Source organism: Schistocerca cancellata, chromosome 6, assembly GCF_023864275.1.
Source record: "Schistocerca cancellata isolate TAMUIC-IGC-003103 chromosome 6, iqSchCanc2.1, whole genome shotgun sequence".
Classification (NCBI taxonomy): domain Eukaryota; kingdom Metazoa; phylum Arthropoda; class Insecta; order Orthoptera; family Acrididae; genus Schistocerca; species Schistocerca cancellata.
This window is the reverse complement of record NC_064631.1, coordinates 455,873,897-455,945,985: the sequence shown is the minus strand read 5'-3', so window position 1 is coordinate 455,945,985 and position 72,089 is coordinate 455,873,897.

Sequence of the window (72,089 nt, the reverse complement as noted above, 5' to 3'; positions counted from 1 at the left end):
TCGTCCGATCAGGAAACATGCTTCAGTCATCGACAGCCCAATGTTAGTGTTGACGGGCCCAAGGGAGTCGTAAAGCTTTGTGTCGTGCGGTCATCAAGGATACACAAGTGGGCCTTCGGTTTCGAAAGCACATATCGATGATGTTTCGTTGAATAGTTTGCACACTGACATTTGTTGATGGCCCAGAGCTGAAATTTGCAGCAATTTGTCGGAAGAGTTGCGCTTCTGTAATGTTGAACGATTGTCTTCAGTCGTCGTTGGTCTCGTTTTTGCAAGGTTTTCTTTTCGGCCGCAGCAATGTAGGAGATTCGATGTTTTGTCGGATTCCTGATATTCACAATACATTCGTGAAATAGTCGTACGGAAAAATCCCCACTTCCTCGCTACCTCGGAGATAATGTGTCCCATCGCTCGAGTGCCGACTGTAACACGACGTTAAGACTCACTTAAATCTTGATAACCCGCCATCGTAGCAGCAGTGACCGATCTAACACTGTTTTTTTTTTTTGTATAGGTGTTCCGATCGCAACGCCGTATTCTGCCCGTTTACATATCTCTGTATTTGAATACGCATACCTATACCCGTTTCTTTGGTACTTCAGTGTAGTATCAAACTTATGCCTTAAATTGAGGGAAAAATTTCTGAGAATGTACGATTGCAACACAGTACTGTATGGCAGTGAGACATGGACTGTTGGAAAACCGGAACAGAAGGGAGCAGTAGCATTTGCGATGTGGTGCTACAGAAGAATGTTGAATGCTATGTGGACTGATAAGGGAAGCAATAAGAAGGAATCACGCGGAAAGGCCTATCTAGAAAACATTGGCAACAAAGAGAAACAGGATGATAGGACCTGTTCAGACATCAGGGAATAACTTCCATGGTACTAGAGGGTAAAAACTGTAGAGGAAGACAATGCCTTGGATACATCCAGCAAATAATTGTGGACGTAGCTTGCAAGTGCTATTCTGAGATGAAAATTTCGGCACAAGAGGCGAATTCGCGGCGGAACACATCAAACCAGTCAGAAGAACGCGGACTCAAAAAAACACCACACACACAATCAAATATGTGATTGTCAAAGCCAAACATCGTGTCAACCTGGTTGCTTAAAATTTCTCTTGGCATACCAAATCATTAGCTATACTGTGAATAACTCATGGAGTTTCAACAAATTTGGTGGAGCAGATACTCGCGATCCTTTTACAGCCACTGCAGCGTCAGAATCACGGTAAAACGAAGATGAGTGTTTTCTACCAACTGTCCAAAAAGAGAGTCAGCATAACCTTTCCTGATGACGGTTCTGCTCGAAACTTCTTTGGTTTTGGTGATGAGGAATGGCGCCATTCCTTGCTCGCTCTCTTCGCTTCCGGTTGGTGGAGGTGAACCCAGGTATCGTCCCCAGTAACGATTCTTGCAAGGAAGCTATCGTCATCAACCGTCATCAGGAAAGGTTATGCTGACTCTCTTTTTGGACGAAAAATCCGTCATTTTGGAGCATTACATGCCTAGAGAGACCACTGTCACCAGTGCATCATACACAGATCTCCTAAAAAATCATCTTCAGCCTGCAGTCAAATCAAAGCGACATGGATTGCTGTCAGCAGGTGTCCTTTTGCAACATGACAATGCAAGACCCCACACTGCCCGTACAACAGTTGCAACATTCACAGACCTGCATTCTGAGTATCTTCCTCATCCACCACACTCACCAGACCTTGCCGCAAGTGATTTCCATATGTTTGGACCACTCAAAGACGCAATGGAAGGAAAGAAGTTCCGTTGTGATAAGGGGATACGCCACGCGGTGCATCAGTGGTAGCGCGGACAACCTCTAGAATTTTTTTCTCAAGGAATTTATGCACTTTGTAAGCGCTGGAGGACTTGCATTGAGTGTGAGGGAGATTAAGTTGAAAAGTGATAACAGCTCAGCGCCACTTCTGCGCAATAAATAATATTATTTTAAAAAATTTAAGGTTTTCATTTGACTCACCCTTCGTACTAACACAAGAAGATGAATAAAGAGTGGACACAAAGGAAATGATTATTGTTTCACGGAGCTACGTCGTCATGGACAATGGAGATTATTACTTTCATTGTTTATACTTTTTTCCTGTGTGGCACAAAATTTTGTGTGAGGGATAGAATTTTAGTGTGGGGAGCGAAATTTTCATTCGAGTGTGTAGAACTTCATTTGTGTGGCGATATTGTCCGTAGTTGCTTTACAATTCCTGAAGGTATTTTCGTTCCGTCTTTACAACTACACGAAAATGCGTGTTTTTTTTTTCTCAAAAGACTCGTTTAGTTTTATTGAGGTAAAGCATCATCAGTGGATTGAAGATATTTACAGTTTGATTTGTTTTTAAGATCGAAAAATAGTTCGTGAACAATTTATGGGATTTTCACTTATGGTGATTTCTGTATGCAGACCACTGGTGAAGCTTTACCTCAATAAAGAGAAACGCATCTGGTGAAAAAAACACCCATTTTCTTGTAGTTGTAACGACGGAACGAAAATATCCTCAAGTTTAGAGCTACGTTTATCTGTCAATGTGGCGAGCAACCGCATCCGAGATAGTGTAAGTAGACAATGTTGAGGGTTTAAACAGTAGCATTTCTGATTAGCTGAAGTGAAACCGATGTAAACAGTGAGATAGCATAGGATCAGGTTTATGACGATGAGGCTGTAGGATGTGTTAATGTGAGCGCTTCTTCACCGTTTCTTGCTTATCACGAAACTGAAGCTGCGGGCTAGAACAGTGGAATTGTGAGAATTATTGTCAAGATTAATAGCTGAAAACAAAAGTACGGCTTAAGCCTTAGGTAGCAGAATTTCCGAAACGACTAATACTTTAACCAGTACCTTAGGTGTCGAAATTACCGAATCAGCTAACAGTCTACGTGGCAGAATTAGTGAAACAGCTGTAAAGCAAACTGTTCTCAGAGATCTACTTTGCGTAATTTAATCCTGAATTTAGATTAGATAATCTCAGAAGAAACCCATTTTATTTCGCAAACCTAACGAACTAATCACGTCAGAGTTCAATTGTTGTTGTTGTTGTGGTCTTCAGTCCTGAGACCGGTTTGATGCAGCTCTCCATGCTACTCTATCCTGTGCAAGCTTCTTCATCTCCCAGTACCTACTGCAGCCTACATCCTTCTGAATCTGCTTAGTGTATTCATCTCTTGGTCTCCCTCTACGATTTTTACCCTCCACGCTGCCCTCCAATGTTAAATTTGTGATCCCTTGATGCCTCAGGACATGTCCTACCAACCGATCCCTTCTTCTACTCTAGTTGTGCCACAAACTTCTCTTCTCCCCAATCCTATTCAACACCTCCTCATTAGTTACGTGATGTACCCACCTAATCTTCCACATTCTTCTGTAGCACCACATTTCTAAATCTTCTATTCTCTTCTTGTCCAAACTATTTATTGTCCATGTTTCACTTCCATACATGACTACACTCCATACAAATACTTTCAGAAACGACTTTCTGACATTTAAATCTATACTCTGATGTTAACAAATTTCTTCTTTCAGAAACGCTTTCCTTGCCATTGCCAGTCTACATTTTATATCCTCTCTACTTCCACCATCATCAGTTATTTTGCTCCCCAAATAGCAAAACTCCTTTACTGGTTTAAGTCTCTCATTTCCTAATCTAATACCCTCAGCATCACCCGACGTAATTCGACTACATTCCATTATCCTCGTTTTACTTTTGTTGATGTTCATCTTATATCCTCCTTTCAAGACACTGTCCATTCCGTTCAACTGCTCTTCCAAGTCCTTTGCTGTCTCTGACAGAATTACAATGTCATCGGCGAACCTCAAAGTTTTTATTTCTTCTCCCTGGATTTTAATACCTACTCCAAATTTTTCTTTTGTTTCCTTTACTGCTTGCTTAATATACAGATTGAATAATATCGGAGAGAGGCTACAACCCTGTCTCACTCCCTTCCCAACCACTGCTTCCCTTTCATGCCCCTCGACTCTTATAACTGCCATCTGGTTTCTGTACAAATTGTAAATAGCCTTTCGCTCCCTGTATTTTACCCCTGCCACCTTTAGAATTTGAAAGAGAGTATTCCAATCAACATTGTCAAAAGCTTTCTCTAAGTCTACAAATGCTAGAAACGTAGGTTTGCCTTTCCTTAATCTTTCTTCTAAGATGAGTCGTAAGGTCAGTATTGCCTCAAGTGTTCCAACATTTCTACGGAATCCAAACTGATCTTCCCCGAGGTGGGCATCTACCAGTTTTTCCATTCGTCTGTAAATAATTCGCGTTAGTATTTTGCAGCTGTGGCTTATTAAGCTGATAGTTCGGTAATTTTCACATCTGTCAACACCTGCTTTCTTTGGGATTGGAATTATTATATTCTTCTTGAAGTCTGAGGGTATTTCGCCTGTCTCATACATCTTGCTCACCAGATGGTAGAGTTTTGTCAGGACTGGCTCTCCCAAGGCCGTTAGTAGTTCCAATGGAATGTTGTCCACTCTCGGGGCCTTGTTTCGACTCAGGTCGAAACTCTTCACGCAGTATCGTATCTCCCAATTCATCTTCATCTACATCCTCTTCCATTTCCATAATATTGTCCTCAAATATATCGCCCTTGTATAGACCCTCTATATACTCCTTCCACCTTTCCGCTTTCCCCCTCTTTGCTTAGAACCGGGTTTCCATCTGAGCTCTTGATATTCATACAAGTGGCTCTCTTTTCTCCAAAGGTCTCTTTAATTTTCCTGTAGGCTGTATCTATCTTACCCCTAGTGATATAAGCCTCTACATCCTTACATTTGTCCTCTAGCCATGCCTGCTTAGCCATTTTGCACTTCCTGTCGATCTCATTTTTGAGACGTTTGTATTCCTTTTTGCCTGCTTCATTTACTGCAGTTTTATATTTTCTCCTTTCATCAATGAAATTCAATATTTCTTCTGTTACCCAAGGATTTCTACTAGCCCTCGTCTTTTTACCTACTTGATCCTCTGCTACCTTCACTACTTCATCCCTCAGAGCTACCCATTCTTCTTCTACTGTATTTCTTTCCCCCATTCCTGTCAATTGTTCCCTTATGCTGTCCCTGAAACTCTGTACAACTCTGGTTTAGTCAGTTTATCCAGGTCCCATCTCCTTAATTTCCACCTTTTTGCAATTTCTTCAGTTTTAATCTACAGTTCATAACCAATAGATTGTGGTCAGAGTCCACATCTGCCTCTGGAAATGTCCTACAATTTAAAACCTGGTTCCTAAATCTCTGTCTTACCATTATATAATCTATCTGATACCTTTTAGTGTCTCCAGGATTCTACCATGTATACAACCTTCTTTTATGATTCTTGAACCAAGTGTTAGCTATGATTAAGTTATGCTCTGTGCAAAATTCTACCAGACGGCTTCCTCTTTCATTTCTTAGCCCCAAGCCATATTCACCTACTATGTTTCCTTCTCTCCCTTTTCCTACTGTCGAATTCCAGTCACCCATGACTATTAAATTTTCGTCTCCCTTCACTACCTGGATAATTTCTTTTATCTCATCATACATTTCTTCAAGTTCTTCGTCATCTGCAGAGCTAGTTGGCATATAAACTTGTACTACTGCAGCAGGTATGGGCTTCGTGTCATCTTGGCCACTATAATGCGTTTGTAGTAGCTTACCCGCACTCCTATTTTTTATTCATTATTAAACCTACTCCTGCATTACCCCTATTTGATTTTGTATTTATAACCCTGTAGTCACCTGACCAGAAGTCGTGTTCCTCCTGCCACCGAACTTCACTAATTCCCACTATATCTAACATTAACCTATCCATTTCCCTTTTTAAATTTTCTAACCTACCCGCCCGATTAAGGGATGTGACATTCCACGCTCCGATCCGTAGAATGCCAGTTTTCTTTCTCCTGATAACGACGTCCTCTTGAGTAGTCCCCGCCCGGAGATCCGAATGGGGGACTATTTTACCTCCGAAATATTTTACCCAAGAGGACGCCATCATCATTTAACCATACAGTAAAGCTGCATGCCCTCGGGAAAAATTACGGCTGTAGTTTCCTTTTGCTTTCAGCCGTTCGCAGTACCAGCACAGCAAGGCCGTTTTGGTTAGTGTTACAAGGCCAGATCAGTCAATCATCCAGAGACTGTTGCCCCTGCAACTACTGAAAAGGCTGCTGCCCCTCTTCAGGAACCACACGTTTGCCTTGTCTCTCAACAGATACCCCTCCGTTGTGGTTGCAGCTACGGTATGGCTATCTGTATGGTTGAGGCACGCTAGCCTCCCCACCAACGCCAAGGTTCATGGTTCATGGGGGGAGGAGAGTTCAATTAACAACACCAAAAGAACATGTAACATGAAAATTCCCACAAGGAAATTCGTCTATAATTAAGGAAATGGCTACAGGTTTTCTTCAGTTACGAGCGAAAGAGCTAAATAAACTCGCATTTAGTAATGAGAATGCCGTGGTATTATCTTTTATTGAATGTAAACACAGTTGATAGCTATCAAGCCGCGTACACACTGCCGCCGGAAACGTGTTTCTGTTGGAAACATTGTTTTCTGCGATGTTACGCAAATGTTTCCGACTTTGTTTCTAGTCTCTGTTCCCGTCCTCACTGGCGGCAAACATTTCTCGTTGTGTGTTCATGCCGTCTGCAGTGCTCCTTGTATTATTGCGTTCATATCGTCTGCTGCTGCGTTATGTCCGGTGTCGAGTAAACAATAACGATATGTGGTGCTGCATCATTAATACTAGAAGGTTTACATAAACAAAATGAAAGTCCTTCTCGTCGCATTTCAGTCAACCAAAGGCTTCGATTTCTGGCAACAGGAGATTCATTTCAGAGCCTTGCGTATTTATTTCACATTTCGAAGCAAGCAATATCTCAAATAGTACCTGAAGTTTGTGGAGCTCTGGTGGAAGTACTGAAGGATTATGTAAAGGTAAGTAAATGAAAAACATCGTTAAATAAGTATCTTTTCGAAATATTGTTATTTGTCAATTACATTACAGATCTCACAAATACAACTTCTTCAGTTGTGTTATCACTGTCTACATAACTCGTAAATGTGACAGGGGGGTTACTTGATGATGATGGCCCTGTCACATTCGTACCCACTATTGACTGCTGACTTTCCAAATATGATACATGCTGTTTCGTGAAGACTTCATTAAGCAAAGGCATTGTTTTTGATGTTTGTAACTCTTGCAATTTCCGTAACACTGATGCCACATACTGCCCATATGCACTACATTCATCGTTCTTGTTATCTTCTTGTTTTTGCAGCACTTTACTTAATAATTGAGACACAGGCCTGTAGGGTTGCTGCATATCTGTTTTCTCGCCTACCCTTCTGATTTTTCGTGGTGGAGTACTGGAAGGCCCAGCCACAACCTCTTCGTCTTCATTTATGCACTCTGGCGAGTGTACGAAAACCTGAAATCAAATTTCTTTCTTTCAGATACCAGCGACTGAAAACGACTGGCGTGAAACAGCATGTTTGTTCTCACAAATTCTTCAGTTCCCATACAGTGTCGGAGCAATTTAAGGGAAACATATCGTGCTACAGTGTCCTGTTGGTAGTGGAAGTGAATATTATCATTATAAAGGTTCATTCAGCATTGTGCTGCTTGCTGTCGTCGATACCAGCTATAATTTTTTGTACGCAGATATCGGCTGCCAAGGCAGAGTATCTGCTGGTGGTGGGTTCAAAAACGGGAGCATGAGTGTATTAATTAACAAAAAGAAACTAAACTTGCCACAAACTGAATGCTTACCAGGTGGCTCAAAGGCCCTACCATATGTTTTTGTAGCAGATGTTGCTTTTCCCTTACAGGAAAATGTTATGGAACCCTACCCAGGAAATATGTTAAAGGTTCAAAAGAGAGTTTTTAACTACAGACTTTCAAGGGCCAGAATGGTTATTGAGAACACTTTCGGCATTACGGTTCAGTTTTTCGTGTTGTTAGAAACCTATGTTGCTACAACCGGAGAAGGCAAAAACTGTCACACTTACAGCTGTATGTCTCCACAGTTTTTTAAGGCGAAATACTGAGGCAAGGAACCAGCACACCCCACATTAAAGCTTCGATTCCTACGATTTACAAACAGGTGTGATGATTCCAGGCACATGGAGACGAGATGACACTGCGTCAATTTTCATTGCAGCACAGAATATACCAAGGTAAGCTGCTTCCACGAATAAACAAAATTCGAGACAAGTTTGCTAACTGTTTTTTAAGCCCACAAGGAAGTGTATCGTGGCAAAATAACTATGGGTGAATGTGACTGTGTACTATAAAACACAACAATCATAATTTTCTTACCTTATTTTCCACTGTATCTGTTGTCTCCTTCGGCCGATAGCCGAACCAGCTGGAGTCATACGCAGTGTCTGTACCACTACCAGATGGTCTGCTGGTAATTATTTTTCTTTTCTCACGCCTGTAAGCAACCACGAGTGATCGTATTTTTTTCTTTACACTTTCCTTGTCCGTGCCAAAAGGTGCTGCAATTTTTGTAAGTGCCTCACGTTTTTCTACACTGTTTTTATATTCCTTGCTCCGGACGTTCCATAAGCAATCCTTCCCCTTGTACACGGCAATTAAATCAACAATTTGCTGCCTTGACCACTCCATTGTTTTAGAAAAGTGAAGCGAAAACGGCAATATAGTAAACACAACACCACTTAACAGTAGGCGACACATACGCACGCACGCTAGCGCCGTGCAGCTGTGACAGATGGTAGCTAGCCTGGAACATTGTTTCCTTTGATCTGTACCGACACTGCTACGGATGGATGTTTCTGTGCTTCGAAACATGTTTCCAAATGGTGTCCACATCAAGTAGCCGGAAATATGTTTTGAAAACATGTTTCCGGCTTAGTGTGTACGCGGCTTCAGAATCAGCCTTTCCGCCGGTCGCGTGCCTTGCACCAGTAGCGAGCCAGCGGCTTCGCAGTGATGGGTCGGCGTTCGGAATTTAATGGCGGACGCTGCAACTTGAGCGGGCCGACATTATCACAACAAAACACGTAAATACGCCTGATAAAACACTGTCCTCAGTCATGAAAATACACTCTACAGAAGAATGCTTAAAACGCTTGCAGTAACAGCTACAACAAAACAAATGAGTAATGAGTAAGTAACACCGTTAAGGGTGGGCTCAACAATGTCAACACTGACTTACGAACGCACTTCACAGAAACTACATTTATTTTTGAGAAAAGTAAATATTGAGAAAAGATAGTTACAAAAGAAAAAGAAATTACAACTGAAACAGTTTGAAATGCTTTGAATCTTTATAGGGAGAGAGCTTTTGGCGTTGCAGCTTATCGGTTGAAGACGTCAACGGCAGTTAGTTTGTGGTGGCGGCGTAATTAATGTATCTTCATCAGTCATAGAATTGCCATGGGAACACCTTCTTGCTTAGAAAATGATCCTCTGTCAATAATATTATCCTCCGTCACAGACCTGTTAGACGTAGTAGTCCACATCAGAGTTCGTATACGCTCGTCAGTGACGTCACTTACACTAGCGGTTCCGTTATCAACGTCCCGTACACAGTTTCAAGTCAGTGTAAGATTCACTTTGACTCGCCCATTGCGAATTCACATTCCTTCCACTTTTACTATTCACGATGGCGGACTCATAGTTCTGGCGGAAGTTGTAAACGAGATAATAAATCGAAAGCATATTAGTTTGTGCTGTTCGGTTAACTGCAAACAGTCCAGTTCTCACAACATTCCATTCGCACAAGCATTGTCACTGCTGTTTACAGTACTCCACGAAACTCACAGTAGTTACATTCTTTATGTTCCATAACCTCAGAGTTTAAGTTTAAGCCGTGACCGAAAAATATGAAGCCGCCATGAATTTTCGTGTGTTTCTGTCTAGCAGGATTACAGAATTTAAACGTGAGTATGCTACGACATTGCACACCTCTGACTGACTTCACTGTCTGAATGTATTTAAGGATATCGCCCTCGAATCACAATTCATACAACGGTGGTACATGTTACATTTGGTTTTACACAGCGCGTTACACGTAAGCATTACAAGGAAAATGAAACATGTATAGAAACTTCTGCATATTCCGTTAAAAGAGACTCTTGTGGCAATATCAATAAAGCAAAACATAGCAACTTTTCACACTAAGGAACAAAACAAATATTCTAGACCATCAAAGACATACGTATAGCGTAAAAGAAAGGACAAGAAAAGAGAGAAAAAGAAATTTATTCGTCACATTTACCAGTATCTTCACACAGCCAATATTTTAACTAGTACCTTAGGTGACCAAATTGCTGAAACAAACAATACTTTGAAGGACCTTAAAACACAATTACAAAATAAATACTACAAGACTAACCAAAAAGGAAGAGGAGATAACAAAGCTTAAAAATGAGACAGAAAAACAACGGAAAAAGGTTGACTGATGCTCGATTTGGGTTTGCAGAGACCAAAGTTTTTTCTGTCGATGCAGAAGTCAACGCGGAAATTGCTTACGCCGAATACCATTTCAGAGTTGTTCAGAAAAATGTAGTAGACAGATAACTGTGATGGATTGAAAAATATAATAAATAGCCTTAAATCAGGCTTAGAATTTAAATTCAAAAAATTAGAAGACCATTGTAACAACAGAGTATCAGAGACACTCCAAGGTCATTAATAGACATGTAGTAGCGAAACTAATAATATGAAGATATTTACTGAGCTGCAGGAAAATTTTATAACCAAAAGCTTTAACAATAATTGTACTGGCTTGTGGGGTAACATTTCAATTAAGCAATTGTAGTTCAGCAATTTCCAAGTGACAGTAAAATTCACTCAGCTGATTTTTTGCATCAGTGTAAGGAGAACTTTGTAAGTGATGTGACTGATGATTTAAAAACCAAATGTGTAATGAAGTTTTCGGATGGGGAGGCGCTATCAAGGACAAACCAAAATATTGATCCTGAAATGTCTTATAATGCATTTTGGTCCGAAACAATGCAAGCAAGAATAATAAGTGAATTTTGAATGGGCTGATTTACAGATAGAGGCAAGAAAGTATGAAAGCATTTCGCTAAAAAACAACCTTGGAGACTAATTCGTTTAAATTACCCACCTGGTTCGACTATTAGTAATCGATAATTGAACATAACTCACAAAAGAATTCTCGTTTTGGAATTGCAGAATACTTTTCACAAGAAGTGAGACTACCTTTTCGTTACTATTAAGTTACGAACTCATGCACATGTTGGGAACATTTTCCATCTACGTAAGAAGCAACTCTATAGAAATCATCGAACGCATTTTATGAATTTCAGCACTAAAACGAAGAGCCAAGTAAAACTTAATGTGTCAGCGTGAGAGGAGCGAATGAATATTTAATTTTGTATTATTAATTTGTGTGTATCAGCCAAAAGCCACCTTGAAGTTAGTTCGTCTCATGCATTACTGAGCCTTGTGCCGACCTGATAGGCATGGCCTTTTAAGTTGCGGGAACGACGTTTTGGCGAATTGTGGTGTACATCGTAATTTTAATTTGGACATACCAGCGCATCGCTCATTTAATGTTTTCTGTATCTGGAAATTTACTGGACGATTTTCTGTGTAGCTGGCACAAGATTTTCGTAATAACCTTTATGAAGATCTGTGGTAACTTAGTTTTACCGAAACCGGTTGTCTACAGTAAAGTTTTTTATAGCGATCTCGGCTAAGAAGTTCTTCTTATTCTAAGTAATCACTACAGATCGGCCCTTCGAGCTCAGCATGGAAAGTAATATAGACCATACAAAATTGTTAAGGCTTTCGTGGCCACTTGTTGACAAACTGCCTATTGGCTCCTGTCTCGGGTTCTTCGGCCGACGTTCATCTAATGATTTTTCTGACGTTTCGCCAGCACGAGTGGTTGGCATTGTCAAAGCTTCACCCTCCATTGCCGGTGGTGAACTGGAGACGAGCTCGCGGTCGCAGATTATACACTCCTGGAAATTGAAATAAGAACACCGTGAATTCATTGTCCCAGGAAGGGGAAACTTTATTGACACATTCCTAGGGTCAGATACATCACATGATCACACTGACAGAACCACAGGCACATAGACACAGGCAACAGAGCATGCACAATGTCGGCACTAGTACAGTGTATATCCACCTTTCGCAGCAATGCAGGCTGCTATTCTCCCATGGAGACGATCGTAGAGATGCTGGATGTAGTCCTGTGGAACGGCTTGCCATGCCATTTCCACCTGGCGCCTCAGTTGGACCAGCGTTCGTGCTGGACTTGCAGACCGCGTGAGACGACGCTTCATCCAGTCCCAAACATGCTCAATGGGGGACAGATCCGGAGATCTTGCTGGCCAGGGTAGTTGACTTACACCTTCTAGAGCACGTTGGGTGGCACGGGATACATGCGGACGTGCATTGTCCTGTTGGAACAGCAAGTTCCCTTGCCGGTCTAGGAATGGTAGAACGATGGGTTCGATGACGGTTTGGATGTACCGTGCACTATACAGTGTCCCCTCGAGATCACCAGTGGTGTACGGCCAGTGTAGGAGATCACTCCCCACACCATGATGCCGGGTGTTGGCCCTGTGTGCCTCGGTCGTATGCAGTCCTGATTGTGGCGCTCACCTGCACGGCGCCAAACACTCATACGACCATCATTGGCACCAAGGCAGAAGCGACTCTCATCGCTGAAGACGACACGTCTCCATTCGTCCCTCCATTCACGCCTGTCACGACACCACTGGAGGCGGGCTGCACGATGTTGGGGCGTGAGCGGAAGACGGCCTAACGGTGTGCGGGACCGTAGCCCAGCTTCATGGAGACGGTTGCGAATTGTCCTCGCCGATACCCCAGGAGCAACAGTGTCCCTAATTTGCTGGGAAGTGGCGGTGCGGCCCCCTACGGCACTGCGTAGGATCCTACATGCTCCTGTGAGTGATGCTGTCGATCTTGTCCCAGTCGTCTTGATGCATTCTGCTACTTAGTTGATAGAAAATGTCCAGAAGTTCCTGATCCGTTCTTGTCAAGTCTCTCCGTGTTGTATGTATTCGCTCACGAAGAAAAGTTCGTTCCATTCTGTCGTAGATACGATGTGCTTGGGCGGTGGTGAATAGGCGCTTGCATCTCAAGAACTTTGGTGTAGCAAATTCATCTCGGCACCGTGACAGAAAGGCGAGAGAGGACATCAGTCGCGCTTTCTTCTTCCGTTGTTGGTCAAGGCGTCGGTACAATGGGTATTCCACAAATTACATTAGAAGTGTAACAGAGCCAAACACTCGGCGAAGTAAGGAACCAGAAAAAGAAATGTTGGGTACGGCCTTTCTGCCATACATTCCCAGAGTGACGGACAGAATCGGCCGTATATTGCGCAAACACGGCGTAAAGACGATTTTCAAACCGACAAGGGAGATCAAAGAGTGTCTTAGATCGGCGAAGGAGAAAAGAGACCCACTTGCAATGTCGGTAATATACCGTATACCTTGCACATGCGGAAAAGTTTATGTCGGAATGACTGGACGATCCATTAACACCAGGATCAAAGAGCATAAGCGACATTGCAGGTTGGGGCAGGTGGAGAAATCGGCCGTGGCAGAGCACGCACTGAATGAGACAGACCACGTAATAAAATTCGCCGACATGGAAGTTCTGGCTGTAGAGAAGCACTATCACACGCGCTTGTTCAGAGAAGCTGTAGAAATCCAAAATCACGCGAACAGTTTCAACAAGAAAGAGGAAAGCCTTAAGGTAAACGGATCCTGGCTTCCCGTACTGTAGCGAACGACCGTCGCAGGTAGCAAGAGGAGAACCGCACCGGAAATGACCGCGGAGAAGCCCTCGGACGTTGGCGCGCCAGGTACATATAGTCTGCGGCCGCGAGCTCGACTCCAGTTCACCACCGGCAATGGAGGGTGAAGCTTTGACAATGCCAGCCACTCGTGCTGGCGAAACATCAGAAAAATCATTAGATGAACGTCGGCCGAAGAACCCGAGACAGGAGCCAATAGGCAGTTTGTTAATATAGACCAGTTTAAAAATCTTAAACATGGCTGCGAAACAGTAACTGTAGATCTGAAGAGGTTGAAAAAAATCATCCAACCAGTTGCCAAGCAAAGGTTTATTATTATTTTTTTTCTAATAATTTCCGGGTATGAAGCCAGATCCCGTCGACATTCTACCACGACATTGCAGCCCAGAGACATCCGGCCATCATCAGGTAAGTACACAACTACGGAAGAGCCCAGTTTTTTTTTCTGTATTGTGATTTCATTCCCCTGCCTCATATGGGCAGGGGAGGGCTGTCAGCGGCACAATCCGCCACTCTTCAGCCGAGAGACATGACAACTAAAACAAGAATAAAATGACACATACATAAGGAGATAAAAAGGGGAACATAAAACAGAGTAAGGGGAGAAAATGGAGGTAAAAAGACATGGACATGTAGACGTTCATGGGGGACAGTTAAAAAAGTCACCAGAAGGTTAAAAAACACAGTCGGCGATGCTTGAAACACAGAGAAGACACTGAATGCGCATGCACAGGTTAAAAGTTGGCCACAGTATTAAAAACACTCCGAAACAACACACTTAAGACCCACTAGCAGCACACACGATGAAGAGTAAAACTACCAGGTGGGACCTGCCGAGCGAAAGGTCAGAGAGGATGGAAAAGGAGGAGAGAGCATGGGGCAACTGAGGAAGCGGCGGGATGAAGAGAGGAGGGGCAACCGTGGGTTCATGAAGAGGCAGGAGACACGTGGGGTGGGAGAGGAAAAGGTGAAACGCCCCTTTGAAAAATTTATACACGACTGTGCTTAAACTGACATACAATATTTTTAGCGCAACGCAATCTGACTTTCAAAAATCCCTACAAAAGAATGGCCCTGACTAATATTAACCTATACCTTTCACAAATCACTTACCTCACAAAAATCTTCATTACTCGAACTACTGCAATACAGCGAGCGCCACTACTGCCAGCTAAATAAAAGATTCAAACTACTGAAGGCACTAACTACTAGTAGGCATAGTTAGCAAATGGAAGATTTTAATAGAGAACAAACATTGTATTTACCTTAATAGTCATAATATATATAGCAGTTCATAGCATCCATTCTTACAAATATCAAAACTCCGCCATTTCTCTCCCCACATCCACCACTGCTGGCGGCTCACCTCCAACTGCGCAACGCTATGCGCTGTTCACATCCAGCTGCCGCTGCCCAACACTACAATGGCAGACAACAATGCTAACTAGCCACAGACTGCACACAGCACAGCCAGTGATTTTCATACAGAGAGCGCTACGTGGCGGCGGCGTTACCAATATAAGAACCTAAACAGCCTACTTACAAAGGGAAGACAGGGCAGGAGGGAGCGCAGAGAAACTGAAAGGAGGCACAAGAGATGGAGGGGGAGTAGGAGGGGAAAACCGCTCAGAAGGAGGGAGGGGGAGGAGAGAGAGCCCTGAGGAGGAGGCAGGAAGAGGGGTTAGAGTTGGTAGGAAGGGTAGATGTCAGGGCGAAGCTCATCATCCGGGAAGGGTAGGTGGTGGAAGTTGTGTTGGGAAAGGAGGTGGAGGGTGTGGAGATGGAGAGAGGGAGGGACACAATGGTAAAGGCGCGGCAACTGGTAGGGAGTGGACTGGAAGGGAGACACCAGGGGGTGAGGGGGATCAAGGCGGCGGACAATATATAGTGTGCAGATGTGTTCAAGGAAAAGGAGAAGTTGGGGGAAGGGGATGAGGTCGTAGAGGATGCGTGTGAGGGATGGAAGGCGGATGCGGAAGGCGAGGCGGAGTTCATGGTGTTCGAGGATTTGGAGGGCTTTATAGAACTGGGGAGGGGCGGAAATCCAAGCGATGCTGGCATAACAAAGGATGGGGCAGATCATGGATTTGTAGGTGCGAAGGATGGTGGAAGGATGCAGACCCCACATCCGGCCGGACAGGAGTTTCAGGAGGCGGAGGTGTTTGTGAGCTTTGTTTTGGATGGTAAGGAGATGGGGAGTCCAGGTGAGGTGGCGGTCGAGTGTGAGGCCAAGGTATTTGAGGGTAGGAGTGAGGTGGATAGGACGGCCATAAATGGTGAGGTAGAAATCATGGAGGCGGATGGAGCGGGTGGTGCGGCCTATGATGATCGCCTGGGTCTTGCAGGGATTAACACGGAGGAACCACTGGTTGCACCAAGCGGTGAATTGGTCAAGGTGGGTTTGGAGGATACGTTGGGACTGTTGAAGGGTAGGATAAAGGGCTAGGAAGGCGGTGTCATCAGCGAACTGGAGAAGATGAACAGGAGGGGGAGGTTTGGGCATATCAGCAGTGCACAGGAGATAGAGGAGAGGGGAAAGGACAGAACCTTGGGGCACGCCGGCAGAGGGGTAGAAAGTACGGGAGTTGGAATTGTGGATAGTCACATAGGAGGGACGATGGGAGAGGACGGAAGCAACGAGACGGACGAAGTTGATGGGGAGAGCATAGGTCTGGAAGAGCCCAGGTGCAGTCGCGGTATTTATGCCGAATCTCGCGCATGCGAAGTGTACTGGCATCCTACAGCGGATGCGTCAGGTGTTGACATGTGCGGCATGGCCGAGTTGTACGTGCTGCCCTCGGTGCTGAAAATGAAAGATCATCTAGTCATTGAGTATCGAATGACGCTGTCGATTCCGCTGTGACTGTAAATTTTAATAACCGGATTCCAATTTTTATCCAGCCGTTGTCACGATTTGAAAGATTGTCGGCAAGACGTATTTCCACTGATTCTTTGACTACGGAATCCCAAAATCCGGAAACCGGAGCTAAAATTTTTGTTCCATTGTATTCCATTGAATGTCCCCATGAAATACAGTGCCCTGCTACTGCCGATTTTGACGGTTGCCGCAGACGGGTGTATCTTTCATGTTCTGTACATCGTTCATTGACAGTTCTTGTCGTCTGTCCAACATATGCAGAGCCGCATTCACAGGGAATTTTGTAGACGCCTGGTTTCTTCAGTTGTAAATCGTCTTTAACGAATCCAACCAGGGCCCGGTTCTTTGCTGGTGGACGGAAGACAACCTTGATTTTATTTTTCTTCAGTAATCGGCCTATTTTCGACGACACATTCCCGGCGTATGGAAGGAACGCAGTTGATTTAAAGTCGTCGTCAGCGTCCTCAGTGCGTTGCTTCTTGTTATAACAGTTGCTCGTGGCCTTCCTTATTTGGCGTGAAGTGTAGCCATTCTCTTTAAAAACCTTCTCCTAGTGTTCTAATTCTGCGTGGAGGTGTTCATCATCTGATACTACATGCGCTCGATGTGTTAAGGTACTGAGAACACCGGCTGTTTGTGCTGGGTGATTGCAGAAGTCACAAATGTTTATTAGCCCTTGACCTAGGTTTTGATATTAATTTTATACATGGTACCATCATGTGATGTAACAATGCCCACTCCTTCTGAAGAAGATATTTTTATAAATATCGAAACCTAGGTCTAGGACTAATAAACCTTTTTTTGGCAACTGGTTGCATGATTTTTTTCAACCTCTAAGACCAGTTTAATCTGATTTTTCACAGCATAGATTTCGTTTCAATGGGACTGTACGCAACACTGTGCGACAAGAGTGTCTCCTGAGAGCAAGCGGTGATGTCAGACTGCAGAACCAGAGCTGGTTTCCTGTGATATGCAGATGGGGCGCGCCCGCACTGCAGCTCAGAGCATTCGCATGAGCCGACACCGCGACAGCGCCGTAACGAACCCCACCGGCCATCTGTCGCCGCGGCCAAGTGCGCGCAGCTGCGTCCCCGCAGTGCGCCAGCACGCACTTGCGTGTACTTGCATACGTGTGGGTCAGTAAGCGAGCCGGGGGCACGCATGGGGGCGCCAGCTGCCAGCTCGCGGGCCCATGCGGGCTGCCGCCGTCTTGGGTGTCAGCCCTGCCTCTTCCTCTTTCATCAACTCACGCGGATCGAGGGATCATTCTCTGCTCTCGCAGCAAGGTGGAGGGTTAGATACGGATGGACAAAGGTGAGCTCACATTAGAGTTCAGTGTAAAGGGATAAACCTTGTTTTTCAGATGTTGGCTTCGTTATTGTACTTTTCATCTTTACAATTTCTTTCCTGCTACTAATATTTTAACGTTGCGGCACTTGTACAATTTGTGTAAGAAGAAAGAGTATGGCCACGTAGGACGCATGAAGCAAGGATGATGGCCATAAGCGATCCTGGCTTGGTCGCCGCCTGAAAGGAGGAAGCGTGGACGATCGAGATTAAAATGAATTTATTTTGTTTATTTACACGTCAAGTTCCGTAGGACCAAATTGAGGAGCAAATCTTCAAGGTCCTGAAACGTGCCAGTACATGAACTTACAACATAAAAGTAATAACAGATAAAAATAAATGTTCGTGAACCTGAAAAAAGTCAGTCCATAAGTTTAAGTAAACGCTATCAGCCATACATTAAGAATCAGCTTAATTTTTTAAGGAACTCCTCAACAGAATAGAAGGAGTGACCCATGAGGAAACTCTTCAGTTTCGATTTGAAAGCGCGTGAATTATTGCTAAGATTTTTGAATTCGAGTAGCAGCTTATTCAAAATGGATGCAGCGGTATACTGCACACCTTTTTGCACAAGAGTTAAGGAAGTCCGATCCAGATGCAGGTTTGATTTCTGCCGAGTATTAACCGAGTGAAAGCTGCTTATTCTTGGGAATAAACTAATATTGGTAACAAGAAACGACAATAAGGAATATACATATTGAGAGGCCAATTTCAAAATACCCAGACTCGTGAACAGAGGTCGACAAGTGGTTCGTGAACTCACACCACTTATTGCCCGAATCGCCCGTTTATGAGCCAAAAATATCCTTGTAGAATGGGAAGAGTTACCCCAAAATATAATACCATACGACATAAGTGAAAGAAAATAAGCAAAGTAGACGAATTTACGTGTCGAAGTATCACTCACTTTTGATACCGTTCGAATAGTAAAAAATGGTAGTATTAAGTCTTTGAACAAGATCCTGAACGTGAGCTTTCCTCGACAGCTTACTATCTGTCTGAACACCTAGAAATTTGAACTGTTCAGTTTCACTAATCATATGCCCGTTCGGTGAGATTAAAACGCCAGGTTTTGTTGAATTGTGTGTTAGAAACTGTAAAAAATGAGTCTTACTGTGATTTAACGTTAGTTTATTTTCTACAGGCCATGAACTGAGGTCCTGTACTGTACTATTTGAAACCGAGTCAATGTTGTACACAATATCCTTTACTACCAAGCTAGTATCATCAGCAAACAGAAATATTTTAGAGCTACCCATAATACTAGAGGGCATATAATTTATATAAGAGGAACAGGAGCGGCCCCAGCACTGATCCCTGGGGCACCCCCCACTTGACAGTACGCCACTCAGACCCCACATCACATCCGTTATCAACATTGTGAATAATGACCTTTTACTGAAATTAGAATGATGAGGAAGAGAGGTCTGTAAGACTGCCACGATCGTGAAAGCTGGCGAATGGGAATACAGGGCAACAGTTGAAGACTGGAAAAACCCTTGGAAAGAAAAGGAAAAGGAAGAGAGAGAGAGAGAGAGAGAGAGAGAGAGAGACTTTATGCTGGTAAAGTTCTAATGCTAACATGCCGTTGATTTTTCCCTGGTTATTGAAGTGTTGTTGTTGGACTTACAGCCTGTTACTAAATTAACAAATATTGTAAGTTTGGGTGCAACAATGGATCTGGACAAGTACTTTGTTTCACCAAATAACAAAAGGAGGTCCTTAAACTGTATGTTCGAAATATACATGCTTGTTACACTCTGAATGGTCGTGTAGCACAGTTTACTTCGTTCCCCCAGTTTGCTATCAGAACTTTCTAAGATTAAAGATACACACAAGAAAGCTTCTCCGACCAGATGAATTAGATGGGGTGACTCGATACTGCGACTCGTGCGATGCTATTATCATAAAATTTGCTGCTGAAATTCGTAATGGCTAGTAAATGATTGATGAATCACTGTAATTTAATAGTATTTGAAAATTAAGTCTGTGTAGTACAGTTTACATGGAGGGGACAACAATCATGGGGCACCTCCTAATATCGTACCGGACCTCCTTTTGCCAGGCTAGTGCAAAACCTAGACATGGCACGAACTCAACAAGTCGCTGGAAGTCCCCTGCAGGAATAGTGAACCTTGTTACCTCATGTACTGACGAACTGACCTCTCGATAATGTCCCGTAGGCGTTGGATGGGATTCATGTCGGACAATCTGGGTGGCAAATCATTCGCTCGAATTCTCTAGATTGTTCCTCAAACCAATCGCGATCAATTGTGGCCCTGTGCCATGGTGCATTGTCATCCATAAAAGATCCATCAATGTTTGGGAACATGAAGTCCTGAATAACAGTAAATCGCCTGCAAGTAGCCGAAGGTAACCATTACCAGTTGGTACTGGCAGCTCTACGCAAACAACGCTGCTCTGAGTAGTTAAGTGAAGACCGCCGGCCACTGCACTGTCCATGATGAGAGGTAATGCCTGAAATTTGTATTCTAGGCACACTCTTGACACTGTGGCTCGCAAAATATTGAATTCCCTAACGATTTTCGAAATGGAATGTCCCATGCTTCTAGCTCCAGCTACCACTCCGTTTTAAAAGTCTGTTAGCTCTCATCTTACGGCCATATTCACGTCGGAAACCCTTTAACATAAATCACCTGAGTATACATGACAGTTCCGCCAATCCGCCGCCGTTTTATAGCTTGTGCACGGAATACTACCAGGACCTGTATAGGTGCTTATTGCTATCCCATTTCTGTCAGCTCGATGTGTATAGTATATGTTATGGCAGGATGTTCAGTCACGCTATTTATGAAAGTGAACCAGACATTGGTTTCATTTGTATCGATTGCATATTCAATGTTTACTGAAATATTGTCGATTGTAAATGGCACAGTATAAGATAGACCACATCCTTATAATTTCACTATTTGCATATGCTCTTCTATCCACAATGACATGTGTATAAATCACTATTTTAATTTCCTTTCGTATGTAGCACATCATATGAACATGCTCTGTAGCAGTTACTTTTAAAACTTACTCTTCGAACACCGATAGTCCATTCTCATTTTGAACAGCTTTTTGCACATATGATTAATTTTTAACATTTTCTATTGATACTTTATTTATCTCTGGCGCCACGCAGTCTCAAAAGCACCAATATCCTTCTCTAGACTCCACTGGCTTCCATTTTTATGTCGATATTAACTTCTCTTCCCATAGTACTTAAATTAAATACGAGGGCTATTCGGAAAGTGAGGAACGAACGATCGCGAAATGGAAACCACTGTGATAATCCGACGAGGCTTTTCACAGACGTTTTGGGCAGTGTCTCTAGTATGCCCGTCGATCGCATCAAGACGCTCTTTTCAGTTGTGTGAGCGAGTAATGGTGCCTAGAGCAACGATGTCTCCCGCCAAGTAGGAGGGTCCACTGAGAGGCTTCGCCTTAATGAATGCAGCCCACCCAGCACAACTGCTACGCACTTCCTTCTTCATGACAAGTCTCAGCCGCACTGTGCAGGGGCAGTGAAAACTCTCCTGCAGCCTTTTTGATGGGAAGTGTTCGATCACCCACAACACAGCCCTAATTGGCTCATTCTGAGTACCTTCTTTGTTCACATGAAACGCTGGATACGAAGACAACACTTGGGCGAAGGCTGCGAGCTATAGACCAGCATAGACAATTATCGGAAAGCACAGGCAGCTACCTTCTATGACGAATGTGTTGTAAATTTGGTACAAATGTCTAGGTCGGAGCGGCGACTATGTAGAGAAGTACCTGGAAGGTGCAGCTAAATGTGCAAAGAAAACAGTCTTGATTTTCACTGTGGTTTCCATTATGCGACCAATCGTTCCTTACTTTCCGAACAACCATCGTAACATATAAAGGGGGAGGGACAAAAACATAGGAACACCGAACGCACAACACATTACTATGCCTAATACTGTCTAGGAAAACAACTATCGTTAAAAGCAACTTCCAGTCGTCTGGGCATGGACAAATACAGGTCCTCTATGGTTTTCAAACGAATCTTACACCATCCTTCCTGCAAAATAGTGGCAAGTTCCGGTAATGATACAGGTGGACAGCGATTACGGACCCTGTAAGTAGACTGTTTATGTTTTCTTATTGGCAACGTTACATAGCGCTCTGTATGAAAATCACTGGCTGTGCTGTGTGCAGTCTGTGGCTAGTTTGCATTGTTGTCTGCCATTGTAGTGTTGGGCAGCTGGATGTCAACAGCACGTAGCGTTGCGCAGTTGGAGGTGAGCCGCCAGCAGTGGTGGATGTGGGGAGAGAAATGGCGGAGTTTTGATATTTGTAAGAATGGATGTTATGAACTGCTGTATACATTATGACTGTTAAGGTAAATACAGTGTTTGTTCTCTATTAAAATCTCAGTCCTGTATAATTTTTCAAAGGGGACGTTTCATATGTCGACCCTTAGCCTAGGATACCTCACTGGAATCTTCTGATTTTTTCTTGTAGTTTGTGTATTTAGTGTAGCTTTTGTTTATTGCTAGCGCGTAATTATAGAGAGAATTTCCTTGGTAGTTGTGGTTTTTCATTGTTGCACAGTAAAACAGTTGTGACATGCATGTAGATTTGCACCAAGTATTTCGCAGCTGTGCTTGCAATTAACTAGATATTATTTTCAGTTCTATGTTAATGTGTTCTCTTATTTTTGCTCTTCATATTGTGTTTTTTTGTGTTGTCGTGTGAAATATTGTGACAATAATGGCGTGTGAAAAACGTAATACTAGGCTCCAAAGTAAACTGAGAAATGACAGTGAAGACGAAAGCAGTGTGTTAGCGCCACCGAGTAATGAATTAACTAATGTTCAAAGTAGTAATTTGGTAATTGTACATAGGGAAATGGAGCGGGCTGCAAACAGTATCCTCAGGGGGGTACACGCCTGCTTTGTGTACCATGTGTTTGGCAAGCACAAGGAGCCCTAGCTAATATGGTATTTGCTTATACAACTTTACACATCGGTACCATATTTCTCTAACACATAAATTACACAGCTATCTGATCATTTAACTGAGAGAGACAAACTTTTTTATTACGTCAATGACACATGTTTACGCAATTACAGAGTTGGATTACTTCACACTTACGAAATTGTATTTAGTCTGTACTTAGTGAACTGTTCATATTTTTTCAGATCCATTGTGATACTATGAGAGCTTTGAATGATGTATTTGGTATGAGATCATGATTTTTAAAATACGTTTGAGGTAGATGACACTACTGAAATGAGCAGAGAATTTTCTTTACGTTTTGAAATTATTGCAGAAAGCAACGATGTTTTTGAGATTTGACTGAGGTGTTATGATGTTATTATTATGACGATGATGTGTATTATGCTGCTGAGGTATGTTTATGATTAATAGGCTGATGCTATATGAGTTATTTGATTATGCTACATATCTCTTATGATGAAATATTGAAGAAGTGTCGACAAATATGTATATAAGTAATAAGGTAAGTAGTGGTTAGGGACTCTGGTTTGTGAAAAAGGATGTTGGAAACCAAGAATCGTACTTTAAGAGTTATGAAATGTATGTAAATGTGTGAATGTATTACAATGCCGACGAAAATTTTTTGGACACTGTTATATTCATAAGATTTTGTTTCTACACATTTGCAACGCAAATTCTCGACCTGTGAAATTTTGTATATGAGACTGTCACTGTAGCGGAAACTGCTGTCATAAATATTTCCGTAAGAAAGTTAAGTGACCACCTGCACATAATGCGTCATGGGCACCCAGCTGTGTCAGACAGCTGGAGAACAAGCCATTAGGGTGTGCCTTTCGGAAGCACAGGTAGAAAAAAAAAGGGAGGCCATTATCCTCGCTATTGACATTTCCTTGTTGAAAGCATACTGTGGAGCTTGTAATTTATGATATTTACTGAAATGCCTAATGAAACGATGAGAAAAATTTCACAGCTATTGTCTTGCTAGTTGAGAAAAATGCCATATGGCTTGCTTTATGTATTTATTTACACATTTTGTTTAATATCAAGTTTCTAGCTGCACTGCAGCATTGGTTAAAATAGAATTTTATAGATGTACTAATGTAAATATTTTCTGTCTACAGATCCAGTAAATACTAATTTTGTAATACATTTCCCAAAAATGGTGGAGCACAAAGACATTTCACAGGAACTGCATACATAATTTTCTTTTCAACTACTTGGTAATTTCTTTTGTAGAATAAATTGTGATGCATCACTCTAGTGTTAAGATGTGACATAAGTATTAAACATGGCCATTTTTACTGTAATATTTTTTCTGCTTGAGCTTTGTCATGTATAGTTATATTTTTTATATTTTTTATATTTGCTGCTGCTGTTTGCCAGGCATAGTGCTACTGAATTTTAATTTGTCTTACTCTTCTAAGCTAGTTTTACTAATGATTTATTTTTCTTGTTTGCTGCACAGTGCCTTATCTTAGTTGTAATATTGTTGCTTCACCAATTTCCATTTTTTTGTCATTGCTGTTTGTATTAATTGTTTTGTGCTGCTGCATTGCCTCGTCCCGTAGTTTCTGCATCTGAGCTCAGTAGATTTACGTTAGCTTAAGAGGGGGTAGCCTATAAGAGAATGAGTTGCGATGAATTTGAAGAAATGCACTGAGAGGTTATAGGAGAAAAATACAGAAAGCATGCTTGGATAGGATTCTTTTTGGCTGGAACAAATATCGAAATAAGACGAAAGATCTATGGAATGAAGTTTTGGGTTGGACTGCAGTACCAACTGTTACACTGAAAACGAACCCTGTCCTTTCCTTTTGTGTTATTCTACTATGTGTTTGTGTACCCTTGTGTATTTGTTTTCTTCCTGTCTCTGTGTAGTTTCATAGAAGTTTTTCTTCTTCTAATACTAAGCTATATTCACTATGATGAGGAATACCGTTATCCTCAAATATAATTGGCATTAATAATATGTTATTTACCTTGTAAATATGCTTAGACATTATTTATTCTGTTTTGTTTTAATGCTCATGTGTAAAGTTGATGTTTCAAAAGTTCTTCTAATCTTTATGTATGTACTTATGTCATAATTCCTGTAACACTGATGTATCTGTATATTTCTATTCTTTTGTAAAGCCTGTACTACAAATGTTATCTGTATTGTTATGTTCTTCAATGATGTATTTTGTACCTTTGTTATTGTATTCTTATGTTATAAAATTGTAATTGACAGCAGTTCATCAAATTAAGTAACTTGTAAGTTACATTTCACTGCACACATTTCTGTTGGTCATAGTAATGCACAATGTGTGAGAAGTTGGGACTGTTAGTGTTTGCACATGTGTTACTAATTCAGAAAGGGACTGGATAACAGCATTGCTGGTTCTAAGGACAATTCCAAAAACTTCGTGAGTCTACAAGTGGTGGTTTATGGACTTGCTATCTTCTCTGCAAGACTCTTCAGTGGTGATTGTGCACCTGCACAGTCGCAGCAGATGGCTGCTGGCCATCTCTACAAGGACTACAGTGGGTCTACACCTTTGATGACCCACCAATACCATTATCTTTACAAGGACTGCAGTGGGTCTGCACCTCTGGTGGCCCACCAATACCACAATCTCTACCAGGACTACAGTGGGTCTGCTCTGTGATGACCTACCTACCAATATTCATCAACTTCGACTGACTCTGCTGTGGGTTTGCTCTGCAGTGGGTCTGCACCTCTGGTGGCCCACCAGTACCACAATCTCTACCAGGACTACAGTTGGTATGCACCTCTGGTGGCCCACCAATACCGTAATCTCTACTGGGACTACAGTGGGTGTACTCTGTGATGACCTACCTACCAATATTCTTCAAAACGTCGAATGACTCTGCTGTGGGTTTGCTCTGTTGTGGCCCATTACCTGTCAACATGTCAAGAGTCAGCACTGTCTTTCCGTTGGAAGGACAACACTACTTCTTCAAGACTGCATGGAAATCCACTACTTCCCTGTGCATTGTCTTTTACTGCTCAGACTTTGAGAAAAGAAACGGCAGTTTTACTCTGATGAATGATCAGGACTGTCTTTATTGACTGTGCGAAAATTTTAGCTTTTGACCAACATTGTATTAATAAGTGTGTGCATTTGATATCTTAGTTATTGTAATTATGAAAAAATTTATCAAATAAATCATTATTGGCCACTGCCCAAAACAATTTGTAAATTTGTTTGTGGGGAGCATGGGGGCTATGTAAGTAGGCTGTTTATGTTTTCTTATTGGCAACGTTACGTAGCGCTCTGTATGAAAATCACTGGCTGTGCTGTGTGCAGTCTGTGGCTAGTTTGCATTGTTGTCTGCCATTGTAGTGTTGGGCAGCTGGATGTGAACAGCGCGTAGCGTTGCGCAGTTGGAGGTGAGCCGCCAGCAGTGGTGGATGTGGGGAGAGAAATGGCGGAGTTTTGATATTTGTAAGAATGGATGTTATGAACTGCTGTATACATTATGACTGTTAAGGTAAATACAGTGTTTGTTCTCTATTAAAATCTTTCATTTGCTAACTATGCCTACTAGTAGTTAGTACCTTCCGTAGCTTGAATCTTTTATTTAGCTGGCAGTAGTGGCGCTCGCTGTATTGCAGTAGTTCCAGTAACGAAGATTTTTGTGAGGTAAGTGATTTGTGAAAGGTATAGGTTAATGTTAGTCAGGGCCATTCTTTTGTAGGGATTATTGGAAGTCAGATTGCGTTGCGCTAAGAATATTGTGTGTCAGGTTAAGCACAGTCTTGTATAAATTGTTCTAAGGGGACGTTTCAACCCTACGCAGCAAAGTAGACCAGAAAGGCTCAATAATACTGCAACCTGATGAATGTGATTTCCACGGAAGGTGCGAAATGCATCCTCGTGCTCACAAAATCAGTTCGGGATGATGCGAGCTGTGTGAACAGGGGTCCTGACGTCTGGCCACACAGCATTACCATTGCGGAACAAACATTGTACCATGGAATGGACTTGATCAGCCAAAATGGTCACGTAATCCTAGGCAGTAATGCGACCTTGTAGAGCAACTATTGGGCCCATGGAATGTCACGATATCGCGGCTCAAATAATCACGTAACCCAGGCAATGTTTCGCTCTTGGTACGTAAAATCGGCCAGAATTAGAAAACAGTGCGAAACAAGACTCATCCGACCAAACAACATTCTTCCGTTGCTCCATAGGTTTCAGCACCACGTTTCCCTCTTACGGACATTTGCATCACTGATGAGTAGCATTGGAGTTTCAACTAGCCCCGTAAGTCCTTGCTTATGGAGCTCCCTTTGTGGTGTTTTGGTACTGACAGGTGTTGAGAGTGCGGCGTCCAGTTCTTCAGTGACTTTTGCAGCTGTCGTCTTTTAATTTCTCGTCACAATGGTCTTCGGTTACCAATGAGCGTCTGTTACTCTCACTGAAAACACACTTTCGTAGGCGTTGTGACTTAAGAGGATGACATACTTACGTATTTCCGCTTCCTCTAAACGCGATATACAGTAAATCTTCAATAAGGTGATTCTTGAAACATGAAAACTTCGACTCGCTTGGTTACGGCAGAACCCACCACACGACCGCCAACAATTTGCCCACCTTCGAATTCGCTTATCTCCGACAAAATACAGTCACAACTACAAAAAACACTGTTTTGACCCCAACTGACTTTCACAACGTATTGAGGATTCTGCAGAGGTGCCGTTCGTGGTCGAACGCAACAGCGCAACCTGCAGGCTTCGTTGGCTTCTGCATTAACGTTCAAGTATTCATTTCTCGCTCTGTTCGCATATTTTGTCCAACCCCTGCACCTCTGTTTCAAGGTTCAGAAAGTTGGTTGTAGACACCAGAGTGAAGACGTATTATGAAACGTCAACCACGTTTGTGTATTTGAAAAGCGTACAAAATCAACAAGACATCGTGCATGGAGTTTATAGTGTCTACAAAAAAGTATAACTGTCTGTTACACGATATTCTTTCTTGTGGTTCAGTACTCTTCAGATCCATTAAACTTCAGCCATAGCTTATAAGGAAATGACAACGATAGGCAGCATATACATCTCCCTGTTCTAAAATTACTTTTATTCTGTTGTATTCTCTCGATCTGGTATACTTCCATTCTTAGTATTAAGTGAGACAGTACTGGAAAATAGTGTCGCGTAAGCACGAAAACTCGTAAGTCTGTAACAGCTAGATGGTATTTTGTGAAGACAATAAGTACTTTTATGAACGTCAAAAAGGCGAAAAATATTGCTCCGATACATCCGGAAACAACTCGAAAGGTGCGAGGCCGAAGGGATTTTGACATACTCCTAAATCTGCCAATGGAGCACGAGAACCTATGACTTGTCCTTTGTACGAAGCAATAAGCTGATTTATTATGTGACTAGTTACAAACATGATGAGGTAGGTAAACCCGACCATTATGTAGGCGTATATTATGAACTATAGGAACAGGAACTATACTGATATCCTGGAGCTGGCTTGGTGCGTAAACAGGTACGGTCAGTCCGGAAGTAAGATTGTGTAAGACACTATGTCTAAAATAGTGAAATGGTGTTGGACCCTGTTACGGAATTAGCAGAATTGATTTTCGTATAGAAATAAGTTCAAAAAAATGGTTCAAATGGCTCTGAGCACTATGGGACTTAACATCTATGGTCATCAGTCCCCTAGAACTTAGAACCATTTAAACCTAACTAACCTAAGGACATCACAGAAATAAGTAAATGGACAGTGTAGCATGGCTGACAGGTTGTGTTGGGACAACTAAGCAAGTAAGTTGTATCAAAAACACCTTTCGTTTATCTGAGTTTCTTACTCGCTCACGCGAATTGTAAGTTGTTCGTTGAATTATGGTTAGACTCTGACATTCGCCCAAGTGCTAGAGGGAAACCTCCCTAAAACTTCAACAACGGTCTGTAGATTTGCGTTTCTTTGTGTCTTCGATTCTTACCCGTCGTCGTGTTCTTGTGTTGTGGGTCTTCTGGTTTCGTTTTGTGTGAGTGTTCCTTTTACGTGTACAATTATGTCTTCTTCTATGTCTGTTGTATATACAGTTGCTGTTGTTGGTGTGTCGGTAGAGTTTACGCCGGTTTTAATTACTTTGGGTGGATAAAGACATTTTTCTCTTCGGGAATCAGTGTTCAGAATACTTCAGTTTCGTGGTGGCAGGTTTGCTTTGGAAACGGTTCTCTCCTATTTTCACTGCAAATTGTGGCCATCTTTGGCTAATTGGCTTGATGTTTGTGTTTCGGTATACTATGCTGTTTGTCGTTGTAGGGTTCATCCTGTGTTTGATTGGTTTGCCATCCAGACCGGGGCTGCATATCCCATAATTGGACGCACAAAGGTTTTGTATGTGTATATTATGGTGTCGCTTTTGGCACCATTATGTCTTACTTACTGTAGTCTGAGCAGGGTTAGTCCCTTTTTGCTCCGCTTGTGATGTTTTTGGTGTGTTGACTGTGGTGAGTCCTAATTATTTCGCTATGTCCTTGGCCTTTATCGTTTGTCCCTAAAATGTAACTGCTGCGCCTGCTGGTTTTTGTTTTTTGTTTTGTGCTGCATTGTTGCGTTTCGGCCGGGTTTGGTTTTATTTTCCAGTTGGTCAGCCAGCGTTTAGTGTTTCAACGTACTCCTGAGTTTAGAAGTTGATGTCTATGGTTGTTTGTGCGTGGCACCAGTCTGTAGTGTCATCTCCGCAAAGTTCGGACCTTTCTTACCACCTATTAGGGTTAGGTATGTCCGATGTATGTAGTGCGTAAAGCAGTAGGTATGTAATTGGCCCCTGTGGTACCCCTTCTACTGGGGTGAAGGTGTCTGGTGCAGCATCGTTAACGAAGCCTCTTGAAGCACCGTTTTCTAATGTGTTAGATATTAGAGTTATCTTTGGAGGAATGCCCGTCTTAAGTAACTTGTAGTATAGGGCCTAGTGCTATACTTCATCGAAAGCCCTTCCTTTATCCAACAAGAAAGAAGAGACGCAGTCGAGTATGTTGAGGCCTGCACAGTCGCACTATGGGGTCTATTGCGGGGTGGGTTTTGCGAAAACCGGCTTGGCATTCTGGTATATTTTGGTTTTCTGGTTAATTTATTGTTGATGATGAATTCAAAACATTTTCCAATTACTGGGAGAAGTGTGATGGGGCGGTAGGAAACTGGGTCATGTAAGGATTTACCTGATTTTGGCAGCATTATAACTTTGGCCTGCTTCCATTGGGTAGGTATGTTGGTGAGGTGTGCGATGAATAGAGTTTTGACGTTTAGTGTTACTTGTTGTCTGAGTGCTAGTCTCAGTTGGATACTCCTGATGTCGTCTGTTCCTGGAGTGCTGTTTTTTCCCTTAAGGATTGCTTGTTCGATTTCTTCTTCTGTTGTTTGTACTGTTAGAGCGGCTTCGTTTTCTGTTGGGGTGACGGTCACACTTTTTTCTGTTATCCGTTCTTGTTCAGTGCAAAGGATTGGGTCGTTTGGGAAGCTGTGAATTTTTTCAAGTGCATCTCTGAAGATGTCTGCCTTTTTTGTCAGCTGTTATTATTTTGTCTTGGTGGAAAAGCGGTGGATCGATTTTTTGATGTATGCTTGTGACTTTTTTTTTGAATTTTTATCAATATTTGTTTGCTTGTCTGCGGTCTAGGTTTTCGCTGATTTCGTCCCACTTTTAGTTCCGAAAGCCTCTAAGATGATGTTTTACTACATTATTTAGGTGGTTCCATTGGGTTCCGTGTGCACATTGTTTTTCTGTTTAAAGAGTTTGTATTGCCTTCTTTTTTCTTTGATAGTGTTTAAAAATCTTTATGGGATTCTGTTTGCATGTATTTTTATGGTTTTGATTGGGGCGTTTCCCGTGGTTGCGGTATGGGTCTCCTGAATGACGCCATCGTTAAATATTTCGAGTTTTGTAGATTTGTTATTTCTTGACTTTGTGGTATTTTCTTAATTAGGGACTCCTGGTATTTCTTTTGGCTTACGTTTTTGATGTCTATGAAGGTTTTCCTCGTGCTGTCGTGTTTTGGAAATGTCCTGACGGGGATGTTGGCTATGAATGGCATATGGTCGCCACCTATCCTGGCTCCTGCCCATGTGGGCTAAGGTGAGTTTATGTTGATTCTGCGCATATGAAGTGGTCAGAGGCTGATGTTCCTAATTGGCTGATGAATGTTGGTTTGTTATACTCTAATCTTATTACTCCTGGGTCGACATCAAGGAGTGCTTCCAGCGAGTTGCCATTTCTATTTCTTCTTGAGTCTCCGAACGATTCGCCTCTTGCATTTCGATCTCCCATTAAAATGAACTCTCCCAGAGATTTCACGTGGTTTAGCAATTCGATGAAGCTCCTATTCCGGTGGTGAAAACCTGTACATCTTGGTTACTGCGTGTATGCACCTTTAGGTATATGGCTTATAGGATTGAAATATGTTCAGGCAGGCTGACTCTTAAGGCTTTCAGTTCTTTGTTGTGAAATAAAATTTCCCATTTTGGTGGTCCTCGATTTGGTTGAATGGCCTCAATTTTGTGGCATATGTAGTCGTACAAGGTCAATGGGTGGCTGGTTGTTCTTGTTTCGAGTACTCCCAGAATGGACAGGTTTTTTTTTTTCTTGACTAGATATTCTAGCATCGGTAGTTTGGTTTTAAAGCTGCAAACGTTGACAAAGTCGAGTATTAGGCCTTGCTTATGTCTTTCATCCATGATTACTGGGTGTGGAGTTTCTTTTGTGATAGTTACTGCCTGTCCTGAGTCTGGAGTGGAAGTGATTTGATTTCCTGCTTTGTGATTGTGAGTACTGTTCTTGTTTTGTCGGTGTGGCACTGGGACTGTGAAGAGTGACTGGCACGGATTTCATGCTGGATATTGGCAAGAACAAGTTATCTGCTTCCTACCGATTAAACGCAGCAGTGTACACTATTTTCTTGAGAGCCACTGTGCTCATGCTGTTGGAAAATTTGCTACGTTGTTGGATAATTTCCAACGTGATGTTTCACACATGCAGTTCCAAGTTGACTGTACCCATATTCACATTGCACGTTTTACTCGTGAGAGCTTACTCCAAATGTTTATTCAGAAGCGAATGTAAAGAGGAGCTCTTGGTCGGTGGCGAAATTGTTCACATGATCTAACACCACTTGAATTACTCTCGTGGGGGGCCAAGTGAAAACTCTAGTGTACTTGATATCTATACAGGGTGTCTGAGAAGGAATGATCAATATTCAGGGAAAGGACGGAAAGGTCATTCGAAGCTGAAAAGTCTAAGCTCTAAACCTGAAATGTTAGTGACGCTCGTTGTTGTGAACGTGACGTGCTGGGGCCCGGCAGTTGAGAGAGCGATCTGCCTATCATACTTAGTTAATTACAGTAATTGAACATTCTCTGTGATCTCAGTACTGTGTTCAGAGCATAAAATATTTTTATTTGCGTCGAGACCCTGTAGGATTACGCAAAGCATGCTGCCTCATTTGAGCGTTCTTCCTGATCTTCCACGATTCTCTCAGTTTTTCTCCACTTTGTCCCTGGATTCTTTGGGACTTCATCCTCTGGAGTCACATTCCACTTGTCTACATTTCTGTCTTCAGTTTCCATTGGATCGATTTTTGCTGCTTCTAGGTCCAGTTTGACTTGTGTGATTCCTGGTGCTGTTGATTTAACCCCTTGTATGTACGTTAGAATTCTGTTGGTGAGTCGATTTCGTGATAGCCTGATGATGAGCCCATAGAACTTCAACCTTCTTTTTCTGACATCTTTTCTGTAGTTTTCCTAGAGTGTAATCCGTTTATCCCTCGTCAGCTTTGGGCAGAGAATTTTGCTCACGATTTTCTTCCTTCAGTATGCTTTCCATGTCACTTTCGACATGGAGTATTAGAGTCCCACTTGCATACAGTATTTCAGGCTTGATTACTGTGTTGTAGTGTCTGACTTTTGTGTGGACATGCATTTTTTATTATATACGTGCTGTGTCTTGCCGAACGCTCTCTTCATTTATTGTAGTCGAGTCCTCTGTGCGATCTTTTCTCCTCTTGTAGGTTCAAGGATTTCACCTAAATACGTGAAGTGTACAACTCTGTGTATTTTGCCGTATTTTGATTCTAATTTTGTTATGTTTAATTTTGAACAGAAAAACTGGAACCGTAAATCCGAACCGTTATGCAACTGATTAATATGAAAGGGTGTCAGTTTTACGGTTCCAGATTTATAGCACCATATGATAAGCTTGTTAATACGAAAAGAGCGTATGGGGGCTGAAGATGGCAATATTGAGTTGCCGAAACTGGTGGAATTTGATATATAAAATAAAATAACCCAAAATATAAAGATTTTTTTGAATCGAGAGATAAACGAAAGTTGGTAGGTATGTTTCCAAATCTGAAAGATGAGGACTGTTCAAATTTCGCCCCAGTGCATTAGAGGATGCGAATTAGGTTTGCTTTAAATACAAGATGTAACGGTTGTGAACGTTAGTTACCTTTGAGATCGGACATGGTGAGTCGATGATAGTCAAGAAAGACGCCTTTATCTACACTTGACTAAGTTTGAATGAGATCATCTAATAGGGCTACTAGAAGCTGGATGTTCCTTCTGCTATAATGCAGAAAGACTTGGTAGGAATGTAACCACTGTACATTATTGCTGGCAGCGGTGGTCACGGTAATACACAGTCTTGGGCTCCGGACGGTGACGTGGCACTACCGAGAGGGAAGACAATCGTGTTCGGCATAGGGCTCCGGGGCATCATACTGCACATGCAGCAGTAGTTGGTACCACAGTGACACAACAAACTGTTACAAATCCTTTACTTGAAGGACAGCTCCGAGACAGCCTCCCTGTAGCGTTCATTCCGCTGACCCCACATCATTGCCATTTGCGACTTCAGTAGTATTGAGCGAGAGCTTATTGGAGAACGTGGTGGAAGTCTGTTGTGTTTTCTGATGAATGTTGGTTCTGTCTCAGTGCCACTGATGGCCATGTGACGTGCAAACAACTTGTCTGCATGCTAGACACACTGTACGTACATCTCGCGTGCCGTGCGATTCCGTACGACAGCAAGAGCACTCTCGTCGGTATCCGACACACTCTGATTGCAAAACTGTATGTCAGTCTGGTGATTCGACCTGTTGTACTTTCCTTCAAGAACAGCATTGCAGGGGGTGTCTTCTAAAAGTATAACGTGCACCCACATACCGCTGTTGTAACCAAACGTACTCTCTAGAGTATCGACATGTTGCCTTAGTCTGCCCTTTCAGCCGATCTGTTTCCAGTCGATCACATATGGGCATCATCGCACGGCAACTCCAGCGTCATCCACAAGCAGCATTAACCGTTTCTGTATTGACTGACCAAGTGCAACAGCCATGGAAGTCTGTCACACAAACGGACATTCGGCACCTGTACAGCACAATGTGTGCACGTTTGCATTCTTGCATTCAACATTCTGGCGGTTACATCGGTTATTAATGTACCAGCATTTCAAAACTTGCAATGGCTTACCTCCCGCTTACATTAACCTGTGATCTTGCAGTGTTAAACTCTTACTTGAGTTACCTAGGCAGATGTATTCCCGAGATTTCATTACTCTACATTAATTAGTTTTTGGTGTTGTGTTTTTTCTCCGTCAGTGTATTTGACTTACGTATTAGATGGCCAGCTATTTCAATCATGGTAGTAGGTTACCAAATATTGGTGACATGACACGACGAATTGTAAATTTAATGCATTCCTAGTTATCACATAGAATATGGTTCGGTCGTCCGGTGAAGCACGTCGTAACCTGCTGGTCACTGGGTCGCGGAGTGAGAGCCACGTTATTACTAAGAGCCGAGGGCTCCTGGAGGGCGGTTCCTCCGCCTGTTCTGTTCTGGGCTGGCGCTGTCCTCGTGCCGCGCGGGGCAGCGCTACCGAGTCTGGGCACGCACCGCCCACAGCCCGCGCATGCCGATGTGGGCGGCACGGCTCGCCACGGGCCGCGGCTCATTCTCTTCGGCGCACCTCGCCGATGCCATCGCCGCTGGCGATCGTTTATTCTGGCGCCAGCTCCGGCAGCCACGTGCCTCCGTCACACGGGGCCCCCTCCTCTGCCCAGCTGGTGTCCGCGGCAGCCGTTCACCGCCTCGCCAGTCCCCCAAAGCATCGAGGACGCGGGAACACTCTTCTCCACGCGCGTGGGCAATTGAACTAAACGAGTGGAATTTGTAAGACAGATGTAGAGAAAATGAAGATTAGGATTTAACGTTCCAAAAACAAACGGTCAGGGAGGAGGACAAGGAAGGAAATCATTCGGGACCAATTCAGAGGAATCACAGCACAATCGCCTTAGGCTATTTAGGGAAATCACTTCCAACCTAGATCTAAATGACCTGAATTGAATTTGAACGTCTGTCCTCCGGAATAAATATTCACTGTGCTACCAATGCACAGCCTCGCTTAATTTTAGTAGATGTAAGTCGTCCGTAACAGTACCATCGGCACTGCGCAGCGAAGGTATTGACTGCGTCTTGCCGCTTGTGTACTTTACACACGACCAGAATTTCTTCGGATTTTCTACCAAATTTCGAGACAATGTTTCGTTGTGGAACCTATTAAAGGTTCAAAAATGGTTCAAATGGCTCTGAGCACTATGGGACTCAACATCTTAGGTTAACGAACAACTCATAACGAAGGTATTTACCAGTAAACACGCAGCGAGAACTCAAATCGAATTTGATAACTGTAACTTGGGCGAGCAAAATTTTCAATACTCTAGTTATCGTTGTCACACTTAACTGAAAAATTTAATCACATAACAAAATTAATGAAAGTTTGGTAGAATTAATAGAAACTTAGAATGTAAAACACACAAGAAATAAGAATAAACTGTATATACCACTTAATTTCTCAACACTAACACATAAATCATGTCTGGTAAGAAGGAGTGCCAAAGAAATACACTCCTGGAAATGGAAAAAAGAACACATTGACACCGGTGTGTCAGACCCACCATACTTGCTCCGGACACTGCGAGAGGGCTGTACAAGCAATGATCACACGCACGGCACAGCGGACACACCAGGAACCGCGGTGTTGGCCGTCGAATGGCGCTAGCTGCGCAGCATTTGTGCACCGCCGCCGTCAGTGTCAGCCAGTTTGCCGTGGCATACGGAGCTCCATCGCAGTCTTTAACACTGGTAGCATGCCGCGACAGCGTGGACGTGAACCGTATGTGCAGTTGACGGACTTTGAGCGAGGGCGTATAGTGGGCATGCGGGAGGCCGGGTGGACGTACCGCCGAATTGCTAAACACGTGGGGCGTGAGGTCTCCACAGTACATCGATGTTGTCGCCAGTGGTCGGCGGAAGGTGCACGTGCCCGTGGACCTGGGACCGGACCGCAGCGACGCACGGATGCACGCCAAGACCGTAGGATCCTACGCAGTGCCGTAGGGGACCGCACCGCCACTTCCCAGCAAATTAGGGACACTGTTGCTCCTGGGGTATCGGCGAGGACCATTCGCAACCGTCTCCATGAAGCTGGGCTACGGTCCCGCACACCGTTAGGCCGTCTTCCGCTCACGCCTCAACATCGTGCAGCCCGCCTCCAGTGGTGTCGCGACAGGCGTGAATGGAGGGACGAATGGAGACGTGTCGTCTTCAGCGATGAGAGTCGCTTCTGCCTTGGTGCCAATGATGGTCGTATGCGTGTTTGGCGCCGTGCAGGTGAGCGCCACAATCAGGACTGCATACGACCGAGGCACACAGGGCCAACACCCGGCATCATGGTGTGGGGAGCGATCTCCTACACTGGCCGTACACCACTGGTGATCGTCGAGGGGACACTGAATAGTGCACGGTACATCCAAACCGTCGTCGAACCCATCGTTCTACCATTCCTAGACCGGCAAGGGACTTGCTGTTCCAACAGGACAATGCACGTCCGCATGTATCCCGTGCCACCCAACGTGCTCTAGAAGGTGTAAGTCAACTACCCTGGCCAGCAAGATCTCCGGATCTGTCCCACATTGAGCATGTTTGGGACTGGATGAAGCGTCGTCTCACGCGGTCTGCACGTCCAGCACGAACGCTGGTCCAACTGAGGCGCCAGGTGGAAATGGCATGGCAAGCCGTTCCACAGGACTACATCCAGCATCTGTACGATCGTCTCGATGGGAGAATAGCAGCCTGCATTGCTGCGAAAGGTGGATATACACTGTACTAGTGCCGACATTGTGCATGCTCTGTTGCCTGTGTCTATGTGCCTGTGGTTCTGTCAGTGTGATCATGTGATGTATCTGACCCCAGGAATGTGTCAATAAAGTTTCCCCTTCCTGGGACAATGAATTCACGGTGTTCTTATTTCAATTTCCAGGAGTGTATTACAGGAAGCTGTAGGACAGTTATCGAGATCAGTTCAGAATTTAACTAAAAGTAAAATTATGAGTTACGAACTACGTGTATAACTACTAATTGTAATGAATTTAGACTAGTGCTTTTCTCTTGACATATCTATGGGTAGCTGCAAGAAACGAGCGACTGACTTTGGAACAGGTAATGCATGATTAGTGGATAATGGTGGTAGTGCATAGGTCATGCTAGCCTTAGGAAGGTGCATTTTCATATGTTGCTTCTGCCTGAGCAGGCACCTGACATGACAGTTGTCTGAAACCAAATAAATCCTAGCGCAGTTTTATCAGTTTCATGAATTCTTTCTTAAATAAGACATTATATACCAACGATTGACGGAATAAACCAGCAACACGCATACTACAAGAGATTTTGTACTGGTAACATGAAACGGATTTTCCATTGTCCTGCTCCATGAATTTGGAACAGAGGCTTGAATAGCTCCAGGAAGATATCCCGCCCTGATTTTTTTTTCTTTCTTTCTTTCTTTCTTTCTTTTTTTTCTTTTTTTTTAATTCATGCTATCCACCTTGATGCAAGAAAAGTCGGAGGCTTGAAGTGTTGAAGTAGGCCTGAAGTTGCTATTCGCGTAATTCGGTTTCTGCAGTCACTGTGTGGAGTAAGTGCAATGTCTGACGTCACTGTGAGGAGAAATCGAAAATTTTACAAAAAGCTAAGAAAGGAAACTCTATTGAGTCGATTAGCCTCCAGAGTGATGACAATTGCAGTCTTTCGTTAGATACTCAGTGTGTTTAAAGTCTATATAATATGGGGAGGGACACAGAATTCAGGAGAAAAATAAGAAAAAATGATCTTGGTTATTACGCTACTACAGTATGTAGATTTACGTGTTGCTTTTGATTTGTTACTATCTCGTTGAATGTCAACGTTTCCAAAGTAAGGGAAACACTGGAGCAATACACTACTCTTTACACTCACTGACGGTTTTCCTTCTTTATAGAACCTGCAGATCACTATGTCCAACTCTGTTTAGGTTTTCGTCTAATGTCACTCCTTGAATGTTTGCTAAGAACTGTTGTCGTAGTCTTTAGTCCAAAGACCGGTTCGATACAGCTCTCTATGCTTCTCTGTCCTGTGCAAGGCACTTGATCTCCGAATAACAACTAACTACTAAAGAACTATTGTAATAGTCTTTATCTGCGACAACTAAAACTGTGAGCCTGCGCTAGACTCTTAACTTCCGCTGTAGAGTTTTTCCGGATGAGCCATATAAGCAAGTACCACAGATCACATGGAAGCCGGAACATGTCCCTGGCTCCTCCCACTTCGAAAAGTTTTTCACAAAATTTTACGACCCCCTCGCCTAACCTTCCTTTCCTTCGTACACTTTTACCACTACTAATTGTGATATTTCTTCTTTTGCTTGTGCCTTTGTCCCGCAGTTTTCGCAGGGTCGACGTGGTTACAGTCAGAGTTGGCAAGGTTAATTTGAAGGGGTGATCGCATTCCCTTCCTGCCGCCACCCCGTACCCCCCAGGACGGAAACAGTGTACCGCAGCTGTCTGCGTCTGGAATAAATCATAAAATAGTGCGAACATGTTTCAAATGTCTGCGAGTCGTGTAACTGAGGCAGGACTTGGGGACCAGTCCGGTATTCACCTAGTGGGATGTCAAATACCGCGTAAAAACCACATACAGGCTGGCCAGCACACCACCCATCGTCGTTACTTCGCCGGGCGGATTCGATCCGAGGTCGGCGCGCCTACCCGAACCAGGCAGTAGCGCATTAGCGCTGTTTTATTTTTTTTAATTGAACGAGAAAAAAAACAGACCGTGGAGGTTTGAGCAAACCCATGAATATCTGGGTTTTTTTTATATACCACGACACAGACAAAAATTTTAATAAAGTGAAAAAAGAGAAATAATATTGGCACCAGGGAGGAGTTTTTTAATTTTATTTATTTATTTACTTTTTTTTATGAACCAGCCAGCCATGAAATGCAATAATTTATCAATTTATCACGCTGCCGATTCCGCTTCTTTTTTTCTTTTTTTGACACAGGAAACACACGGAAATATACAATCAAATGGCAGTGTTGTCCTTCAAAAAACGAAAATATTCTGTTTTTTCCAAAACACTTATTGAAGGCAATCAATTAAAATAAAACAAAAGAAGTCATTTCGACAAAAACAAAAGGGTGAAATCAGAAAAACGTATTGGAAGGAATGGGGCGTCAATTGTAACATGCCCAAATCGGGAGGCTGATGTTAGATCAAACAATCTTCCATTTCGTTTCTGGCGATAGGTCTTCCACAGAGGGAAGACTGTAAGGAATTGGCCAGCGGCTGAACAGCATTTTTATGGAGAGATTCGCTTGGGAAACGATACTTACTCCTAAATAACTGACCTCAAGAAAAAAATTCCTTGACGTGCAGTAATTTACAACTAATCCTACCAATATCATCTACTGGAGGTGTTAAACTCACCGGTCGGCGATCTGTAAGTGACTGGGGGGCGCGTTGACACGTGAACATGGTGCGACGGATGAATAAGGCAGAAGCTGTTACCCGAATGGCTGGGAGGCCCAAATCTCCCTGCAAACGGGGCCGCGCCATGACCCCATAACGCACGCGAAATACAGAGTGGCGCCAGATAAACCTGCCAGTTAAACTTTGCAACCTGCGGGATATCATCGCAGGAAGTGGAAAGATTTGTGCAATAAAATAAGCCTTACTTAACACATACGTTTCCATGGCCCGAACCTTATGAAGAAGTGAGAGGGAGCGACGCTCGTATTCAATGATTGCACCGTGAATCTTATCCGTGTCAGACTTCCAGTTTATCGTAGCCATCTTTAGCGGACAGCTGTCAATTATAACACCCAAAGATCGATATCGGGTGACCTTTGAAGCACATGGAATTTCAGCAGCGTCAGATCCTCACAAATTGAGTAAACGACATTTCTAGACATTAACCCGCGCTCCCGTGAGACGACAAAAGGCATCCAAAACTTCTTTCAGCAGTGGTATACCATCATGGGTACGGAGAAGAACCAAAACGTCATCAGCATATGCACGAACGGTAAACCTTTCTCCCAGCAGCGACCAGCCACACAAACGAGCAGCTATACTTCGTAATAACGGTTCCAGAAACAGCACGTAGAGCGACATTGATAATGAACACTCTTGAAGGACGCCCTGACACACCGCGATGGGGGAAGTAAGACGGCCATTTACGTAAATGGACGCCCGAATACCAGTGATGAGAGAGCTAAACAGCCGTCGTGCAGCATTGTTAAAACCAACAGTCGTCAATACTCGCATAAGGAGTCCATGATTGACGCGGTCGAACACTTGGTGAAAATCGATGAAAAGCAAAGCGCTTGGCAGGGGAATGGTGGAAGCAACCGAAATTAAATCTTGACATTCAGCAACGGGATTCAGGAGAGTTCGACCCGGAAGACAACTTTGATGACTCGCGATGATGGTGGCCAACAATACCGATAGTCGGCTATTGACCGCTCGCGCTACTACTTTATAATCATATTTGAAGAGGACCTGATCCACACGCAAACATCCCGGCTTTTTGGGAATCAAGACTATTTTAGCAACCTTAAAGCTGGGCGGGAGAAGGGCTCCGTGGAACACTTCATTCGCCATGGAAGTTATCGTATCTCCTATTAGGGGCCAAAATCGAATACAAAATTCTTTGCGAAAGCCATCGGGGCCAGGTGATTTATGGGAGGGAGAACGAGCCACAATATCAAGTATACCATCGCGATGGAATTCAGAGAATAACTCTTGCTGGAGAGTTGGTGTAACAACACGATCCAGGAGGGTGAAACCAACAGACGGTGGACCGTCTGAATCCACTTCAGCATGAAGCTCGGGATAGTACTGGTGAAGTTCACGCATGATATCAGATTGGGAGGACCACTCACGCCAATCTAGAGAACGAATGGTAGAAAGAGACATCCTTTGAGATCGCTTGTGAAGCCGGAGAAGATGATAGAGAGAGGTCAACTCATCCTGTACGATTGAACGAGGCTGGGAACGCAGTCGGACCCCATCCATTTGCCTACGTTTGAGTTGGAGAAGCTTTGCCTTCACACGGTGGACGTCGACGACCCTCAAGGGAGCATCACGAGCATTATCGTAAAGATCGCGAAGGACTGCAAAATAAAATTCCCTAGTGCGCCTTATCTCAGCCGCTTTTTCAGCGCTAAAATGCTTTAGTGTATTTCTAATCCGGGGTTTAGCAAAGGTAACCCACCATTCGAGAAGTGAGGAATAACGCGTCTGGGACTGGGTTGTCCGCCGCCATATGTCTGCGATGATGCCTTCCAGAGAGGGGTCCTTGAGATGTAGAGTGTTTAGCTTCCATAAAGGGCGCAAAAGATGGACTCGTTGCGGAGCGTGGTTAAAAGTCATTGAAACAGCACAATGATAAGTGAAACTGGCAGGAGTTACATTAATCGATAGAAACTGACTACATATGGGGACAGATAAATAAAAGCGGTCCAATCGGCTACTTAAAGTAGCTGTAAAAACGTAAACCATACCAATGTAGGATATCTGCAAAGCCAAGCATCCTGGAGATGCAAGGACGTCACCATATCATTAAGTTCAAGACAAAATGTATAATTGGGGGTCTGATCAACACAGCGTAAGACGCAGTTAAAATCGCCCCCTAACAAAACCTTGCGCTCGTTCCGTCGGAGTAAATACACAACTTCCTTATAAAACCGCGCGCGATCGGATGAACGACCGGATCCAAACGGAGCGTAAAGAAAAATTAAGGTGTGGTCATAAAAACTACAGCCTATACCGCGATCATCATCTAGCGTTTCGAAGTCCGTCAGCGGAATTCCATCTCGATAAAGCAAAGCCATACCGGTAGAATTTTCAGGCGCGACATTGAAAAACATAGAATATCCAGGAAGACAAAACACATCAAATAATACCTCTTGTAAACACACGATATCAGCTTGGGAATCGTAAATAAACTGGCGTAACGCAGCAAGCCCTAATTGGGAACGTATCCTATTAACAGTGAGGGTTAGAAATGTATACGCCTGCATCCGTTAACACATGTAAGGTCAATAAAACGACATTAAGGAAAAAGCACTATCGCGTCCGTCTCTCCCCAACGTTCGGAGGCGGGGAAAAGAAGGTATAATACTAGTCCTCCCCACCTGGCGCCAAGGAATCCTCGCTTTTCTTTTTACGACGCGGCGCTGCACGGGCAGGTTGAAAACGCTGTTTCACGCCACTCCGTGAAAACGTACACTCTCGATGTGGAGAGGCTGGGGGCACGTCAAGCTCCGATTTGACAGAGAAGCCATCGTCACCGCACTTATCGAAAATCCGGGAACACAACTCAGAACGACCAACAGCAACATCAGGTAAAGAAGGGACAGGTAATGCAGTGCCGGTGTCGGGTGGCATCTCCTGAACATCAGGAAGAGAACCCGTAGAATCCTGTTGCTCGACCGTCTCAGCGTGGAGGAGGGGTGGTACTGCACTAGAACACTGTAAAGGCTGGCCGGCAAGCGACGTCTTTGCGGGAACAACGGAACCCACGGGAACCGTCACGTCGACGGGTGAAGTGAGGGACGCAGATTGAACGCACATTTCAACATAAACAGAAGCAGCTACATCCTCTCTGGTAAAACTGGAATCACAATTAACATCAGTAGATAAGGCATTACCGCCAGAAGCACGAGACTGGAGTGGGGCGTCCTCGAAATCTGTACCGTCCTCAGTCCGCCGGCGATTGACGTGCGCTGCAGGAGCCGTCGTCCCCTCGTGGACAGAGGCCGCACTGGTACGCTTCGGTAACGGTGGAAATTCGCGAGGAGTAGAGGGTAATGTTGCCCCTGCATCTCTTAAAGCTGGAGCTGATTGACAGCTGACTGCGAAGTTACTATGTCTGCTAACGTTAAAGGAAGACGTCTTTGATAAGACAAATTCAGAACAATAGTACGGCGCGGGCAATCAGATCTGAGATGACCGCTTTCGTTACAGAGAAAACAAGTTCCTTCTTGCCCTTATACGTAACATGGATTCGGTAACCACAAACAGTTAAATGGGAAGGAATATTCTTTTTAACGCACATGTCCAACAGTCCGGATACCATTATAATGCTGGAAGCGATGTTGTGCTGACCAGCGTTCCTATCGGATATGCCATATGACTCCAAACGGAAGCAACGCTGTTTTAAGAAATTGAATCGTCCACTTCAGGAGGAATGTTATAAATTCCAACCGTACTATACCCGAGAGCCGCATTTTCAAGGAGAACTTGACTAACGGAACCATCGCGATGTGTAAACAAACAAGACTTTAGAACCAAGCCGGGAGAGAAGTCTTTCTACTTGATCGGGATTATAACATTTCACAAACAATGCATACAAATCGGAATCAAAGTAAGCAGTATCTACCTGATCAAGTGTAACACGGATAACATCAGCCAACCAATCGTGAATTTCTAAGCAGCCAGGTTGAGCTCGACGCGTACTCTTGTCAAAACTGAAACGAACAGTAACTGGACGAGGAACAGATTTAGGAGACTCGACAGACACAATGGCGCGGGCAGAAAACGCCGCCGCCAAGAGGGAAACGACAACAAACTCCGCTACGCAACTACGATGTGACTCCGGCCGATACACCAACAAGACTGAGTAGCTTCGACACAAGCGGCGCTGCGGCACAGGCGGAAGTTAACTACGACCTGCTCGCTCGACGCGCAGGGCGACACTGCGCTCTCGGCTGAACTGGCGGGTCTGAGTGTGATATTTACCGTACACAAATCATCCAGCTGGGTTCTCTTGGTGTCACTTTGAGCTTGTTATCCCATGCAACCGCTAATAACCGCGGTAAGCCAATATACAAGTCTTAAAAGGCACGATTGAGCAGTTGCCAGAAAGCGCATGAAAACAGGCCTTACTACTCATGAACAGCTACGAAGTGTTCGGTGTTTGCTCGGCTAAAATGCTTTAATTTTAAAATGCTTCTTATCGCCTTTCTTTTTTGGAATTTCGTGCGTAGCATGGCGTCACGTGACCATATGCAGCACAGCCACATGTTATTCAGAGTGGACATGTGGAGTACTTATGGCAATTATTTCATCATATACACTACTGTCCATTAAAATTGCTACACCACGAAGATGACGTGCTACAGACGCGAAATTTAAACGACAGGAAGAAGATGCTGTAATATGCAAATGATTAGCTTTTCAGAGCACTCACACAAGGTTGGCGCCGGTGACGACACCTACAACGTGCTGACATGAGGAAAGTTTCCAACCGATTTCTCATACACAAACAGCAGTTGACCGGCGTTGCCTGGTGAAACATTGTTATGATGCCTCGTGCAAGGAGGACAAATGCGTACCATCACTTTTCCGACTTTGATAAAGGTCGGATTGTAGCCTATCGCGATTGCGGTTTATCGTATAGCGACATTTCTGCTCGCTTTGGTCGATACAATGACTGTTAGCAGAATATGGAATCGTTGGGTTCAGTAGGGTAATACGGAACGCCGTGATGGATCCGAACGGCCTCCTATCACTAGTAGTCGAGATGACAGGCATCTTATCCGCATGGCTGTAACGGATTGTGCAGCCACGTCTCGATCCCTGAGTCAATAGATGGGGACGTTTGCAAGACAACAACCATCTGCACGAACAGTTCGACGACGTTTGCAGCAGCAAGGACTATCAACTCGGAGACCATGGCTGCGGTTACCCTTGACGCTGCTCACAGACAGGAGCGCCTGCGATGGTGTACTCAACGACGAACGTGGGGGCACGAATGGCAAAACGTCATTTTTTCGGATGAATCCAGGTTCTGTTTACAGCATCATGATGGTCGCATCCGTGTTGGACGACATCGCGGTGAACGCTCATTGGAAGCGTGTATTCGTCATCGCCAGCGTGATGGTACGGTGTGCCATTGGTTACACGTCTCGGTCACCTCTTGTTCGCACTGACGGCACTTTGAACAGTGGACGTTACATTTCAGACGTGTTACGACCCGTGGCTCTACCCTTCATTCGAACCCTGCGAAAGCCTACATTTCAACAGGATAATGCACGACCGCATGTTGCAGGTCCTGTACGGGCCTTTCTGGATACAGAAAATGTTGGACTGCTGCCCTGGTCAGCACATTCTCCAGATCTCTCACCAATTGAAAACGTCTGGTCAATGGTGGCCGAGCAACTGGTTCGTCACAATACGCCAGTCAATACTCGTGATGAACTGTGGTATCGTGTTGAAGCTGCATGGGCAGCTGTACCTGCACACGTCATCCAAGCTCTGTTTGACTCAATGCCCAGGTGTATCAGGGCCGTTCTTACGGCCAGAGGTGGTTGTCCTGGGTCCTGATTTCTCAGGATCTATGCACCCAAACTGCGTGAAAGTGTAATTACATGTCAGTTGAAGTATAATATATTTGTTCAATGAATACCCGTTTATCATCTGCATTTCTTCTTGGTGTAGCAATTTTAATGGCCAGTAGCGTAATTTCTGCTTTTGGCAAATGAACGACAGGGCATATTCATCTCCTGTGAACCGCATTACTTGCACTGCAGTCAGTTCAACAATCAAGTTCAAAATGGTTCAAATGGCTCTGAGCACTATGGGACTTAACTGCTACGGTCATCAGTCCCCTAGAACTTTGAACTACTTAAACCTAACTAACCTAAGGACAGCACACAACACCCAGCCATCACGAGGCAGAGAAAATCCCTGACCCCGCCTGGAATCGAACCCGGGAACCCGGGCGTGGGAAGCGAGAACGCTACCGCACGACCACGAGATGCGGGCATACAATCAAGTCTGTGGCATGTAGTTAGGATAGTTGCTAGTTTGGATTGTTGCTGAGAAGGGAAGAATTTCATTCCTCGTACATTTCAATTTTCGTGTGCATGTTCATATCGCATTTATGAAACAGTAATGTGTACTTTTTTGCAGTAGACCCCAGGAAAATGTGTGCGACATCGAGCGTTCGTAAAAGTGTATCGCACCGTAGGGAGCACCTTTCCGGTAAACAATCCGTTTATGTCTCTTTCATGAGACGGCGGGAAATAAAGCCGCATTGTGCTGCCGAAATTACGTTACGTTATCCGCGCACCGACAGCGCTCATTTGGTTTTTGCGCGTCTCCCTGCATGTGACGTTAAATATTTGTGAAAACTGCCTCATTCGCACCGTGCCACCCCGCGCCGTGATCGCATGTCGTGTTATGCAAACCTGATTTTCCGTTCCGCGTACAAATATTTCCAGCGTCATGAATATGAAACGGGAAACATACATTTTAAGAGTATTAGCGCCGGCATACATAAAACGTGGTAAAAAAAAAACAACACCGACACGGAGTGGGGTGGAAAAAAAAAAATCAGAGCTGATCTGTCGGAGGGACTGAGCGCATATTGATCCCGGAAAATTTGCGGGCTCTGCATTCCCACACAGATTTTAATAAAAGGACTGCATTAATTTTCGGCACATGCGTAAGCATGCGCACGTGCAGCGACAAACACACACACGCACACACACACATACACACACACACACACACACACACACACACACACACACGCGCGCGCGCGCGCGCGCGCACGTACACATCTGTACACGTGGATACATTGGCCTGTTTCAGCAATGAACTCTGCTCCCGATTCTAAAATTACTCTTGTCGGGTTTCGTCTAATTCTAATTACCTAGGATATAACGTTTTTCAATTACATTTCCAGGGCCAGCGTGTACGCGTCTGGCTGGCGAATTACGGCGCGAACACGTCGCGTTAGTCAGCTGTCACAAAGCCGGGCGTCGCGCCGACGTGCAAACAAGCGTAGGAATTGGGCTGTACTTTCCATTGGTCGACCGCCCGAACTGCTACCGAGTTAAAAAAAAATGGCTCTGAGCACTATGGGACTTAACTACTGAGGTCATCAATCCCCTAGAACTTAGAACTACTTAAACCTAACTAACCTAAGGACATCACTCACATCCATGCCCGAGGCAGGATTCGAACCTGCGACCGTAACGGTCGCGCGGTTCCAGACTGTAGCGCCTAGAACCGCTCGGCCACTCCGGCCGACTTGCTACGGAGTCCAGCGGGCATTTTGTCTCCGCTTCGCTGTAGTTTCAACTCTCGCTCAGGTTGCCCCAAAACTTTGAGTCAGAACAGGCGGTAAAAGATCCTAAACTACACAGTATTAAAAAACTTCATCTTAATCCATAAGACTATATCTTCACATAAATCAGTGTTGTCAAACTCCCGCCCGCAGGCTGCATGCGGCCACTATCAAGTATTCGTGTGGCTCGTGGTTCTAATTGCTCTGAGCACTATGTGACTTAACTGCTGAGGTCATCACTCCCCTAGAACTTTGAACTACTTAAACCTAACTAACCTAAGGACATCACACACATCCATGCCCCAGGCAGGATTCGAACCTGCGACCATAGCGGTCGCGCGATTCCAGACTGTAGCGCCTAGAACCGCTCGGCCACTCTGGCTGGCGGCTCATGGTCCTTAGCTGCATTATGTAGTAATATGCGATTAGCAACTAACAGCTGAATCCAAAAACATCGACTAACGTTAAGAGCCTCGTAAGAGTGCAGTTCTCCTACTCAATAAAAACAAAAATACTTTCAGAGAAAATTATGTTTTGAACTGTTCTTAATTTTAACTGAGATTGGTGTTCTCAGGGCTGGAAGAATAAGCAGCGTGGCAACTGCGCGTTTGGTGAACGTGGGAAGGGGGATGTTTTGTTGTTTGTCTTCCGGTGCTGACAACCCAGTGGGGTGTGTGGCTGGTACAGATTAGGTGCTCAGGTAGAAATTTCGGAAATAATATGGATTCGTGAATGCCGAATTCCAGACGGTCAGCTTCAAGAACGGTGTGTAATTGTAGCAAGGGATATGAAAGCAAATTAAGGCTGTCGTAACGCAGAGAGCAATGAGTAGATCAAAAATGACATTTGAACCTTTTTTGTGGTCGGGTCTCATACTGCATAATTTCTCTATATATAAGTACAATTACTGTTACTAACACTTTGATTTCCAGTACCGTTGATTCACGAGCTGCGAAAATTTCGGTAGACTGCTGATCCCGACAAGTGACGGGATACCAATTTTGCCGCTTTCAGATGCAAAATCATGTACTATGTTAACGGAATCGATCGGTATTCGTTGTGCTGCGACGGACGTCTAGTTTCTAAAATAGGTGCGTGTTGTCTGAAGTTAAGCTGCTGGAGGACGGCAGCTGTTCGTTCAGTAGGTAAAGAAGCGAAAATCGTGGCTTCACTTTTCTACGAGCGACGAAATTTGGCGTTAATTGCAGCAAGATTTGGTTGACAATGACAGTAACGATGACAGTAGCGATAATTCAGATGATGATTGTGACTATGGGCAAGACGAAATGCATCATACTTCGAGTATTTCTTTTTTTATTTCGTAAAACGTTCGTTGAAACGTTACGTTCTTTCCTGATGTGTCTATCTCTTCTGAACCATGGAACACTATTTTGTTTATTATAAGCAAACTGGAAAGGCTGTAAGAGAAGCCTCTACATACCAGTGCACTGAGTGCAAAATATCCATGTAAAAGAAACCTTATTTCGAAATACACCACACAAAAAATTTTGCTACTTGACAGAAATGTGCAATAATTTACATTTGTAATTTTGATGAAGTAGATTTAGGCTTTCACAGTTTATTATTTGTTACAGTCCTTAATAAAAAATAAATTGACAAAACCATAAAAAGACCGACATTCTAAGAAAGGGCCGGCAGTCACAATATTAGTTAATAAATCGTCTGTTCACACATTCAACACAAGAGCACCTCGTCAGAAAATTACTATGTCACAACTTTGGGGTCACTGCGGTAACAGCAGTCTGAAAGAGAGAACAGTCGACACGAAGTGCTCCGAATGGTGTTGACATTTAGTGATCTGTGCATAATGACCGATGGAGAGTTTATCGCACCCTTGCTGTGTAGCTAGCCTGCTGGAGGGCTCATAACATACTAATTTAGGTATTCCCAACAAAATTTTCTCGAGGACCCCCTCATCGAGCATGATTGGTACCTTGTCATATCACAGTATCAAGTACCTAAAAAAACCAAATTAAGAGTCTTTTTATACGTTTTCTATTTTTGGTACTTAGAAAAAACATTGACATATTCATTATTGAAAAAATATTGAGCGGCCAAAACTAACATCTGTTATCATACGAAATATATTTAATATATTTTTTATTCTAATAGCATCTTGCGGACGCCTCTGGCATAGCTCGCGGACCCCTGGGGTCCGCGGGCCACCTGTTGGGAACCACTGTACTAATTTATTTAGGTTATCAATAGCGTACCACAATATCAGTACCTGCTATTGAACAAAATAATCTGACGACCACCGACACAAATGAAAGCAGAAACTTGAGGTGAATTTTAACTGATGCATAGCGCTGCAGACTGTTTCATTTCCAAAGAACTATGAGGCTTTAAGTGGCTGCATGTAAACCATTTGGGTACTTTTTGCAATCACACTTAGGACTAAAGGTGTCATATACTTTTGATAGTAACATTCTCCCCTTTTTTGCGGGGGTCCCGAGTTACTAAAGTAACTGTTGTTGCTATGCTTGGGCAGCGGCCAAGAACATGTTCGCTCGGAGTGTATACTGCAAGGACTACGCAATTGTCACCTGGGGATGTACTGGTTCCCAATACACCGACGACCGTTACGCTGACATATGCCGAGATTCTCCAGAATGGCTCCAGTCCACTGCCCGCTCCGCCTCCCACTACAGAACCTTGGCAGATTCCGGCTGTACATCTGGGAGATGAGGAGGGGACGTCTTCAATGCCCGGCGCCTCTCCTGTTCCGTCCATGCTGACGGGTAGTGAGAAGGTTCCGGAGTGAGCGGGACGGGTGGGGTCTGGGTGGGGGTTGGACTTGCCTACTGTTGCTTTCATGCCTGACCGTCAAGATCTGTTGGAGTCCTTCGATACTGAAGCACACATGCGCAGAAAACGGTCGCGGAAAAGAATTAAGAAACGTAGGGTAACTCAGACAGCTGCCTGATACAGTCTGAGGGCGATAATGATCCTCTTTCCCAAGACATCCTACCGTCGGATGATTCCATGGAGGAACATCAAGCCACTCTCCCACTGGATACAGAACAGTTGGCTGACAGCAATCGGGCCATCACCATTCTTCCTCCAATGCCACATCGCGCCCTCGGGTGACGATCTGGGCCCACGCACTACTGTATGGTCCGATAATGTTGAAGATGAACCAACGAATGTTGAAATAGTTGTGTTGGTGCTGGAGACGCCTGTGACTATCAATACAGATTACGGAGGTGGTTGGCAGCGCGGGTTTAGGCGAGCGGTCAGAGGCGCTGCAGTCGTGGACTGTGCGGCTGGTCCCAGCGGAGGTTCGAGTCCTCCCTCGGGCATGGGTGTGTGTATTTGTTCTTAGGATAATTTAGGTTAAGTAGTGTGTAAGCTTAGGGACTGATGACATTAGCAGTCATGTCCCATAAGATTTCACGCACATTTGAACATTTGAACGGAGGTGGTTGACTGGGATCACAGCGAGGGGACATACTTTTATCTTTCAGGTGTATGCAGATGACCTGGTCGCATTTGGCTCGGTCAAGGGATAAGGTGCATGTGGCACTTGCATGAATGACTCAATACGGAGCTCCTGGGGGCAGTCGTGTGAATTTGACTGTGTCAGGCACTTTGAACATTGGCAGAGGTCTTCCGGAAGGGAGTGTGGCTCTTTTGCGGCCGATGGGCATGTTCAGATGTCTGGGAATTACCTTCACACCTCCTTCAGTTATTCAAATTAATCTGCTGTGAGCTTTGGACATAATACAGCAAGCTGATTTTGTCAACTCTCGACTGGCATCTAGGATACCACATTTGACCCACATCTTAACAATGCCAAAGGCAATGGTGAACAGGTTGCTGGCAGTGTCTGGTTGTTTCGTGAGTGCAGGTCTTCTCTTTAAGGTTGGCTAAATGCCATTAATGTATCAGATTCTCCACTTTGTCCTCAGTGAAATATGCTTGACGTGGATGAACATGTGGGCCTTCTGCAGAGGTGAGGCTGTTGATATGGAAAATAATTGATTTTCTTCGTTGTGCTCCTCCGCATGCTGTCGTGCTACAGTTGTTTCTGTTCCTGGACGAGGCTTTTCTCCCACATATGAAAAACACAGTGAATTGGATCAAGGGAGTCTCAGTTTATTACTTGTTTCAAGGTGGCAGCAAGAGCGACCTTGCCTTTCGCGCGTTCCTCCAAGATAGTCATCTCTCTTTCTCGTGCCATTCGAGATGTCAATATTATGCCAGTTTCTTGGGTAGTATATTCAAGGATGCTCCCTGCATCTGGGTGTCCTGGGTGTGAGAAGGTGAATTCTTGTTTGGTGTTTGTTCTGGAACCTGACCGATGTGATAGAAAATGTACCCGACTCACGCCTACTGGGACTTGGGGATCAATGTGAAGCATTCATCTCTGGTTCATTTTCTTTCTCCAGGAGAGCGTTTCTATGTAACTTTTGTTTGTTATTTTGATGATGTTACCATCTCTTGAAACAACCTATTCTATGTGGTACCCTGATAAAAAATAAAAGAACTAAACAAGTATGTTGAAGGATTTTTAATTAAATTCAGCTGTATCAGTCATTTGTAGCTAGTAATTGTTTAAATATTGTGGAAATGATACTTACTTTGTATATTTTCCATTATTGATCTCTACTGCACTACTGTAAAAAATATTATACTGTTAATGTAACTGTGATAATAAAAAAGAAAGAGGTTAAGGCGACCACTCAGCACATGCAGGAAATCTTTGTTGGATTCCCAGGATTCCCAGTCTGGCACAAACAGCTGACGTCAATGTATAGTCGCAGAATGGGAGTCTATTTCGTAATGTTTACCACAGATGTAATCCTCAGAGACAGTGTCCGCTTCTTCAGGCATGTATGAGTGCATATCTGGAGGACCATTGTATTGCGAAAGTTTAGGCACCGTATAAACACACACATTGTAACCATAAATGATTTATCGTTTCTATTGAAACACCATCCATTGCATATACATTTCAGTATATTGTATCCGAAAGTTGAAAACTGCCTGTGATTACTGACATGCTCTTTTTTGGTCTTTTCCACGAGGTCTTGATAAGGGTGAGAGTGGTCTGCTGTTGCTTGTAATATACGACATGCTGGTAGGAAATGTTAGAGGAAGGTTAACCGGTTGTTTTAGTTAACTTATTCTGCTGTTGTGCTTGACCACGTGATATGAAAGCTTAAGCATCTTTTCCCGAGTACCAATCTCTGTACATAGTATAAAAGGAAATGTCCTGAATTAGTGACCCATCATCGTCCAGCCCAAATCGCTAAGGACAGAAACTTGAAATTTGGAGAGGGTGTTAATATGAAACTGTAGGCGTCGTTTAAGAAGGTATTACTGAAATTCTACCACTAAGGGGGTGAAATAAGGCTTAAAAGGTTTTTTGAAAACATGTCTCTGTTAAGGCAATTTTGAAGCTGGAATTACGAAAATTAGTATTTGGCTTCTTGGTCAGAAATTTAAATTAGAATTTAGATGGTGTGTGATTTTTCTTAAACAAGTCGTTATTAAAGAACTGCTTAAGCATTTTTAAAGCTACATCTACGAAAATTGATATTTAACTTCTAAGTTACAAATAAGAAAGTTTTAATGTTGTTGGAAAGTTAACCTCCAAGGTTGTGAAGTAAGTTCTGAAACGTTTTATCAATATATATCACTATGCAAGTATTTTTGAAACTAAATCTATGAAAGTTAGGACCTGGCTTCTTAGTTAGACGTACAAAATTATGTAAATTGTTTTTAGAAATTACACCCATAAGGGGGTAAAAAAGGGCCTGACTAATTCACTGACTCATCATCGCCCAGCCTGAACCGCGAAGGGTAGAGACTTGGAATTTTGAGAGCATGTTGTTCTTTAGGCATTGTTTAGTAGGGCGTTTTTTCAAATTTCCACCCCTGTTGAGATGAAGTAGGGGAAAAAGGTTTTTGAAAATATGTCGCTGTTAAGGCAATTTTGAAGCTAAAACGATGGAAATTAGTGTATGGTTTCCCAGTCCGAAATAAAGAAATACTTGCTTCAGCATTTTTGGAGATTAACCAATAAGGGGGTGAAATGATGGGTGAAAATTTAAATTAAAATTGGTATTCGATTTTTCGGTTAGAAATGAAAAAAAAATTGTTTTTGGAAATTCAATCCCCAAAGGGGTGACATAGGGGAATCAAATTTTTACGAAAATATTTCATTATATTAAAACATTTTTAAAGCTAAATCTATGAAAACTGGCATTTCACTTCTAAAGAAATATGTGTTATGGAATAAGAGTCTCTATGTATATATCACTACAATAAATTAAAAAGGCTGGATTACGAAAGACATCCGACTCCACAATCGCTTTTTGGTCAGAAGTAAATTCAGAAAAGACCATTCTTGTATGGCCTTAATTAAAGTGAAAAATTTTCGTTATGTTGCAATTTCTGAAGAACACAAAAATTCGCTAAAAGAAAAACAAAATCTGCCATACAGTCTATGCGAGATAAGCAACGGACGCTATGCTAACATACCTGGTGGAAATATTACAAGGGTTTGATACGGAGTGTATCGCGCAGTTACCTCACATGGCACTTCGTACTGGTAACTTGTTCCTGTCTGGCTCAAACGCAGTGAAAGTGGTGTATATACTAATCTTAATTCACAACTTTCACTGCGTTTGAGCCAGACATGAACAAGTTACCAGTATGAAGTGCCATGTCGGTTGACTCTACGTTACGTTCCGCACCAGACCCTTCTCATATATTGTAAGTAGGCTTGTAACGCCGGAAATGCATGTCCTCCTATTTCCATCTATTGTACTATAAATTTGTTTTCCTTATTTTTGTTACCTGAATATATAACATTTCTGTGTCTTCGTATATTGTAATTGTTTTACTATTTGTATATATATATATATATATATATATATATATATATATATATATATATATATATGCATTTATGTCGATGTATAATTGGTTTGTTTCGTAAATATTATTTGTATTTTTACGCTGGGTCTTGCCTAGGGAAAACTGCTATCGAACGATTACATCGATAGGTCGTGTGAAGAATCAAAGTGTGTAGGATCTTTGGTAGTGTTAACTCTGCCGCGTGGAGCGCGGGCAGAGAGGGTCTGGCTGGGGTAGTGCAGTGGAGCAGGTGTGTTGTGTGACGCTCCCGCGAGTTGCCGCGCTTTCGGGGTTTGGCAGCATGTAATTGCGCTCGACTTGCGATGATAGTTTCTGACATGGTGTCGCGGACGGGAAGCATTAGCTGGCGCACATCAAGAGCCCGTTTCGTCTGGTGACCGTGTCGAGAAGAAGGCGCGCCAACATCCAGCTTCTGCAACAGCGACGGCCGACAATGAGTGACTGTCGCCACCTCCTCGATCGACGGCTTCAAACCTTCAATCAACCAACAAGGAAGACTGGAAGCACGTAAAGTTTTAGAACTGTATGGCAGACCTCAGCTTTTAAAACTGTTCAAATCACAAAATTACAGCAATGTAGCATGAATGTTTGTTGCTCATTGTCCCAATTGCATTACCAAGCAGGGTCCCTTCCTTTTCCGGAATGAACCCGAGTGTCGTTGTAATTCAAACGCCAGCATTAAAGCAGCATCATTCGATTTCATTGCTTTAATTTCAAAGTTCAGTTAAGGTATTCATAGCTGGCTACAATATTTAGACTGCACAAGCACAAATTAAGAGTGCGAGTTTTGTTACCGTATTTTAGTTACCTGTGACTGCAGCTCAGCTTGGTACGTACTAAATTTTACTATTGTTAATTGTTCAGAATCATTTAATTCAAGTTCAAAGTTAAATCTCTTCTTTCTAAATTGCATAGATTCAAGTAGCTTTTGAAATGATTGTTGAGGTAGTCCAAGACTAACCGTATTTTACTGAATTTCGATATGCTTCAGAAAGAAAGCTCACTATTAACTTCAGTCACTAAATTAACTTTCGATTTTCCGGTTTTATTAATTCTTTTGCTAAATTAAGTCAGGGTGTAGCGAAATTTATTACTTCTGACAAACTTTCAGTTTTCACACTGCACGTGTCAACCTTCAGTTGCCACACTTCTAGTGCTAATTATATGTGTAATAACCTTTCTTTTTCAGTTACTATAGTAATTGTCCTTAGGACTGGCGACCGTAATTTCCCCCAAATCTCAAATACCTAATTACCGCTAGTTAATTGTTAACGTAACGGCCACACATTTACTTTTTTTATTAACTTTACCCCTTTTAAAAATTAATTTCCACCAGTTTCATTTGCAGTTTTCCTTTCATTTAGATGTAACCCTTTCCTCCCTCTTTACCGACAAATCAACTTCAGTGACGATTGCTTTTCCCAAATTTCCATTAGGTACACGCGGTTTAATTTTTCACTGTCATTAAGGTCGATAAGTGAGGGGGAGGTTACACGTGGCGACCTGTCGACAGGACAATCTTCGAATTTGAGGTTGTTCTGGACACGAATTTTGCAGTGTGCAAATCTCATAACAATGTACTGGTTACGAAATGGTCGTTACGTCAGCGAGAATAAGTAGTGGGAGTAATCCTAATTATATTTGAGATTTGGCATTTATATTGAAAATTATTAAAATGAGTGAAGGCAACAATTACCAAAATTTGGTAGGCTTGGATAAGGAACAATCGGTCGAACAGTGGGAAACGCGCATGGCGGAACCCATTGTTCAGGGGCAGGCGGCTAGCATGAAAGACGCGACCGCCAAAACGCAACAAAGAGCAGAAATGGAATTCCAAACTTTAGAAAATGTTTCGGAATCGGAAGTGAAAATCAAATCTGAGTCCCTTGATGACGAATACGGGGGGGACAAAAATAGAGGAACCAGCTACGGAAGTAAAACCTGTAGTTTCTGGGAATTTAACTGATTTATTGAATGTTTTGATTAATGAAATCAAGAGTCAATCGGCAGAAATTAAAGCTCTGTCTGCCAAGCAAGAAGCTCAGTCTCAAAAAATTGAACGGAAGCTAGACGATCAGAACAAAGCTATTAATGTTGTTAACAACAATGTTGGAGTTGTTAACACAAAAGTTGATAAAATCAAAGAAGATATTGTTGTGATTAATACCGAAATCGGTAATCTTAAACAGGAAATGATAGGCGTTCAGGCGGAAATTGCGAGCATAAATACTCGTTTTTATTCCGAAATTAGCAGAATCGAGAAAAGTGTAGGAGAATCAGTTGCTCCGATCATCGAGAATAAGGTGACGGAACAAATTCAATTAGTGAAAAAAGAGGATCAAAAGAAGGTGGAAACATTAAAGGCTTTAGTATCCGAAGTAGATACCAAAGTGACGAAGCAGGCTAACACCTGCGAAGAGAAAAAAAGGGAAGTAGAAACGCTTGCGACAACCACTTGCCAAGTAATTACGAGAGTGTCGGAATTAGAAAAGAAACTTGACAAAAAACAGAGCTATGTGCCAATCTATGCACATAGTTCGGAATTGTTGACGAAAGAGGAGCGGTTCGACCCCTTGAAAAAAGGCGGTATACACGCGACGGATTTCATTAAGAATTGTGAAAGAGTTTTACCCAGATCATGGACTAATGAGAGAAAAATTAACGCGATTGTTGATGTCTTGGCTGGTGATGACAAGCGTTGGGGCTTAAACCTCAACATTACGAACCTGACTTTTGACGAATTTAAAAATTTGTTTCTGGGTGAATACTGGTCAGAGCAAAAATAGCAAAGTGTCTGGCGCGAATTTGTCGTATCGAGGCCTTTCGATGCGAATTCTCGCGGTTCGATGAAGGAGTTTTGTGAGGGCTGGATCCGCAAGTTGGAATATTTGCGTGATCGCCGCACGGAATCCGAAATAGTCTGGGAACTCTACAAAAAGCTTCCAGATGATACAAAACGCTACGTAGGAAGCAATTACAGGACAATAAATGATTTCCTGGAAAGAGTGGAGGACGAGGACAATTGGCGCAATAATCGCGACAGTGGTAGAGGCTGTGGTAACAACAACGGGTACCACAGCAACCACAACAACGATAACCATGGGAATAATGCATACCGCAACCATGGCAGCAATAACAATAATGGTTCGGACCGTAATAACAATCGGTACAATGCAAATAATAACAGGAATGACGGAAACCATTATCACACTTACGTGATACGGGCTTCACAGAATAGTAATAACGCCAGAGGGTGTGATCAGCCGCCTCAGCAGCATCCGGGGAGAGTATCTGCTGGGACGAGACAGGGAAACCATTAGCCGCGCCGGTGAGGGGCCGACCAGGCGTGGAGAAATTTTGGCGGCTACGAAAATTCCGTATGGAATAATCAACGGCGGGAGAGTGTGCCAGTGTTAAGAGAAAGGAGTGCGCCCACAAGTAGTAGATCAGCTGTATACACGGCAGTAGGAAGTACATTCACTGTCAGTGAGAACAATTTAAGTAGTGTTCCGGAAATCGATTATAAAGTGGCAGCTGTAATACCCACAGCGGAACTGGAGATTGAATTTAAGAATGATTCAAGTGTTGAGAGAAGATCAGATGTCGGATAAAACGTCCGTCATCGAGCGAGGGGATGCAGAGGGGGATGAGGTATGGTTAAGGCAGCTCGGTCGCTTATACGACGAACTAAGAGATTATAGGGGCCTGTATGGGAGAAGTGTTTATGGAGAGCGCGTGCAGGATTTTCCGCGTCTCGTCCCGCAGGAAGATAGTGTTTGTGAAATGATAGAAAGTTCTGGCCCTAACCGGCAGACTTTACTAGAAATAGTTGATGTTAATGGGGAGCACGAGCAAGGTTCGTCGTGTTTCGTCCCGCAAGAGTTGGATGTTGAAGTAGTAACGGAAAGTTCTGGCCCTAACCGGCAGACCTTACCGAAAGTTTCAGTGGTAGAAGTAGCCGACCCATCCGACGCAAACCTCCAGTTTAAACATTGCGAGAGTATTAAGGAGAAAGATTGCGAAAATTTTAGTTATAGCCGGACACGATTGGTAGAAAAGCACATAGATTACAGCGTGTATGAGGTTAGAGCTGACATTATACGGTCAGACGATAGCAGTGTGGGTTGCGCAGATCTAGCGGAAGTAATTCCAGAAACTACTGGGCACATTCCTCCAGGTAGATTGGCGGATGAGATCAATCTGGCCAAAGAGGAATCAACGAAGGTGACAATTAGTGAAATGATAGCAGGGCAACACTCACTAGGTGACGAGTTACAGGAAAAGGTTTCGGTATTGGAGGCGAAGCTACAGACTAAGCCTCAGGACAAACGTGTTGAAATTAACACTGTATGTGAACAGAGGCTGAAAAAGCCGCCAGATAAGCCGGATTTAGGATCAAATCTGGATGGTTTTTTCTGGAATGACCTGGATATAGACGAGGATTTACTGTGGGAAGATAAAGAAACAGTCGAGGACAAGTGTAGACAGATAGTAGTGTTTGTTAATATGCACGACCTACAACTAAACGTGTTGATTGACACCGGTGCAGAATTGACTGCTGTATCTGGGAAGATATTTGATTTACTGAAAGACAGACCTGGCATCGTAGTTATGCCAGTAACAGAAGTGAAAATTATCGGTGCTACTGGGAAGGCCAGTAAACCGGTCACAAAACAGATTTTTGTCAACTTCGAGATATGTGGGGCACGATTTGAACAAGAGTTTGTCGTCGTGCCAGACTTGACTACGGAAGTAATTATCGGGTTAGATTGGCTATTAAAGTACCGTGCAGTGATTAATTGCGAAAGCAAAACTTTGACATGTACGTCACAAGATAAAACAATAGTAGTTAGTTTTGACGAGGCAGGAGACGGTGTGCCTAGGCAATACCAGCCTATACACATTGTTAACTGGCCAGATGGTATTGATGTAGGTTTGAATTTGAACTACTGTAATGTGAGGAATCTCGGCATTGACAATATTGTAGAAAGTGATTTAGAAAGTATTGTAGACGGTGTGTCAAACGTAACACACGAACAAAGACGAGGCTTGTATGAAGTAATAATGAAGAATAAGAGTGTGTTTTCAGACAAACCGGGACTTGTGGAAGGATATAAATGCAAGTTGCATGCAATTCCGCACGAACCATTCTTCGTGAGACCGTATGCTATACCGCTGTCCAAAAAGGAAGCAGTGCAACGGGAGATAGATAAGATGATCGAATGGGGAGTGATTGAAAGAAGTACGAGTCCATACAATAACGGTCTGGTCGTTGTAGCAAAACGGGATGGTAGTGTGCGTATTGTGATTGACGCACGCACGTTGAATAGGGTCGTTCAACGTGAAACAGACAGACCAGAGAGTATGGAGGAGATTTTGCAACGTTTTCATGACGTTAAATTCATGACTAGCCTCGATCTGACGGCTAGTTACTGGCAAATAGAACTCGAAGAAGAATCTAGGCCATACACCGCCTTCTTGTTTGCGCGCAGGTGTTATCAGTATAGAGTACTGCCGTTTGGACTTAATATATCTGTGTCCGTATTCATCAGGGCCCTAGATAAAGTGCTAGGACCGGCTTTGAGTTCAAGATTAACTGTGTATGTTGACGACCTATTGTTGGCCAATGCCACTTGGCATGACCATTGTGACCTGTTAGATGAAGTTTTTAGAGCATTGCGCCGTGGCGGAATGACTCTAAAGCTAAAGAAATGCGAATTTGTGAAGCAGGAACTGAAATTTTTAGGGCACGTAATTACCACTGCTGGTATTACGAAGGACCCAGAGAAACTAGAGGCAATAAGGAATTGTCCTCCACCCAAGTCTAGGAAACAGTTAAAAAGTTTTCTAGGGCTAACAGGATTTTACCGTAAATTTGTAAAAGGACAAGTGTTTAATGATGAAAATTTGAATAACCTCTTACGCAAAAATGTTCCGTTTGTGTTGACTGACGGGTGTCAGGCCGCTTTCGAGAGATTAAAAGACGAGTTGTTAAGATCTAACATACTATTTCATCCTGATTTATCACTACCCTTCCATCTGGGAACGGATTCGTCGAATTACGGGGTGGGGGTAGAACTGTTCCAAGAAGTTGGTAAAGGAGAGGATAAGGAACACCGGACGATAGCGTTCGCGAGTCGAACTTTATCAAAAAGTGAGCGAAACTACACGATTTCTGAGAAAGAGTGTCTCGCTATTGTGTGGGGATTCAAGAAGTTCAAGGGTTACCTATGGGACCGTAAGGTGATTATTCATACGGACCATAAGGCGCTCACTTATCTGAAGGATTGTAAACTACTTCACGAAAGACTGACTAGGTGGTCGCTGTATTTACAGCAATTTAACTATGACATCTGTTACGTAAAAGGGACCGACAATTGCGTAGCGGATGCGCTGTCGCGGTTGCCCGAGTCTAATCAAGATGTATTGAAAGATGAGTCAGATGGAGTTGACACATTATACTATTTTAAAGAAGTTGAGGGACGTAAATTAACAGTGAACATCTGTAAGAATCTACGTCGTCATCAGAACGAGGATGGTTGTTTAAATATGGTGAAAACCCGATATGACGAAAGGAGTCCAGAAGGAGAGAAATTAAGGAAGTATTACAAGATATACGATCATATCTTGTGAAGATAGTAATATTTGGCGGGTATGCTGGCCCACCAAATACGTCACGGAAATAATAGACTACTACCATTTGGCGTATGGTCACTGTGGACCTAAGAAATGTACGGAAAAGCTGAGTGAAGTAGTGCATTTTAACAACATGTTAAAACGCGCTACTGACAGAGTGAAAACTTGCGATTTATGTCAGAAGGTGAAGGTTACCAACTGTACGAGTCGTGGTCCTATGCGAAGTATAAGGCCTAACGACACCTTTGAATTACTGTGCGTGGACTTGTACGGACCTTTGCCCAAGTCATCAGGAAACTTTGCCTACATTTTAGTAGTGCTAGAAGCTTTTTCCAAGTTCATCAAACTATACCCGATTAGGAAAGCTACGACCAAAGCGCAGTATAGCAAGCTTGTGAACGATTATTTTGTTCATATTGGTAAGCCCAAGGCGATTCTATCAGACAATGGGGCACAATTTACTTCTAAGTTGTGGAATGAAGGCATGGAAAGTAATGGGGTCAAAGTGATCCATATTTCAGCTTACTGTCCGGCTGGAAATCCCGCTGAGAGGTATATGCGCGAGCTAGGCCGACTTTGGCGTACCTATTGCCATCACAATCATAGGGCATGGGGCAAATACGTAGCAGTATTTGAGAGAATTATGAACACCTTGAGACATGAATCTACGGGATTTTCTCCAGAGGAAATCCTGTTGGATGACAGAAGTAAAAGTTTAGTGGAAGAGATAATCAAATTCCCTCCACGGATTGACATTAGTATTGGTGTGAAAAAAGATCGTTTGCGAGAAGTAATGAAGCTAAAAGCCGATGCTCGCATACGTCGTCATGACGCTAAAGCGCGTTTTGCTAAGTTTTCAATCGGAGACTTAGTACTTGTAAAAGCTCATGAGAAATTGAGCGAGATAGACCATGAAATCTCTAAATTTAAGTTTGTTTATAATGGACCATATAAAGTCATTGGTATACCTCACACAAATGCTTATTGCTTAGAGTATCCAAGCTCTGGAAAGCTATTAGGTATACGGAACATTGTAGACCTGAAATTGTACCAACCAAGGATTGAATAATACCACAGAAAGGGTAATTTGTACAGTATGTAAATATAGAGTGTAAGATTTAAGGATGTGCCATGTTGCGATGCTTTTGCCTGACCTAGAGGTCATTAAAGAAGTTGTAATTAATAAGTAATTAATTTTGATTAATCAATTTAATTTTAATCAATCTAATCATGATCTAATCAACTGAAAAGTCCAAGCTGCTAGTTTAAGTTTTCAGCTGAGTCACAGTAGATTAAGGAATGTAAATATGCTTTTGTAACTAGCTGTCAGATTTCATGAATGTGTGTTTTATTAGTCATTGCCGATGTACTTAGACGCTGTTTTAAATTTCAGGCTAGTACATGCGTGTGATGATGGACAGTGTTGAGTTATCCACTGTGATAGTATTAAGGGACTCCTTGAGATTACTCGGGAGTGAGTTTTTCCTAAAGAATTCAGTGAAACGGACGTTCTGGAAATGCCGTTACACAGGCGAGTGAGATCAAGCGTGCCGCACAGGCAGGCGCAACAATACTTACGAGGCGAAGCCGCTGTCGGCTCTTGTGCCACTGTCGGCTCTTGTGCCGTTGTCGGCATTCTTTGTACTTGCGGGTACGGAAGGCGGAATTGTTTTTCTTCCTGGACAGCTGAAAGAATTCTACTGTCAATATTTATGGTTTTTTCGATCTGCTGAATATTATTTTCTTGTTTAGCATTAAGTGGACTCTCATGGCGAGAGTATTAATTATGAAAAGGTTATATAAAATGTGTATTCTTTGTAATTAATAATTAATTTGCGTATTTTGATCTACCTGTTTTTATGACCATGTACTCTGATTAATTTTGTAAATAGTTTTCCATTTCTTGTTAGTGTTACGGATTTTGAAGATTTTGGAATAGCTAAACCATTTTCTATATTTTCTATGAATTTTAATATGTTGTCAACCTGTTTTATTTTGATCAAGATGACAGAGTGGAATAAGATTAGGAGTGTCTCCACTCAATTATTATCGTCTAAAAATTGTTTTATGGTTAATTAGTGGAATGCTAAATTTTGTTGATGTTTTGAGCATATGCATTTCCGCTGTTTCTTTTTTTGGGACATTTTCTGAGTCTGTTTGGGTTACACAAACATCCTCAGACAATGTGGGGCACGTGTAACGCCGGAAATGCATATTCTCCTATTTCCATCTATTGTACTATAAATTTGTTTTCCTTATTTTAGTTTCCTGAATATATAACATTTCTGTGTCTTCGTATATTGTAATTGTTTTACTATTTGTGTATATATATATATATATATATATATATATATATATATATATATTTATGCATTTATGTCGATGTATAATTGGTTTGTTTCGTACATATTATTTGTATTTTTACGCTGGGTCTTGCCTAGGGAAAACTGCTATCGAACGATTACATCGATAGGTCGTGTGAAGAATCAAAGTGTGTAGGATCTTTGGTAGTGTTAACTCTGCCGCGTGGAGCGCGGGCAAGAGAGAGTCTGGCTAGGGTAGTGCAGGTGTGTTGTGTGACGCTCCCGCTAGTTGCCGCGCTTTCGGGGTTTGGCAGCATGTAATTGCGCTCGACTTGCGATGATAGTTTCTGACGTGGTGTCGCGGACGGGAAGCATTAGCTGGCGCACATCAAGAGCCCGTTTCGTCTGGTGACCGTGTCGAGAAGAAGGCGCGCCAACATCCAGCTTCTGCAACAGCGACGGCCGACAATGAGTGACTGTCGCCACCTCCTCGATCGACGGCTTCAAACCTTCAATCAACCAACAAGGAAGACTGGAAGCACGTAAAGTTTTAGAACTGTATGGCAGACCTCAGCTTTTAAAACTGTTCAAATCACAAAATTACAGCAACGTAGCATGAACGTTTGTTGCTCGTTGTCCCAATTGCATTACCAAGCAGGGTCCCTTCCCTTTCCGGAATGAGCCCGAGTGTCGTTGAAATTCAGACGCCAGCATTAAAGCAGCATCATTCGATTTCATTGCTTTAATTTCAAAGTTCAGTTAAGGTATTCATAGCTGGCTACAATATTTAGACTGCACAAGCACAAATTAAGAGTGCGTGTTTTGTTACCGTATTTTAGTTACCTGTGACTGCAGCTCAGCTTGGTACGTACTAAATTTTACTATTGTTAATTGTTCAGAATCATTTAATTCAAGTTCAAAGTTAAATCTCTTCTTTCTAAATTGCGTAGATTCAAGTAGCTTTTGAAATGATTGTTGAGGTAGTCCAAGACTAGCCGTATTTTACTGAATTTCGATGTGCTTCAGAAAGAAAGCTCACTATTAACTTCAGTCACTAAATTAACTTTCGATTTTCCGGTTTTATTAATTCTTTTGCTAAATTAAGTCAGGGTGTAGCGAAATTTATTACTTCTGACAAACTTTCAGTTTTCACGCTACACGTGTCAACCTTCAGTTGCCACACTTCTAGAGCTAATTATATGTGTAATAACCTTTCTTTTTCAGTTACTATAGTAATTGTCCTTAGGACTGGCGACCGTAATTTCCCCCAAATCTCAAATACCTAATTACCGCTAGTTAATTGTTAACGTAACGGCCGCACATTTACTTTTTTTATTAACTTTACCCCTTTTCAAAATTAATTTCCACCAGTTTCATTTGCAGTTTTCCTTTCATTTAGATGTAACCCTTTCCTCCCTCTTTACCGACAAATCAACTTCGGTGACGATTGCTTTTCCCAAATTTCCATTAGGTACAAGCGGTTTAATTTTTGACTGTCATTAAGGTCGATAAGTGAGGGGGAGGTTACAGGCTGTTTCAGTTTTTATGTTGGTAACGCCACATAGCGCTCTGTATGAAAATCACTGACTGTGCTGTGTGCTGTCTATGTCTGGTTGGCCTTGTTGGAATATTCGCTATTGTAGTGTTGGGCAGCTGGATGTTAACAGCGCGTAGTGTTGCGCAGTTGGAGGTGAGCCGCCAGCAGTGGTGGATGTGGGGAGAGAGATGGCAGAATTTTGAGAGCGGACGATCTGGACGTGTGTCCATCAGAAAGAGGAAATATATCATGAATTGATATATATATATATATATATATATATATATATATATATATATATATATACTCCTGGAAATTGAAATAAGAACACCGTGAATTCATTGTCCCAGGAAGGGGAAACTTTATTGACACATTCCTGGGGTCAGATACATCACATGATCACACTGACAGAACCACAGGCACATAGACACAGGCAACAGAGCATGCACAATGTCGGCACTACTACAGTGTATATCCACCTTTCGCAGCAATGCAGGCTGCTATTCTCCCATGGAGACGATCGTAGAGATGCTGGATGTAGTCCTGTGGAACGGCTTGCCATGCCATTTCCACCTGGCGCCTTAGTTGGACCAGCGTTCGTGCTGGACGTGCAGACCGCGTGAGACGACGCTTCATCCAGTCCCAAACATGCTCAATGGGGGACAGATCCGGAGATCTTGCTGGCCAGGGTAGTTGACTTACACCTTCTAGAGCACGTTGGGTGGCACGGGATACATGCGGACGTGCATTGTCCTGTTGGAACAGCAAGTTCCCTTGCCGGTCTAGGAATGGTAGAACGATGGGTTCGATGACGGTTTGGATGTACCGTGCACTATTCAGTGTCCCCTCGACGATCACCAGTGGTGTACGGTCAGTGTAGGAGATCGCTCCCCACACCATGATGCCGGGTGTTGGCCCTGTGTGCCTCGGTCGTATGCAGTCCTGATTGTGGCGCTCACCTGCACGGCGCCAAACACGCATACGACCATCATTGGCACCAAGGCAGAAGCGACTCTCATCGCTGAAGACGACACGTCTCCATTCGTCCCTCCATTCACGCCTGTCGCGACACCACTGGAGGCGGGCTGCACGATGTAGGGGCGTGAGCGGAAGACGGCCTAACGGTGTGCGGGACCGTAGCCCAGCTTCATGGAGACGGTTGCGAATGGTCCTCGCCGATACCCCAGGAGCAACAGTGTCCCTAATTTGCTGGGAAGTGGCGGTGCGGTCCCCTACGGCACTGCGTAGGATCCTACGGTCTTGGCGTGCATCCGTGCGTCGCTGCGGTCCGGTCCCAGGTCGACGGGCACGTGCACCTTCCGCCGACCACTGGCGACAACATCGATGTACTGTGGAGACCTCACGCCCCACGTGTTTAGCAATTCGGCGGTACGTCCACCCGGCCCCCCGCATGCCCACTATACGCCCTCGCTCAAAGTCCGTCAACTGCACATACGGTTCACGTCCACGCTGTCGCGGCATGCTACCAGTGTTAAAGACTTGCGATGGAGCTCCGTATGCCACGGCAAACTGGCTGACACTGACGGCGGCGGTGCACAAATGCTTCGCAGCTAGCGCCAATCGACGGCCATCACCGCGGTTCCTGGTGTGTCCGCTGTGCCGTGCGTGTGATCATTGCTTGTACAGCCCTCTCGCAGTGTCCGGAGCAAGTATGGTGGGTCTGACACACCGGTGTCAATGTGTTCTTTTTTCCATTTCCAGGAGTGTATATATGGCCATTCTTTTGTAGGGATTATTGAAAGTCAGATTGCGTTGCGCTAAAAATATTGTGTGTCAGTTTAGTGATGATCAGAATAAGTAAAGAGAGAAATGTCTGAGTACGTTCAGTTTTGCTCAGCTGTTTGAAAATCAAATAACGTAAGGGGTTTACCAGCACTGTCATTAATAATTTTTTCTAAGGGGAGTACTGCCTTTGCTCTGCGAATCTGTCTTCGGAAGTCAAGTCCCAGAAGCAGAGCATTTCTCAGTCTACACGTATACCAAGAGCTTTGCAAAAATATGTAATTGTCATGATTGTGGATCTCAGCAAGCAGAGGACTGACGAAGATGTGTTCATAAACTGGGCAGACCAGCAAAATATCTACTGCTACAAAGCAAAATAAATGAAAGATTGCGGAGAATGCAGCTACTTTTGAAAGCATTTTTACTATGAACTACATCAGACCTAGGTTAAAGGATGTCATTGTAGGATGACTTCACTGCACTTGTTTAATCGTCTCCTCGATAATTCTGACTCCATTTAACAGCCTTCAAAATCAGCACTCTCACGACATTGACACCCACGCGCGATTCGATCTTTGCATTCGTAATTTCTTGCATAGCGTAAATATTTGCTCCAGTCCCTTCTACGGTACATGGCTTTCGGTACTGTGTAATCTGTATTTAAACATTAGATACATATGGTATCACTCAGAAACAAATTGTTTCTTCCTGAAATAACGGGTTTTCTGCTTCTGTTTGTCACTCAGTTTCCCTTTATCAGAAACTCCGATCTCTTACAATGTGGTAACTAAATTCCCTACCCTCCTGTTACCTCCTTCTCCGCCTTCCATATTCCTGCATTTTTCGATACGCAGTCCTTTTTTACATTTTTACATTTTCTCCGCTGTTAATATGCTGTCTTCCACAGTAGCTGTCAGACCTATTAAAATTCTTCGGGTGTACTGTCGTGTCATCGTATAAAATACTGTACGTACATCCTGGGGATAGACAGCAACTGCACTGCTGACGAAACGCTAGTTATCTCAGTATTTTGATATTTTAAGTGATTTATAAGACGATACTTCAGAACTCATAGGGGGTTGTCTACTGTGACCCTGTAGATGCTACATAACGTGTAAACTGACAGGGTAAATAACCGAATAAACTACACAAAAAAAAAAGTTTTGCATCACTTCGGTTCCGTGAGTTCTGGAACGTTGCGAGCTGACAACTCAAATATGCTCTGGCTCACATGCGGTTCCTCTCCGATGAAATGTGTTGGCTCAAACTCATCAAACGGTTGAACCGCACGTGTCGCATTACACGTCCTGAATCAGACACTTGTGACCATTTGGTTAAATTGTCCAGCTGACGGCCAGTTTGAGAAATACAAAGTTAATATAACATACAATAACAGTAATAATGATATCGGGAACTAAATTAACGACCGATAAATGATAGAGGGCACACACGTGCGATTTGGTTAGAATAATGATATTTCAGAAAGCAAACTAATAGCGAAAGTGGTCGTATTTAGAATTACTGTTACACTCCAGCGCATATCCATTTGACACAGTTAGATCATTCACAATCTCATATCGAAACACAAGTCCAATACTCCACCCCGATATTTACACGAAAAGTTCACACCAGGCGCTGGGCTGCTTACCGCTCAGAGACTAAGTCCAGCGATACCAATCAACGCGAAATTTTCTAAGTCGTTTTACTTCCTAGCTGCCTAAAGACCGACTGTCCGCTTTCACGTCTTAATCTCAACTGCACCATTTTGCGTCTCCAGCCGAACTGTCCCCGACCGCGTTTTCCGCGCGCCGAATATCCTCGCTCAACTGACTAGGGCAGTTCCCTTTCCTGAAGCCGTTCATCTGATTGGCTACAGCTTATCCTACACTATTTTACATTTTAACATATTTAAATAATCAAAGCTTGACCACTTTCACGGTCTGAATAAGTTATAATAATATCCACAACATGATAAACGTTAAATTCCTTAACATAAAACCAGTACAAATTCCTTCTTAGCTTTGAAAGACACTACCAGTAGCCTTGCACCAATGTGCTTTCCGATAAATAAATAAAGAAAAAAAGTAACTATTATGCACTAAACTTTACAACAAATATTAACTAAAGATTCAATAAGGTGTCATGCTTTCATCGTTCAATGTGTTTTGTGTGGAGGAAATGGTGATCTGATGCTTAACTGAAAATACTGGTAATTTAAATTTACTATATCTTTTAAACAAATAAAGTTACAGAGTTCATATTTACAACATTAGTCAGTTTAATGATGCGCTTCTATATGAAATGTCGATCGTTAAGAACGACCAAAGCGTTCAGATTTAGGCATTCAGGTCTTTGCTACAAAACTTGTTGATTTTACTTTAAGAGTAAATCCTAAGCTACTATTGATATGATCAGATTCAAGTTTTATTGGGTCACCATGAAAATTTATGGAGGATGGCAGATTAAAATTGCTGTGGTTTCATTCCTGGAACTACTACAGAATTAAATAGTTTCCATAAATGTTTCCCGTTGCGGCCGATCTTAGTTCCGCCACATTTAACACTGCTACGTCTCCGTGACTACAAACGCCATCTACTAGGTTGCCCCATGACGTAGGTTCTCGTCTGTCTCACTCGCACACTACAGCGCTTAGGCCTCAATAGACGCCTGCGAGTTTCCCCATCTCGTACTGAATCTGCTCCCTTTATGGCACACAGTCCTGGATGACAGGGTTCGTTTCACGATTCCTGTAGGCCGACTCTTTTGGCCATATATTTAAATGAGAGTGCAATGCTCGTTAACTCACAACCTGTACAGAAAATTGGAATAGAGACCAACATAAACGTCATTCCGCCCTTTTTATTGCTCACGAAAACCACACATTGCACGTTGTACCACCATACAGTGAAACCTTCAGAGGTGATGGTCCAGATTGCTCTACATACCGATACCTCTAAAACCCAGTAGCACGTCCTCTTGCATTGATGCATGCCTGCATTCGTCATGGCATACTATCCACTAGTTCATTAAGGCACAGTTGGTCCAGATTGTCCCACTCCTCAACGGCGATTCAGCATAGATCCCTCAGAGTGGTTGGTGAGTCAAGTCGTCCTTAAACAGCCCTTTCCAATCTATCAGAGGTAAGTTCGATAGGGTTCATGTATAGGGAACACGCTGGCCACTCTAGTCGAGCGATGTAGATATCCTGAAGGAAGTCGTTCGCAAGATGTGCACTATGGGGCACGACTTGTCGTCCACGAAGAGGAATGCCTCGCCAATACGCTGCCGATATGGTTGCACTATCGCTCGGAGGTTGGCATTCATGTATCGTACAGCCGTTACGGCGCCTTCCATGACCACCAGCGGTGTACATCGGCCCCACGTAATACCATCCCAAAAAATCGGGGAACTTCCACTCGCTGGACAGTGTGTCTAAGGCGTTCAGTGTGACCGGGATGCCTCTAAACACGTCTCCGACGATTGTCTGGTTGAAGGCATATGCGACACTCATCGGTGAAGAGAACATAGAGCCAATCTTGAGCGGTCCATTCGAAATGTTGTTGGGCCCATCTGAACCGCGCTGCATGCTGTCGTGGTTGCATAGATGGACCTCGCCATGGACGTCGGGAGTGAAGTTGCGCATCATGCAGTCAACTGTGCGCAGTTTGAGTCGTAACACAACGTCGTGTGGCTGCACGAAAAGCATTATTCAACATGGTGGCGTTGCTGTTAGGGTTCCTCCGAGCCATAATCCTTAGGTAGCGGTCATTCACTGCAGTAGCAGCCCTTGGGTGGTCTGAGCGAGGCATGTCATCGACAGCTCCTGTCTCTCTGTCCCCCCTCCATGTGCGAACAACATCGCTTGGTTCACTGCGAGACGCCTGGACACTTCCCTTGCTAAGAGCCCTTCCTGGCACAAAGTAATAATGCGGACGCGATCGAACAGCGGTATTGACCGTATAGGCATGGGTGAACTACAGACAACAAGAACCGAGTACCTCCTTCCTGGTGGAATGACTGGAACTGATCGGCTGTCGGAGCCCCTCCGTCTAATAGGCGCTGCTCATGCATGGTTGTTTACATCTTTGGAGGTTTAGTGACATCTCTGAACAATTAAAAGGACTGTGTCTGAGGTACAATATCCACAGTCAACGTATGTCTTCAGGAGCTCTGGGAACCGGTGTGATGCTAAAGTTGTATAATTGGGACCTTAGCAAGGAGTGGTGCTGCACTGTCCTTTCAGGCACTGCACGCTATGAGGTGCATTTGCAGCTACAGATATGTCAGCGGATGGCCGTTTCCTGCACATGCAAAGGAAGCAAACATAAGCAAAAACCGTGGTGTATTGGTTACGAACAGCTCGGTTCGGTCCTGTGTCTATATGTTGTTTCAGCACTGTGCGGTGCGAGGAGCTTCAGAGCGTGGAGCCTCCTATCACACGAGGCGAAAGCTCTCGCCAAAGGCCTCTCGCGGCCGAGTTTTTTACTGCGCGCTCTCAGACGGTGACTCACGAGCCGCTTGTGTTTTCCTTTCTGTCCGCTGTCTGCGGTTAGCACATAAATTAAGCCGCATGCACGCTGCCGAATATGAGACTCGTAATGCGTTTACGTGAGACCGAGGTGGTGGCTATTTCGACACCAGGAGGACCCTGGTTCCCTTGCCGACTTCTCTGGCAATGAGGTCGCCATCATGGGTGACCCCATTCCGTAAAGGCCTCGGTGTGGATGGCGTACAGAACACAATATCTTTATTATTGCTTCTTTTAAGGAGGGCAAGCAGGTTACAGCGGGGAACATAAAGGAGATAGATCCCCGTGGTACCTTATTTGCTGTGGATTTATTTATTACCACGAACGGCATGCTGAGAAATCTACGTTGGTATGAGATCTTCTCGCCGTCTCGTAAGTAACTTTCTTGCAACAGCGAAATGTAAAGGAGGGTTTGGTCGACAACAAAAATCATTGGAGCCGAAGCTCAAGCTCGGAATGGCGAAAGGTGGAATAGATAATCGACTGCGACCTTTTCAAAGGAACCATTTCAGCACTGAATTAAGTGATTTAGGGAAATCACGAACAAATTAAGTTTGGATGGCCAGACAGGGATTTGAGCTGCCTTCCTCTCGAGTGTGAACCCAGTATCTTTACCCTGCATATGATATTCGTGATGTTTCCCAAGAATATGGTTCCATAAAATAACAGTCAAACTCTTAAGACTTCACCCAGAAAGCGTACGGCATTGTAAAGTGTTGCAAGATGTTTGAAATCCTCTGCAAAATAACTGACTAATACGCTGTACAGATAGACAGGCAACACAATATACAAAAGAAACTCGAGAAGAAGTTCAGAATGGAACCCCAAGATGGAAGTGATCCAATTGTGAAGGTTGTAGTGCAGGGATGCTATCATTATTCTCCAAAATTTTTGAGCCGATGATGTATTATAGTACAGCATCTCACCTTATCAAATCACGGTTTGGA